The sequence below is a fragment of the Lolium rigidum genome, chromosome 3, assembly GCF_022539505.1.
Source record: "Lolium rigidum isolate FL_2022 chromosome 3, APGP_CSIRO_Lrig_0.1, whole genome shotgun sequence".
In the NCBI taxonomy this organism is placed as follows: domain Eukaryota; kingdom Viridiplantae; phylum Streptophyta; class Magnoliopsida; order Poales; family Poaceae; genus Lolium; species Lolium rigidum.
In genome coordinates, this window is record NC_061510.1 from 58,741,404 (window position 1) to 58,813,492 (window position 72,089).

The 72,089-nt window shown below is 47.0% G+C and overlaps 2 protein-coding genes and 2 long non-coding RNA genes across 4 annotated transcripts; 3 read left to right on the forward strand and 1 right to left on the reverse strand.

The window, feature by feature from the left end:
- The first annotated feature begins 4,594 nt into the window (after nucleotides 1–4,594).
- LOC124696280 lies at nucleotides 4,595–6,531 on the forward strand. Its single transcript, XR_007000663.1, has 3 exons — nucleotides 4,595–5,091; nucleotides 5,867–5,940; nucleotides 6,413–6,531. It is a non-coding gene; the product is annotated as an uncharacterized LOC124696280 (long non-coding RNA).
- Nucleotides 6,532–6,673: 142 nt separating this feature from the next.
- On the forward strand, nucleotides 6,674–7,527 carry LOC124696281. Its single transcript, XR_007000664.1, has 3 exons — nucleotides 6,674–6,701; nucleotides 6,775–6,845; nucleotides 7,245–7,527. It is a non-coding gene; the product is annotated as an uncharacterized LOC124696281 (long non-coding RNA).
- Nucleotides 7,528–35,490: 27,963 nt separating this feature from the next.
- LOC124696283 (E3 ubiquitin-protein ligase Os03g0188200-like) lies at nucleotides 35,491–36,871 on the forward strand. Its single transcript, XM_047229025.1, has one exon. It carries the CDS (start codon nucleotides 35,625–35,627, stop codon nucleotides 36,699–36,701), a length of 1,077 nt encoding a protein of 358 aa, XP_047084981.1. The 5' UTR covers nucleotides 35,491–35,624; the 3' UTR covers nucleotides 36,702–36,871.
- Nucleotides 36,872–38,436: 1,565 nt separating this feature from the next.
- On the reverse strand, nucleotides 38,437–44,207 carry LOC124701650 (protein DETOXIFICATION 27-like). The gene is made up of 8 exons (XM_047233743.1): nucleotides 43,799–44,207; nucleotides 40,209–40,750; nucleotides 39,842–39,928; nucleotides 39,672–39,728; nucleotides 39,345–39,583; nucleotides 39,117–39,235; nucleotides 38,895–38,981; nucleotides 38,437–38,795 (listed from the first exon to the last, which is right to left on the reverse strand). The coding sequence occupies exons 1-8, from the start codon at nucleotides 44,120–44,122 to the stop codon at nucleotides 38,748–38,750; spliced, it is 1,503 nt and encodes a 500-aa protein (XP_047089699.1). The 5' UTR covers nucleotides 44,123–44,207; the 3' UTR covers nucleotides 38,437–38,747.
- Nucleotides 44,208–72,089: the final 27,882 nt, after the last annotated feature.

Here is a 72,089-nt window from a genome sequence, read left to right on the forward strand (position 1 = left end):
TATCTTATTGTTTATCTTATTTTTTCATTTCTTGCACAATTATTTTGGATAGCACATATACTATTATATTTATTATAATATTTTTTGCACACACGAAATTTTTTTTTTGGAACTCTAAAAAACTACACATGTTAATGGCCCACTCCAACATGTGGGTCACGTGGAATTCATTTGGCTTGCCTTTGCTATTGGAGGCATAGCGTGCCGGTTTGGGGAATTGACACCCATGCAATGGCCGCCACTCGTTAACTTTTTATTTTATTTTCTGATATTCCTTTTATATTTAGTTTTTTCTAAACAATTTGCACCTGTGGCAAGAATATGGAAGAATGGGGCACCAGTTAAGTGTAAAATATTCATGTGGCTGGTAGTGCAATATTTTCTTTGGACGTCAGACAGGAGGACGAGATACGGCATGCAATCCCAAGAGTAAAATGCATTGGTAGTACCGGAACTTGAACACCCAAATCGATACGGTCCTCAACCTTAGAAATACGACACGGGGCGGTCACTAAATAGGGCACACTGTTTATTTAGGTCACTAGGATAGGATACAGCTATGTATTTGCTGATGTGGCGGGAGTTGACCGATCCAAACTGTATGATTCTTTTTGCAAGAAGACCCCTCAAAATTTTAATTTTGTTTTCAAAGCCTAGAGATTTGCCTATGGGGCCTACAGGTCAAAGTCACCCACCCACCCACTCTCCTCTCATCTCTCTTTTCTTTCTCCTTTTTTTTCTCTGGCAATGACCCATCCCGGATGCGGCAATGGAGGGGGGCATACGCGGCAACGCCGGCCACGTGCGAGATCGGGCAGGGGCGGCCGCCGGCGAGATCCGGCAAGAGGTGAGCGGGCTCATGCAGGGCGTCCACATACGGGCTTAGACAGGGCGCGAGCGGGTGCGGCAAGCTCCGGCTCAGGCAGGGCGCGGGCGAGCTCGAGCGTGGGCGGTCGCAAGCGGGCGCTGGGAGCTCGGCATGTTTTGTCTGCCTCCAAGAAGAAGAAGACAACGTTGATCACATTCTACGCCAATGTGTACACGCCCGGCAAGTATGGTTTAGAGTATTCCAGGCTTTTGGTGTTACTGCGAATGTGCCCCAAAAGGAAATCACACTGGAAGATTGGTGGAATTCAGAGAGAAGTCATCTGAAGGTATAATAGCTGCCCTCCCCATGGGGGCTTCACAGCGATCCTCGCACGTGAGCCGTTGGATCTTCCTTGCAACGAATCTCAGCCGTTGATTCCTGGCTCAGAATCTACTAGCTAACCCCATGCAACGGCCAATTGTTACCCACCTCTGGCCGCATGTGGGCCCCACCTTTGCCGGCCCCGCACATCAGCCACTGCGACTAGGATCTCTGTCGGTGCGCATTGGCGCCAGGCAGTGGATCTCAACCCACAGGGGTATTTTTGGTATTTCACCGCGGCCTCGTATAAAAGCGATCCCCAGGGCGAAGAAAACCCTAGCCGCCGCCCACGCCCCTACCCCCGCCCCGCACCTGCCCCGCCCCGCCTCGCGCCCCCGCCCCTGCCCGTTCTCGTCGCCGGCCACCGCCTCGCGCCACCTCCATCCCTGCTCCCTCGAGCCGCGGAACAACACGAGCGCCGGTCGTCGCCTCGACCCGCCGCCAGCCCCTCTCTTCACTGTTCATGCCGCCGGCTCCCCGTGCGATCTCCTCCCTCTCCATGCAGCGCACCCTCCCAGTCCCCTCCGCGGGAGCAGCTCCGCCGGTGAAGCGCGCCGCGAGCGTGTGGGAGAGCCGCCGCCTTTGGAGCGCGCAGGGACGGCGCCACCGGTGGAGAACGGTGTGAGCGCGGGGTGGTGTGCAGAGAAATGGAGCAGCCGGCGGTGGGGAGTAGAGGAGCAGTCAGTGTAGGGGAGGAACGGATCTGGCGAAGGAGGATACAAATGGATTCGGGGGAGGTCCAGCAGGCGGCGGAGGGCTAGCAGAGGGCAGACAACTGCACATCTAGGGTTTCTTGCAGTGGCTGCGTGAGAAGGGGGCCGAGGTTGAGGCCAACGATGGAGGTCAGCCGGCGACGACCACGACCGCCTGCGATGGAGGGGAGACCAAGCAGCCGGCGGCCTGCCTCGTCATCGTTCATGCCAGGAATCGGTAAGTCCCCAATACTGCTCAGTCGCTGTCTCTCTCCTCCTCTTTTCCTTGCCCTTCCATGGGGATCTTTTTTGTGGTGCTCAATTGTTAGCTAATGGCAGAGAGGGAGACGAGCAGGGGAGAAGAGATTTGAGGGAGGAGATCCTTGGTGGTGTTGTGCATCTGTGAGAACCGTATCCCCAAGCTCCTCCTAGGTTGCATCTACTGTCTCAGACCAAGGTGAGCCCTCCAATGTATAGTTTTTCTCTTCACATTTTGCAGTTTGGTTGTCCATGAAGTTATCCTCAATTTGTTCTAACGCTCCATTGTGCACAGTTTGGTGCTTTCATGCATGTATTTTTATTTTGCTCTAGAGTTTTTTTCCTGCAAATCAGCGTATGGAGATCTTTTAGTTAATTTTGCTTTGTTCTGTGTTGTTGCACGACTAGGATATATACAGCTTGGAAGGTAAAATAAAAATACATGGGGCTGGTGCAGCGGAAGGCAATGTTAACGGGTGAATGGTGGTGGCTGCTCGAGGCGATACACGGGCGACGTCCGGTGTTGTCCGCAATGAGTATACCACGCTGGTACTTCTCAGGTTGATAATTGCTCTACCCTCGATGAATCTTATTAATTTACAAAGTGGTCATTTATCCATAAAGTGAGATGAAATTGAAGACAAGCATAAACAAACATTTATACTCTTAACATCTAGATTGCTTCATATTGCCAATTCAGGTCGTTTGATGTGAAGCATAGACGAAACGATGAGTGCTCAGAAATGACAATGATTATAGGTCAACTTTTTTCCCTTTTTATTATAGGCTTTCCTACATCTGAATGTATTAGTTATCTGTGTTTCCTTGTATTCATCCATGACCTCACTAATAGTCGGCTATTTTTTAATAGGGGAATGTCTGAATATAAATTTGGGTTGAATGACAAGGTTCCTTTGGAGGCAGAGGAGCGAGCAACTAAAGGCAAGGCACTAGAGCTTGGTGGTATCAAATTTCACCAGTGAGCAATGGTAATGTCTTTTTCCCATCAAGTCTGTTATAACATGACTGAACAACAAATTGTCCCCATATTCGGCCTTAAGAAGTCGTTGCAGCAGGAAGAAAAAGCTCTCACCCAGGGCCTAAAGCAGCTCCATTAGTCAATCCACTTTGGTTACGAATCCATTTTGCTCATACATAATTTTGGTGTCTAAATAGCAGTTGCATGGATTGATGAGCACTGTTTATTTTCCCTGCTCTTTAGATAACTTTGGATACATTATTTACAGTCGTAAGTACCGCCGATGCCGCAGGAAAGATATGATTGTGACATCCTTTGTTTTTTTAATAGTGGACATATAGTTTGGAGGGGTTTGTTTTCGGTAGCGAGAAATTGACCAGTGGCTCAATTAAATTTACTTGCTTCCTGGATTTATAACTGCATGAATGTATCATTCTTGATAGTTTTACATTCAGTTCTCTCGGAATTTGAGATGATCAGTATAATACTTGGTGACTCCAATTCTTTTACTTCTTAGTGCAGCCATGATCTTCGAGGAGTGTTGCTATATTGTTACTTCGTTTAAACTTATGGATACCAAAGGGTTTATTTACCTGGTGGCAATTTAGCCTATGATCGTTGCATTCTTCAGAAAGCGTGCATATGTGTTGATTACTGGTGCTTTTCGTTTCTCTAATGAAATGGTAGTTGCGTAGGGCAGGCTTTTATCTTAACCTCATATGTGTGTGTTTTCTTTCTGATATCATAAAAATTTCATATACCATGCAGCTTGCAAGGTGCAAGTTAATGTGTGGTTTTGTGCTATATCTTATTTAAAGTTGATATTATTTGTAAACCCCTAAACAATTTACGATCTCAAGATTTTTACTACAGTGTATGCAATATTTTAATGAAGGTAAAACCACCCAGTTTCAGTCTTCTTCTCCTGCCTCTCTGTATTTTATTTACCTTGAAATTTTAGGAAAAACTCCCTGCAACAATTTATTACTCCAACCCCATCAAATATTTATAAATATACAGAGCCCAAAGGCAAAGAAAATAAAACAGATAACATATTACATAAGAGTGTTAATCCATTCGGACGCTAGGGGGATGTGCTGCGTTTTCACCCTATGCTTATCAAGGTGATACCATGTATAAAATCTCCTTTCCATATGTTGCAGCTACAAAAAAAATCTAAAAGAAAGCTCAAAAAACCGTGTTATATTGATAAATGTTGCTCAATTTGACTTTGATCTGTTCTGTTGATATGCATTAGAGGCAGCTTCCGTTTTTAGGTGCAGATCTAAATAAATTATCAAAGACCTTTATTTAGCATGTCTATGAGCTCAGGAATTTAGATTTGTTTCATGGTAATAAATGTAATTGTAGTAATTATTGAAGTAGTGCCAAGAACAGATATATATTGTTGGCTAATTGCAGCACTAGATGTTAATCCAAGATTGAAGTCAATATTTTGCTATTATGAGTTTTTGCAGTAAATTCTCTGGGATACATCTTATTACTGTTTTGTTATTTTATTATTGAAAGTAATATTGATCATGTGGCAATGAAGTAAGGTCTCCGTTTTAGCGTCAAGATACTGGCCTTGACGGTGAACTTTGGTTCGTTGGAGGAGATCATTAATATGGGATCATTTGATCTGTTTTTAGTTAGCTGGTATATATTCTTTGAGAAAGTGCATTCTTGAACAACTTATTAATATAGGACTCATTTTTTTTTACAAATGTGTTGTCTATTGTTAATTTAATATCACAACAAGTTTATCTAAAGTAGCCAAGTGTTTGCAGAAAGACTATTAATTAGCTGAAGTATATGCTTTAGAACTGAAGATAAATGCATGGATTAATTCATATGAAACCTGTATCTCAAGCATGTACACTGTGTGGCGTCATCTTGGTGAATTTATGAATAGGGCAGTGTAACACTTGCAGAGATGCACAACACTCTTCGTCCTCTTTGTACAGTCTCAGGTACATAAGTACATTAGTACCCCCTCCGCATGGAAATACATGCCTTTTTTAGAAATGGACAGTCTTCGACATACTTTAAAAAAATATTTTGACCATTTCTTTTCACACAATTGTTGTTGAAGTTTATAAATTACAGTATCATCGAAATATGTTTCATAACACATCTAACGATATTGTTTTAAACTATACGATCTTAGTTTCCTTTTTGGAAGTATTATGAGTCAAAATTGGATGAAAGTTCGATAGCACGAAATTGCCCCTGAGTGCTTACTGCATGTTCTTTGCAATCTGTGGACCATTTTCAGTATAGTTGGTGGTCTCTTTACTTTAGCTTACTGATTTCTTTTCCATGGTCTCCAGTATTTTCGATCTTGCTGCACCAGCAAAGTACGAGGGCCATTAATATCTTTTATTTTTATTTTTTGTTTCCGCACTGTAATTGCTGCATTTGTTCATGGTTATTACTACAGCTGTCCGAACAAAATGAGACTCTCTGTTTCTTTCTTTATAGTGAGCCTATGCTGCCTTCCTGTGGTGTTCTTTGTCTATTCTGCATACATTTTTTTTAGTCTGGGCTATATTTGCTTGGGATGATACAAGTCTTTCGAGATTATATTGGTCGTATTTCTCTGTCGGTTGTTAGTTTTATCATACAGTACTTGTTGTTACTCTTAGTGATAGCAATATTTCTTTATTTCCAATCGTTAGCTTATGTTCTCTTCTCTTAAGTGTTACAATTTTTTGGCATGGCCTCATATATATATTTGGGTTACAGGGTCATCTCCCGTGTCGTGTATTTTCAGGGGCAATTTCTGCCTGAGGACGTTGATGTCTTCTTCTATTCGTCAGGTATTTGCCTTTCTCCAACTCCATATGTTTATCTTTTGTCTATTAACTTCCATTTATCTACATGTTTACATGCTCTATTTGGAATAAGGGTACGTCCTTGGTTGACTAAAGTTGTCGTTGCCGACATGTCAAGTTTCCTCTGCTACTCCTTTCCTCATACTACTATATTTGTATTTTATTTAAGTCAAAATATGTGCTTGGCTATTGATTTTCTACATTGTTATTATGTTGTCGGTGTGTTGTGTTCTTTTAATCAAATTGAACACATTGTGCTAGCCCAACGGTTATAAACACGTTTGTTTTCTCTACTAATTACCGACTCAATACACGAGTGGTTTTACCGATTGGTTACTTTTTATGTTAATCACCTGCATCATGCAGCTTCTATAACCCTTTCCTGCGTATTTCTGATATATGCACTGTGTTACAAACATGTTTCACAAACCAAAGGCTAAGATATTGTTTTGTATAGAGTGTCCCTCCATAGTATTCATGTGACCTGGTAGTTGTCATCCGTCATTTTGTACAACGTCATGGAAGATGTTAAGAGTTTATCCGTTCAAAGGGCTTTGTTACAAGATTCGCTTCCTCAAGTTGAATCAGGAGAGGTAAATACCTACATGATGAGTTCAGTTGTTCATCACTGCCTGTACTCAACCAGCTTATTTCTTACTGTTTGCTTAACTGTCACATCGACTTGCTTTAGCTGTGATGATGATCGAAAGGAGCCACTGGCGTCATCTACCATGGGTTTAGCTCAGGTAAATTACATTGCTCATGATTATTTGTACCAGGTCTGCTTATTTTTAATGGTTAGCTTAATTGTCACGTCAGCCTGGTTCACCTGTGATTGATGATCCAAAGAAAGCCCCGCCATCAACTACCACAATTTAAACAGATAAGAGGTACCTCCTTTTCTTACTGGAAACCAGCTTGCAGTGTCTTCAATCTCCTTTGTTGAACCAGGTTGTATGAAAATTGTTTCTAGACGTAGGCAGCAATCTCTGACAGCTTATATAGATGGACGTAGAAAGAAGAAAACTTAAACCAGAACTAGGTGTGAAATCTGAAAGACACATTGAATTCCTTTTATGTTCAGAGGATATTGGGTGCATATTTCAGTAAGGAGTAGATAGTCAACCAAGTTTGGCAATTTCTCTGCCTGTAGGATAAATATTAAGGACTAAGCAGTAGAACCTGTGTTTATGATATCGGGTAGACAGTGTGCCTATGCCCTTTGTTATTCGCTCACAATAACATCTTTTGACAAGCTGTACTAATTACTCTTCCGCACAATATTGCAGACCGGGCTATTAGAATCAATCTCGAGGTCCCAATATGGAGAAGCGTCTCGAGAAGACGAGGAAGCAATCCTAGGCTGAGAAGCATGATGTGCTAGGCGGGTGGTTGCCATGTATAAATTAACCCTTTAGTAACTATTGTATTATGTTGTTATGCCTTATAATTTCAAGTAGCATGTTATTTCTTAAGTATCTATTGCATGTGTTCTGTGTACTGCTCTATATCAACTATGTTCAAGCCATGCTTGATGCTACTTGCTTATCATCAATTTCTATAAACACTTAATATGGCGTTTACAAGTTGTTTCCCGGTTCGGAAGGTCCGGGGACCACCTGATTTTTATTGTAGAGAGTATTATATACAAAATAAATTTTCACACGAGATCTACGGGGTCGTGTGCCAAGGCGCACATCTAAATCTAGTTTACGTAAGAAGGTGAGGATGGTCAGTTCTCGGTGACCGCATCCTACAAGAACTGAAGTAGTGGGTCTTAGAGCATCTCCATCAGCGGCCCCTAAATAGGTGCAGACAGGACGTTGGCACTGTCATAGGGAGGGCGCCGGTAGAGCATTCTCTATTGGGGATGCTGCTCCCACACCGGCATCCCTAAACCGGCGGTCCCGATAGATTTAGAAAGTCAAATTCAAATTATGAAAACGATATTCATACGGAGTTCGAACAAAATTTGTTCAAATTTAACGCGAATTCAAACTAAAAAAACTAAAAAAACATCTAGCGGCACTGGGAGTCGAAGACGCTGAAGTCCAGGTCGTCGCCGTCGGCGCTAGATGACCCGAAGGACCAGCTGTCGGCCTCGTCGGCCTCCTCCTCATCAGCCTTCTCCTCCTTTGGCGCCGGCAACTCGGATGGTCCGGCAAGGTTGACGTAGTTGGCACCGTGGTCCCTAGCGGACCACACCGCCGCCTGCCGCGGGTCGGTCGCGATATGCCGGTAGTCTTCATCCACGGAGTGGTCGAGGATGAAGTTCTGGCCGGGGAACTCCTCCTCGTCGTCGTCGCCACGGATGGCCGCCGGCGCCTCGACCTCCTTCTCCCACCATTGCTTCTTCGCCGGTGGAAGTGGTGGTGAGGCCGCGGCGTCCTCTTCCTTGACGGGGGAGCAGCAGCCTAACCCCGTCGTCCGACGGGCCGGAGCAGATGACGCGCGCCTCGCCTCGTCGCGGATGACGACGCCGCCTTCGGAAGGAGGCACGGTCGAGCGACTGCGCGCGATGGCAGACGACGATCCGGTGCGCGAGCTTCCGGACGCCGCGGTCCTTTCCGGCGCCCTCTGCAGGGTCGGCGCTGGCGCCATGGCCACCTCCTGCGGGAAGTACACCGGCTCCATTGCCCGTGGTCGCGGGTGCAAGCCGTACTGGCGGAGCGTGTCGTTGACGTTGCGGCCGTACCACCAGACACGGCGGCCGACGTTGTTGAAGCAGCCGCCCGAGCGGTTGTCCGTCCGCGCGAGCTTGACGGCACGCTCGTCTTCGAAACGCCGTGTGATGCGTGTAGTTGACACGTTCGTTGGGAACCCCAAGAGGAAGGTGTGATGCGCACAGCGGCAAGTTTCCCTCAGTAAGAAACCAAGGTTTAATCGAACCAGTAGGAGTCAAGAAGCACGTTGAAGGTTGATGGCGGCGGGATGTAGTGCGGCGCAACACCGGAGATTCCGGCGCCAACGTGGAACCTGCACAACACAACCAAAGTACTTTGCCCCAACGAAACGGTGAGGTTGTCAATCTCACCGGCTTGCTGTAACAAAGGATTAACCGTATTGTGTGGAAGATGATTGTTTGCGAGAGAAAACAGTAAAAACAAGTATTGCAGCAGATTTGTATTTCAGTATTTAAAAGAATGGACCGGGGTCCACAGTTCACTAGAGGTGTCTCTCCCATAAGATAAAAGCATGTTGGGTGAACAAATTACAGTCGGGCAATTGACAAATAGAGAGGGCATAACAATGCACATACATGACATGATAAGTATAGTGAGATTTAATTGGGCATTACGACAAAGTACATAGACCGCCATCCAACTGCATCTATGCCTAAAAAGTCCACCTTCAGAGTTATCATCCGAACCCCTCCGGTATTAAGTTGCAAAGCAACGGACAATTGCATTAAGTATGGTGCGTAATGTAATCAACAACTACATCCTCGGACATAGCGCCAATGTTTTATCCCTAGTGGCAACAAGCACAACACAACCTTAGAACTTTCTCATCATCTGTCCCGGGTGTCAATGCGGGCATGAACCCACTATCGAGCATAAGTACTCCCTCTTGGAGTTAAAAGTAAAAACTTGGCAGAGCCTCTACTAGAAACGGAGAGCATGCAAGATCATAAACAACACATATGTAATAACTTGATAATTAACATGACATGGTATTCTCTATCCATCGGATCCCGACAAACACAACATATAGAATTACAGATAGATGATCTTGATCATGTTAGGCAGCTCACAAGATCCAACAATGAAGCACAATGAGGAGAAGACAACCATCTAGCTACCGCTATGGACCCATGGTCCGAGGGGTGAACTACTCACTCATCACTCCGGAGGCGACCATGGCGGTGTAGAGTCCTCCGGGAGATGAATCCCCTCTCCGGCAGGGTGCCGGAGGAGATCTCCAGAATCCTCCGAGATGGGATCGGCGGCGGCGGCGTCTCAGTAAGGTTTTCCGTATCGTGGTTTTTCGCATCAGGGGTTTCGCGACGGAGGCTTTAAGTAGGCGGAAGGGCAGAGTCGGGGGCCCGACGAGGGACCCACACCACGGGGCGGCGCGGGCCCCCTTGGCCGCGCCGCCATGTGGTTTGGCCACCTCGTGGCCCCACTTCGTATGTTCTTCGGTCTTCCGGAAGCTCCGTGGAAAAATAGGCCCCCGGGTCTTCGTTTCGTCCAATTCCGAGAATATTTCGTTACTAGGATTTCGAAACCAAAAACAGCGAGAAAACAGGAACTGGCACTTCGGCATCTTGTTAATAGGTTAGTTCCGGAAAATGCACGAATATGACATAAAGTGTGCATAAAACATGTAGGTATCATCAATAATATGGCATAGAACATAAGAAATTATCGATACGTCGGAGACGTATCACCGTGCCCAGGCCGGGCTGTCGAGGGCGTTGTTCGGCAGGATCCTCTCCTCCGGCGTCATCTGGCTCCGTCGTTCCCTAGCGAGGGCCCGCGTCTGTGCTCCTAGCGGTGGTGGCGGCGGCACGGCGAAGCCGTGAGGCAACTTGTACTGTACTAGTTTTGGAGTGTTTGATATCAATATATGTGATTCACTAATGTTTGATAAAGTGGTGCATAGATTATATAGATACATGTATATGGGTGTCTTGTGTGAAAAAATAAGACAAAAGGAAGCAGAAAATGTTTCACCAGGCCGGATAATCCGGGCCGGATATTTGCAAAATATCCGGGCCCCAAAAATCGGCTAAGGACTCGAGGCGATGTGGCTCAGTACTCCCCTGGCAGTGGGCCTGAATTTCCCCAGGGCCGGAATTTTTTTTGGGGGGGGGAGGGGCGGATTATCCGGCCCTAACTTAGGCCGGATTATCCGGCCCTCGAAAGTCCCGAACGGCTGGATTTTGAGAGGGGGTATTTATACCCCCCTTCTTCTTCCTCCCAATTTGCTCAATCATTGCACAAAATTCTTCCAAGCCTCACCACCATTAGAGCCACCTCAAGAACACAAGATTTGCAAGATCTCCTCCTCCACCCAACCAAAGCTCTTGATCTTTTGAGATTCGAAGGAGAAGACCCCGATCTACATCATCACCGAAGCGATTCTCATTTCCCCCTCATATATATGCTTGAGGGCCCTCTTGCTAGTGTTCCTCTTTGGATCCCTATTTGTTTGTTGTTGATGTATTATTGTTGATTGTTGTGTTGTTACAGATTTGGGAGCCTCCAATTTGGTTGTGGATGTGTGCCCCAAGAACATTGTAAAGGCCCAGTTCCCGCCTCGAGGAAATCCCTTAGTGGAAATGGGCTAGGCCTTCGTGGCGTTGCTCACAGGAGACCTGAGTGAAGCCTTCGTGGCATTGGTTTGACTTTCGTAGCAACCACACTCCTCCAAACGATGTACCTTCTTGCAATTGAAGGGAACTACGGGAATCAACTCCGTGTCTCCGCGTGCTCCACTCTCAGTTACCTCTATCCTATTCTATCTCTTATATATTGCGTAGCTAGCGGGAAAAGCGAGAAGTGTGCGCCGGTGGGGTTTTAAGGGAGGCGGCGCGCATTGAAGGCGCGTCGGTAAGGTAGGTGAACGCCGCGTGGCCAGTCGCCGCCCTCGCCATTTGGGTTTCCGCGCGGGAGGCCATTAACGCCGATGACCAACCTCCCCACGTCGTTTCTGATGTGAAACGCCGCATCCTCTCGCTGATAAGGTAGCCCCACCCGCGAAAACTGTCGTTCCGCGAGGCGCCGGCGTGCCCGATGCACGCCTTGGCGAAGTAGCCAGCACGGGGTTGCCAGCGATTCTATTGGGCTCGAAAACTAGCCGGCGTCGTTTGGGCCGCACCGATGCGAGCTCATTTTCGCTCCCAGCCCCCAAAACGCTATCAAGGCCGCTGGTGGTGATACTCTTAGCTAGGGCCGGTGTTGATGGTGTTTTCATAGATCTTGCGAGATAGTAGCCTAGCTAGTGTAAACAAGGTTGGTGTGAGGTGTTCTCTGCTTTGCGATTACGACATGATCTTGTACATTTTCTACGCCTTCTATAAAGGTGCGCCAATGGACGTACTGTAAAAAAAATTCCTTCTTCTTTAGTTTTGTTCTTCTTTAGTTTTGTGTTATTTTCCTAATTTAGCTGAAAAATAATTCTTTAGTATTTTGTAAATACTACTAAAAAACTATTATAGGTAGTAATGTATTCTATGGCGCATCTAAAAATGTGGTTTCTGTGGCGCATGTAATACTGGATGCGCTATAGAATTGTGGCTTTTAGTGGTGCAGGTGAACGGGTGCGCCACGTAATCTCTATAAGACTCACGCGGGGTCTAGTACTGTACATGAGCAAAGAGAATTTTGTGGCCCATCTGAAAGTTAAAATTTTGTGGCGCATGTTGGTATATGGGCCATAGAATTCCTTGTGGGGGCCCACCACAGATAGTACGAGGCTACAATTCTGTGGCGCATACTTCTATGGCACATATTTCCATATGCGCCACAGAAAGTGTAGGGTTTTTTTTCTCTCCACACAATTCCACCCCCTCCCCCATTGGATTGCCTTTTTTAGCTTTGTAAAATACAAAAGAAATAGATAGAAAATTGAAAAAAATAAAATCTTTGGAGGTGCCCATGTATTATGTCATCTAGTACCACTGAGAATTAACAAACATGAATTATTTTAAATTTTCTTTACAAAATTGCGTTGCAAAATTATCAAACTGGATTTCTGGTTGCAAACGAATTCCGGAAAAAACGCACAATATATCAAAATGGCTGGAAGAAAATTCTACATCCACATTCACCTGGGTTTACCCGGATAGCCAATCTTTAGAATCACCAAATTCTAAAAGAATAAAAAATTACGGCAAAGTTAAGATTTTTCCTGCAAAAATAAAAAATCGAATTTTTTTCCGTGGCGCGCCATATGCACATGCGCGACCGAATTCTTAGCCCGAAATTTGAATTTGGGGGACGCTTCTACTCCTCCTCTCTTTCTCCCATACTTCTCCTCCTTCTCCTCCACTTCTCCTCCCTCCTCCTCCTCCAGTCCTCCTCCACCACTCGTCGACCTCCTCCTACAGCTTCCTCCTCTAGTGACCACCTCCTCCTCCTCCGGCGACCACCACCACCACCTTCTCCTCCTCCTCCGGCAACCACCACCACCACCTTCTCCTCCTCCTCCGGCGACCACCACCACCTCATCCTCCTCCTCCGGCGACCACCCACCACCACCACCACCACCTCCACCACCACCTCCTCCTCCACCACCTCCACCACCACCTCCTCATCCTCCTCCTCCGGCGACCACCCACCACCACCTCCTCCTCCACCTCCTCCTCCTCCACCTCCTCCTCCTCCACCACCACGACCACCACCATCTCCTCCTCCACCACCTCCATCACGTCCACCACCACCAACACCACCTCCTCCACCACCTCGCCCTCCACCACCCTCGCCACCACCACCACCTCCTCCTCCGGTCGGCCTCCTCCTCCTCCACACCTTTCAATCTTGTCTTGCTTTAATAGCTTCACCACGATTCAGTGGTATAGTTGTATTGCCTTACAAATCTCCAACCCAAATAATGCCAACAACACGTTTCCTATTGCATGGGTTTCACCTACATCCCCTCTGCACCAAAATATAAGGTTGTGTATAGAATAGGTCATTCAAAAAAAAGAACATGAGATTATTAGATTGAAACAACCATATTTGAACAAACAGCTACGAAGACATGGATGTAAATAGTAGCAACTCAAGCAAGAGGTCTACCATTGAAAATCTTGATTTCAAGCTTTTTTCCAATAAAAAATGTTCACTGAGATACACTAATCATACATAAGAACTGATCCTACCAAAGTTCAGAAGAACTGTAGTTGTGCAACTCAATAGATTTGGATTTTTGTGTCGAATCACTAATGACTAATGCTCTTAACAGGGAGATGTTTTATATTTGAGAGAGAGAGAGAGAGAGAGAGAGAGAGAGAGAGAGAGAGAGAGAGAGAGAGAGAGAGAGAGAGAGAGAGAGAGAGAGAGAGAGAGAGAGAGAGAGAGAGAGAGAGAGAGAGAGAGAGAGAGAGAGAGAGAGAGAGAGAGAGAGAGAGAGAGAGAGAGAGAGAGAGAGAGAGAGAGAGAGAGAGAGAGAGAGAGAGAGAGAGAGAGAGAGAGAGAGAGAGAGAGAGAGAGAGAGAGAGAGAGAGAGAGAGAGAGAGAGAGAGAGAGAGAGAGAGAGAGAGAGAGAGAGAGAGAGAGAGAGAGAGAGAGAGAGAGAGAGAGAGAGAGAGAGAGAGAGAGAGAGAGAGAGAGAGAGAGAGAGAGAGAGAGAGAGAGAGAGAGAGAGAGAGAGAGAGAGAGAGAGAGAGAGAGAGAGAGAGAGAGAGAGAGAGAGAGAGAGAGAGAGAGAGAGAGAGAGAGAGAGAGAGAGAGAGAGAGAGAGAGAGAGAGAGAGAGAGAGAGGGAGAGAGAGAGAGAGAGAGAGAGAGAGAGAGAGAGAGAGAGAGAGAGAGAGGGGAGAGAGAGAGAGAGAGAGAGAGATCAACTCACCCTTTTAACCAATGAAGCCAGTACCAGACAATAGACTAAAATTGTTGAGTGTCTCAGATGAAACAAAGAAATAAATAAGATTAAGTTTTAATTTATATAGTACTCATGGAAATAGAAGAAGATAAATATATGTGAATAGAAGAGGGCAACACATTTTGATAAATAAACTGGCTATATTAATTACTCAATGCTTGGTTGAAATGTTGTTATCCTACCATTAACAAACAACCATTATTCACAAAACAAAGAAAACAACCATGTGCAAGTTTTGGGATGTTGACATTTTGCCGAATACTTGGGACGTGCCTAACAGAAGCTAAGACGCATGCATCTTTTTAGTAGTCTATTAAATCTGAAGACAAGGTAGAAACTAATAGTATCACAGATACATGAAAAATTATCTGCCTCAAGCCTAAATCAGAGTCACGCTGTTTCATCTGAAGCATAGAATACATTCTCTCTTTTCCTACACATAAAAAATGCGATTGAACAATTAGATTTTTTTAACCTGCATATAATCTGCATATTTGTAATCACTGACCTGTTTGTAGAACATAATTTTTTTCAGCATCTCTGATATCTTTAACCTGCATTAGGAAAATATTAAGACTAGGCTATTCCAATGGAAAGCAACATGAGACTTTAGAATCAGGGGCATGGAATTTTGTAGGGGGCATAGAATGAAACTCTTTATAAATTACCTATCAAACATTCGAGTAATGAGACATCGGTTTCATATTTTACACTTCCAGGATGGTAGAAAAACTGTAACTGTACATATTAACATCGGTCTGTCGAGTGAATCTGAAATGGTAGAATAGAAGTGAATAAGTTCATTCCTGCCCACATCACTAAAAAGGTAAAAGAAGACTTATAAAAATATCAGAATACAGAATCAAACAATTATCCTGAAACTGCTTCCCATCAGAAATCCCCGTTGTTGAAACATCTGCGGGAAAAACACATAACTGAATCTGTGAGAAAAACACATAGCTTAAATGGAGAGAGAGAGAGAGAGAGAGAGAGAGAGAGACCTAATACCCCTATATCTTGACAGGTTTGTGTGACCTGGATCGACTGAAGCCTCAGCCTCGACATGCTCGCGGGAGACAAAGGCAGCCTCAACTGATCTGGATCCATCTAAGGACGGAAGGCATGCATTGGGTTCGAATGGATTTAATAGGAACGGCAAACATTTATGTTTCCATTCATTAAATTCATTAGCGAGGGAGAGGAAGAGGCCACCTTTTTTTTTCTGGAAGTTGCTGTTGGGAAGAGGATCAAACGTAATGGGCTTCATTTTTCTTGTTTGTAAATAATTCCTAGTTGGAAACGGTCAAGTGCAATTTGCTCAATGCAATGAAATGGGGTTGTACGTACAGAATGGAAACGGAAGGGTAGCTTAGGTGGACTTGATGATGTGTCATACTTGCATGTTGAGTGAAATCAGGTAATGGAGGCCTCCTATTTAGAGACAGAAGATGACATATAAACATTTCTCTTTTATACCATGCACATTTCTATATAATTCTATGAACTTTTGATTTCTTATGTAAGAGCAAATTTTGGGTAATACTTTAAGATTTGTTTTTACTACACAAACATTTACTGCGACCATCATTAACATTTCCAATTTGGATTTTCAGAAGAAAGGAAGTATACATGTTGTAGGTTGTACCAAATGGGCCGCCCATATAGAAATGCTTCCAACGGCAAACTCATCTTTGACTCTAAGATCCCTGAAGGTGAAACCTATTCACCGTTCAATGCGGCCCCAACCATTGAGGCCGCCTGAAGCGACGAAGTTCTGGGCCAGACCCATTAGTGGCGAGAAGGATATTTGAGTTCTCTGATTTTGTTTTTTTTTGGCTCCTGGTATTTTTCTCCTATTTTCTCTTTGTTTTCTTCTGTTTTTTTTGCCTAGTTTTGGTTTGTTTTGAACTTTCTTAAAATTTGAATCTTTTCAGTTTTTAACTTTTTTTTAGATTCGAGCATTATTTTTCAAGTTTGAACATTTTTATCTAAAATTTTCAAGTTTTGACTTTTTTTATTATTTGAAAAATTCAAATCTGAATATGTTTAATCTAACCTTTTTGAAAAGTTTGAATTTCCAAATTTAAATATTTCCGATTTTGAACATTTTTAAATTTGAACATTTTCGAATTTTAAACATTTTTAAATTTGAACATTTCAAATTTAATTATCTTCAAATTTAAACATTTTTTGAGAAGATTTAAAAAGTTTTTGAATCTGAACAGTAAAAACGAATAACAGAAAACCAAAACAACGGACAACATCCATGTTATGCCCTAAATGAGCCGGCCCGGCTTGTTTTCTCTTGGCGCGAATCTTCGGGGCCGCACATAGCGGCATTACAGGGGAAAATCCTAATTCCCGCCCATAAGTGGGGCGTATTAAGCCCTGCACGCATGCGCGAGCGAACTGGGCCACGGCCCATTTTGTTACGGATTTTCTTTTTTCTTTTTTCTTCGGTTCTTTTTCGGGTTCTGTCGGTTTTCTTTTTTCATTTTTTTTGTTTTTTTCTTTCTTTGATTGAGCATTTTTCAAATTCGAGCAAATTTTAAACTCGAGCATTTTTAAAATTTGAGCAAATTTTAAATTCAAACAAATTTTAAATTCGAGCAAATTTTGGAATCGTGCATTGTTCATATTTGAAAAAATTCAGATTTGAGAATTTTCAAAATTCGAGCAAGTTTTGAACTCGAGCAAAATTTTAAATTTGAACATTTTTAACTCGATAATCCGTCTGGCAATGGGGTTCGAACTTGCGTCCACTCGGCCGTGGGGCGGATTCCGGAACTAATTAGCTACTGCTTGGTTTGTGTTCGTTTCGACAAAATATTCTACTTGTTTTAACCGACCGAACAACTTAATAGGTGCCCCCATCCCTGAAGCTTGGGCCTAAGGCCAGCCATAGTGCTAGTATCATAGCTAGTATAATGCACATTGGTCTCACAAAAATGCTGATGTGGCAGCTAATTAATGAGGAGAGAGGAGATTAGAGTAACATAGGTAGATACTGTATCATAGCGCATGTCACGAGAAAAGTTAATGCCAAACAAATCTTGTGCACAAATTTGTATTGAGATTCTAAAAAGCAATTAATATAACATGACTATGATACTACTTCATAATGCTAATACTAACCACTATAGAGATAGTATCATACACAAGTATCATATGCATAATACTACTACATGATACTTACCACTATGACCAGCCTAACAGTTTAAGAATTAAGAAGCATTCACCTGGGACGTCTAATACGGACTGAGATCCGGTGCCTCGCTGAAAGCAAGGCACGGAGCGCCTTGAGGCAGCCTATCTGCCGCTCAATCGGCATCCAACGGACAGCAACGGAAAGGATGGGTCAGAAGCGAGTCAATGCCCTGCCTGGCTGTCTCCCTTCATCCTCACGCAGGAAAAGAACGGGCGCGCTGCTCTTCCCGGGCAGAGCACGCCGCATGCCGCCGCCGCCGTGGGAGCGCGCAGCTCTTCCCGGCCTGCCTCCCTTCATCCTCTGCTCGTTCATCCTCTCGAGATGGCCGTCCGCCCCATCCGACGCCGACGGCCACCCACCTCCGGCTCGCACCGTTCGCCTCCCATCCGGCGCCTGCCTCTGCCCGCCGCGATGGCCCCCTCCTCCCTCCTCCTCGTCCGTCCAACCGGACCGGGCGTCCTAGAGCACACAGGAACATGCAACTTTTACACAGAGATAGCAGTTTCTGGGGACGACGGAGGAGCAAAGCGAGCCGAGAGATGGGCTCTCGCCGGCGGCCGGCGGAAGGGCAAAGCGAGCTGGAGGTGAGCGGCCGTTAGCGCCGGATGGGGCGGAGGGCCAGCTGAGGCGGACCGAGCAGAGGGAGGTGAGCGCGAACACGGGGGCGGACGGCTCGCCTCCCACAGCGGCGGCGGGCGGCGACGGCGGTGCTCTGCCCGGGATGAGCCGTCCGCGCTCATTCTTTTTCCGCGGCCCTACTTTGCCTTGTGCGCGCGTGAGGATGAAGGGAGGCAGGCATTGACTGGTTTCTGACCCAACCTTTCCGCTGCTGTCCGTTGGATGACCATTGAGCGGCAGATAGGCTGCCTCAAGGCGCTCTGTGCCTTGCTTTCAGCGAGGCACCGGATCTCAGTCCGTCTAATACAGCAGGCTGTTGTGCCGTGGGAACCAGCCCAGATCAAATCGAACTAGAGCTCATAGTAATTCGCGTGAAAGTACACATGATTGTGATCCCTCCTCTCTCTAAAAAAAAAGATTGTGATCCCAAAGTTCATTTTACAGGTTCCATGTTATGTCAGCTCAGGAACAGGAGCGCGTGAAGTCGTGAGCCACGACTAGTGCAGGCAGGTGGCGGGCAGGCAGCTCGGAAAGTGGCCAGGCACAAGATCGGATGAGCCACACCAGGTGCCGCCCAATCGCTGCTTTAGCTATCTTTCGGCCGGACATTTTAATTCGTGTTTGCTGAGGCGCTTAACCTTTGTTCTTGGACTGTATTAACCTAGGCGGAAACGATGACCCGTTGAGGTCTCGTGTTGCATGTTATATAGGTGGAAAAGTTCCACAATGGCGTGTACAGGTAGGACACGTAGACGTGTTGGAGTACTACTCCATATAGTATACGTGTCAGGACTTATTACATCTAACACCCCCCTTAATCTAAACTACGGAGTGTGACGAACGAGATTTAGATTATGACGAAACTCTTGCAGATTCTTGACTGGAAGCGCCTTTGTGAAACCATCAGCAACTTGATTTTTGGTGGAGATAAACCGAATGTCCAACTGTTTACGGGCAACTCTTTCACGTACAAAGTGAAAGTCTATCTTAATGTGCTTTGTGCGGGCATGAAACACATGATTTGCAGAAAGATATGTAGCTCCCAGATTATCACACCATAGAGTCGGTTTCTTCTTTAACGGAACGCCAAGTTCACTCAGAAGAGCTTCAACCCATATTAATTCTGCTGTAGCATTAGCTAAAGCCTTGTATTCTGCTTCAGTACTAGATCTTGAGACAGTTTCCTGTTTGCGAGCACTCCAAGAGACAAGATTAGAACCAACAAATATGGCAAACCCACCAGTGGAACGTCTGTCTTCAAGAGAGCCAGCCCAATCAGCATCTGAGAAGGCACTCAGAAGAGTGGATGATGACCGCTGAAACGTTATACCAACATTGACTGTATCTTTAACATATCGTAGTATCCTTTTAACAGCTGACCAATGAGAGGTTATAGGAGCATGAAGATACTGGCAGACTTTGTTAACAGCAAATGACAAATCTGGACGTGTTAATGTGAGATATTGAAGAGTACCAACAAGACTGCGATATCGTGTACTATCTTCAGGACCGAGGGGATCCCCCTCATGCTGGGACAAGGAGGCGGTAGAAGACAGAGGAGTGGGTGAAGACTTGCAATCTGTCATATTGGCTTTTGTCAGAATATCCGAGGCATATTTTTCTTGTGTGAGAACAATACCATTTGCTGTTTTGTGAACTTCCATACCCAAGAAATAGTGCAACTCTCCAAGATCTTTAATTGCAAAATCAGAACCCAAATCTTTGAGAAGAGCCAAAATTGCAGCATCAGAAGAGCTCGTGACTATGATATCATCCACATATATAAGCACATAGATAGTGATCTGTGACCGTCGATATAGAAATAGAGACGTATCAGTTTTAGATGGAACAAAACCAAAATCATGAAGCTTAGAGCTCAAACGAGAGAACCAGGCACGAGGAGCTTGTTTAAGACCATAAAGAGCTTTATCAAGCTTGCATATGTGGTGGGGATGAGTAGAATCTTCAAAACCAGGGGGTTGTTTCATGTAGACCTCCTCTTCCAGAACACCATGTAAAAACGCATTCTTCACATCTAGCTGCCGCAGACTCCAACCTCGAGAGACAGAGATAGCAAGGACAACTCGTATGGTGGCAGCTTTGACAACTGGACTGAATGTCTCTTCATAATCAAGACCATAGCGTTGCCGAAATCCCTTGGCAACAAGACGAGCTTTATAACGATCAATGGTACCATCGGCATGACGCTTAATACGATAGACCCATTTGCAATCAATCAAATTTTTGCTAGAGCTGGGCGGCACAAGATGCCACGTCTGATTTTGCATAAGAGCACGATATTCTTCTTCCATAGCAGAGCGCCAATGATCATCATGAAGAGCCTCAGATAGCGTCCGAGGTTCTCCTGAAGCAGTAAGCAAAACATAGTGGACAGTGCCGTCAGTATATTTTTTCGGTTGTCGAATACCTTTCTGTAGGCGTGTTTGCACACCAGGGGCAGCAGCAGTTGACGGCGCAGAGGATCCTGTGCCTGGTGCTGACGGCGGCAAAGGGGCAGCCGACCCGGCTGTCGGGCGTGGGGCCTCGCGCGCAGACGCAGCCTGCGAGGGGGCAGACGGGGCTAGGCGCGGTCCGGGAGGGAAGCCAGATCGGGCGGGCGACGTGTCGCGGCGCGATTGGGGCGGAGTCGACCCAGCCGACGGACCAGCAGGAGGCGGCGACGTGGCGGGCACACGCGCAGCAGATGGCTGCAGCAGATCGTCTTCGGGATCCGCGCGCGCAGGGGAGTCAGCTCCCAAATCAGCATCATGTTTTGCACTCGAATTTGTTGTAGTGTGCTCCGAATCTGATGTAGAACTATCTGTAACATCAAGCTCAACAATATTCGGAGAATTGTTAGTAACAACAGGTATGTAATGCATGGTCATATGTTCATCAACTGGTGCATCCCCAATATTCGAAGATGTGGAAGAAGGATCATGTGGAAACAAAAGTAGCTCTTGACGGAGACGTTGACCAGCATTGGGGTGAAGAGAGGCAAAAGGGAAGACATTCTCATCGAAAACAACGTCTCGAGAGACATAAACCCGGCCTGTTTTGACATCAAGACATTTAACTCCCTTGTGAAGAGGACTATATCCAAGAAAGACACATTGGGTGGATCGATATGCAAGCTTTCGAGTGTTATAGGGACGAAGATTAGGCCAACAAGCACAGCCAAAAATTCGAAGAGACTCATAGTTTGGTTTAATACCAAGAAGACGTTCTACCGGTGTGTCAAAATTGAGAATTTTGGTAGGAATCAAGTTTATTAAAAACGTTGCTGTGAGAAAAGCATCATCCCAAAATTTGAGGGGCATAGAGGCATTAGCAAGGAGAGAAAGACCAACTTCAACTATATGTCTATGCTTACGCTCAGCCGAGCCGTTTTGCTGGTGAGCATGAGGACAGGAGACATGATGAACAATGCCTGATTTCTGAAATAGACTGTGGAGTTTTTCATATTCACCTCCCCAATCAGTTTGCATGGTTTTAATTTTGGTGCCAAATTGCCTTTCAACGTATTGCTGGAAGTTAAGAAATACTTGATAGACATCAGAACGTTTCTTAAGAAGAAAGATCCAAGTAAATTTACTATAATCATCGATGAAGCTTACATAGTATGAATTCTTGCCAACAGACAAAGATGCTGGACCCCAGACATCAGAGAACACTTGTTCCAAAGGAACAGTAGAAACACTGGTAGACACAGGATATGGCAACTGATGACTCTTAGCTAATTGACATGAATCACACACGTAAGGTGTTATTTCTGGAGTATACGAAATTTTATTTTTCCTAAGAATCTGCTGAACTGTAAAAGAAGAAGGATGTCCTAAGCGTCGATGCCATGTGGAGGAGGAAGGCTTGATGGTGATGAAGGCTTGTTTGGAGGCGTTGGTCATGTAGGGGATGAGCGGATAAAGGCCGCCATAGCACGGACCTTTAAACAGTATTCTCCGCGTGGCCTGATCCTTAATCAAAAAGAAAAATGGGTGAAATTCAATAAAGACATGGTTATCAAGGATAAATCGATGAACAGAAAGCAGATTCTTAGAGGCACTAGGAATATGAAGGATGTCATTAAGATGCATGCAACGATATGGGGTGCGAAAAGTTGAATGACCAATATGAGCAATTTGCATACCGTTACCATTGGCCGTTTGGACGCGATCCCGTCCAGTGTATTTCTCCTGAGTAGACAGCTTGCTTAACTCGCCAGTGATGTGGTCCGTGGCGCCGGTATTAGTGTACCAATTGGTATCAACACCATAGGACGCTATATGAGCAGCTTTGGTGTCACGATCATCATCATCAGAATCATCACGATCACCATCATAGCGCCACCAGCAATCAGAAGCAGGGTGGCCATAGATCTTGCATATTTGACACGTGGTATCCACAAAGGGAGTGGGTGCACGTCCACGAAGACGACGGTCAGTGCGGTCGCCATCATCACGGCGACGAGAAGAAGCACCACCATCACGCCTGTCATCACGGCGGCGAGGAGGATCATCATCGCAGTGGCGGGGAGCATCATCACGGTGACGTGGGGGGTCATCACGGCGACGGGTATCATCGCGGCGCCGGTCTTCACGACGCCAATCTTCACGACGCCGATCATCACGGCGTCCAGTATCATCACGGCGACCACCATCATCACGACGGCGGCCACGATCATCATCAGCACGGTCACGGTCACGGTCAGGACCTCCACGAGGGCCACGATGAGCGAGGTTGGCATGAAGGGTGTAAGAATCACCCGAGGCTTGAAGATGTGCTTGACGAATGTCGTGAGCGCTGATTTGATCAAAGAGGTCGTCCAAGGTGGCACTAGGATTGCCATTGATTGCAGAAACAACATCATTATAAGAGCCATCAAGACCACGGCAGATGTAGCCAACTAGTTCATCATCATCAACAGGCTTGCCCATCGAAGTAAGCTCAAAACAGAAGCCCTTCATCTTTGCAAAGTAGGCTGTGGCCGAGAGCTCGAGCTTTTTGGTGCTGTTGAGAGCATCACGAAGATGGTTGACCTTGGAACGAGAGGCAGTAGAGAACATGGTGTTGATTTTAAGCCAGACCTGGGCCGAGGATTCAAGGCCAACAGTGTGTGCAAGGATATCAGGGGACAGCGAGTTCAGGAGGTAGCTCATGACCGCCTGATCTCGAGCTATCCAGGCAGCATATGCGGGGCTTGCAGTTTTGATCTTCTTTTTGTCAGCATCTTCAATTTCGAAGAACTCTGGCGGGGCGACATCAGTACCCTCAAGGAGAGGCAGAACTTGGGCGCCACGCAATGTCGGCGTGACAAGTGTTTTCCAGAACAAAAAATTGCCCCGTGTCAGCTTCTGAGACGGAGGTGATCCAAGGGTCACGCCGAGGATGGTCGACGATGAGGAGGATGAAGGAGATATGCCCTAGAGGCAATAATAAAAGTGGTTATTATTTATATCTCTATGTTTATGATAAATGTTTATATGTCATGCTATAATTGTATTAACCGAAACATTAGTACATGTGTGATATGTAGACAACAAGAAGTCCCTAGTATGCCTCTTAAACTAGCTTGTTGATTAATGGATGATTAGTTTCATAATCATGAACATTGGATGTTATTAATAACAAGGTTATATCATTATATGAATGATGTAATGGACACACCCAATTAAGCGTAGCATAAGATCTCGTCATTAAGTTATTTGCTATAAGCTTTCGATACATAGTTACCTAGTCCTTATGACCATGAGATCATATAAATCACTTATACCGGAAAGGTACTTTGATTACACCAAACACCACCGCGTAAATGGGTGGCTATAAAGGTGGGATTAAGTATCCGGAAAGTATGAGTTGAGGCATATGGATCAACAAGTGGGATTTGTCCATCCCGATGACGGATAGATATACTCGGGCCCTCTCGGTGGAATGTCGTCTAATGTCTTGCAAGCATATGAATAAGTTCATAAGAGACCACATACCACGGTACGAGTAAAGAGTACTTGTCGAGAGACGAGGTTGAACAAGGTATAGAGTAATACCGAAGATCAAACCTCGGACAAGTAAAATATCGCGAGACAAAGGGAATTGGTAATGTATGTGAATGGTTCATTCGATCACTAAAGTCATCGTTGAATATGTGGGAGCCATTATGGATCTCCAGATCCCGCTATTGGTTATTGGTCGGAGTGAGTACTCAACCATGTCCGCATAGTTCTCGAACCGTAGGGTGACACACTTAAAGTTGGATGTTGAAATGGTAGTACTTGAATTATGGAATGGAGTTCGAATATTTGTTCGGAGTCCCGGATGAGATCCCGGACATCACGAGGAGTTCCGGAATGGTCCGGAGAATAAGATTCATATATAGGATGTCATTTTATATGAAATAAAATGTCGCGGAAGGTTCTATGGAAGGTTCTAGAAGGTTCTAGAAAAGTCCGGAAGAAACCACCAAGGAAGGTGGAGTCCACAAGGGACTCCACCTCCATGGCCGGCCAGCCCTAGATGGGGTGGAGTCCCAAGTGGACTCCACCATAGGGGCCGGCCACCCCCACATGGGAGGTGGGAATCCCACCTTTGGGTGGGAGTCCTAGTTGGGCTAGGATTGCCCCTCCTATGGAAGGTTTTGGTTTCGGGTCTTATTCGAAGACTTGGACACCAACACTTGGGTTCCACCTATATAATGAGGGGCATAGGGGAGGGGCCGGACACACCAAAGCCACCACCTTGGCCGCACCCCTTGGAGGCCGGCCACCCCCTCTCCCCAAACCCTAGCCGCCCCACTCCTCCTTCTTCCCCGCACGCTTAGCGAAGCTCCGCCGGGATTCTCCACCGCCACCGACACCACGCCGTCGTGCTGTCGGATTCAAGAGGAGCTACTACTTCCGCTGCCCGCTGGAACGGGGAGGTGGACGTCGTCTTCATCAACAACCGAACGTGTGACCGAGTACGGAGGTGCTGCCCGTTCGTGGCGCCGGAACCGATCGTGATCAAGATCTTCTACGCGCTTTTGCAAGCGGCAAGTGAACGTCTACCGCAGCAACAAGAGCCTCATCTTGTAGGCTTTGGAATCTCTTCAAGGGTGAGACTCGATAACCCCTCGTTGCTACCGTCTTCTAGATTGCATCTTGGCTTGGATTGCGTGTTCGCGGTAGGAAAATTTTTGTTTTCTATGCAACGTTATCCTACAAGTGGTATCGAGCCGTGTCTATGCATAGATGGTTGCACGAGTAGAACACAATGGTTTTGTGGGCGTTGATGCTCTTGTTATCTTTAGTTGAGTACTTTGCATCTTTATGGCATAGTGGGATGAAGCGGCTCGGACTAACTTTACATGACCGCGTTCATGAGACTTGTTCCTCGTTCGACATGCAACTTGTATTGCATAAGAGGCTTTGCGGGTGTCTCGTCTCTCCTACTATAGTAAAGATCCAATTTACTCTTCTATTGACAACATTAGTATCAACGTTGTGGTTCATGTTCGTAGGTAGATTAGATCTATATCGAAAACCCTAAACCACGTAAAATATGCAAACCAAATTAGAGAGCGTCTAACTTGTTTTTGCAGGGTTTGGTGATGTGATATGGCCATAATGTGATGATGAATATGTATGAGATGATCATTATTGTATTGTGGCAACCGTGCAGAGCCTTATGGTTGTCTTTAAATTTCATGTTGAGTAGTATTTCAAAGTAGTTGTAATAGTTGCTACATGGAGGACAATCATGAAGACGGCGCCATTGACCTTGGTGCTTCGCCGACGATGATGGAGATCATGCCCGAAGATGATGGAGATCATGTCCGTGCTTTGGAGATGAGGATCAAAGGCGCAAAGACAAAAGGGCCATATCATATCACATATGAACTGCATGTGATGTTAATCCTTTTATGCATCTTATTTTGCTTAGATCGCGACGGTAGCATTATAAGATGATCCCTCACTAAAATCTCAAGATAATAAAGTGTTCATCCTCAGTAGCACCGTTGCCAAGACTTGTCGTTTCGAAGCATCTCGTGATGATCGGGTGTGATAGAATCAACAAGTGCATACAACGGGTGCAAGCCGCTTTTGCACATGCGGATACTAAGGTGGCCTTGACGAGCCTAGCATGTACGGACATGGTCTCGGAACACGTGATACCGAAAGGTAGAGCATGAATCATATGATTGATATGATGAACACTTTGAGTGTTCGCCATTGAAATTACACCTTGTCTCGTGATGATCGGACTATGGTGTGGTGGATTTGGTTCATGTGATCACTAAGACAATGCGAGGGATATTGTTTTGAGTGGGAGTTCACCTAGATTTTTAATTATATTGAATTAAAATTTGAACTCAATTTGTCATAAACTTAGTCTAAACTATTGCAAATATATGTTGTAGAGATGGCGTCCCCAATCAATTTTAACCAGCTTCCTAGAGAAAGAAAAGCTTAAGAGCAACGGTAGCAACTTCACCGACTGGTTCCGTCATGTGAGGATCTTCCTCTCTCGGCGGAAATCCGCAATATGTGCTTGATGCACCGCTAGGTGACCCTCCTGCAGAAACTGAAACCGATGAAGTAAAAGTCTGTTTACGAGACTCGGAAAACTCGGTACTCTCAAGTTCGGTGTGCCATCCCGTGCGAGTCCGGAATCCGATCTTCAAAAACGTTTTGAGCACCACGATCCTCATGAGTTGATGAAAGAGTTGAAGACTATTTTCGAGACTCATGCGGCCGTGGAATGCTATGAAGCATCGAAACATTTCTTCAGCTCGTATGATGGAAGAAGGCAGCTCCATTAGTGAGCACATGCTCGCCATGACCGGGCATGCGAAGAAACTCGGTGACTTGGGAATAGTGATTCCTAACAGATCGGGGATTAATCGTGTCCTTCAATCACCGCCACCAAGTTACAAGAACTTTGTGATGAACTACAATATGCGAGAACATGAACAAGGAGTTACTCGAACTCTTTGGCATGCTAAAAGCTGCTGAGATTGAGATCAAGAAAGAGCACCAAGTGTTGATGATCAACAAGACCACTAGTTTCAAGAAACAGGGGCAAGTCTAAGGGAAAATTCAAGAAGGGTGGCAAGAAAGCTGCCACACCTCCTATGAAACCTAAGAACGGCCCTAAGCTCGATGCCGAGTGCTATTACTCGCAAGGAGAAGGGACACCTGGAAGCGTAATTGCTCCAAGTATCCGGCTGATCCGAAGAGCGGCCTTGTCAAGAAGAAGAAAGAAGGTATATCTGATATACATGTTATAGATGTTTATCTCACTCGGTTCTCGTTCTAGTACTGGGTATTTGATACTGGTTCGGTTGCTCATATCCGTAACTCGAAACAGGAACTAAAGAATAAACGAAGACTATCGAAAGATGAAGTGACAATGCGCGTTGGAAATGGATCCAAAGTCGATGTGATCGCTTGTCGGCACACTTCCTCTACATCTACCTTCGGGATTAGTTTTAAGCCTAAATAATTGTTATTTTGTACCCGCGTTGAGCATGAACATTATATCCGGATCTTGTTTAATGCAAGACGGTTATTCATTCAAGTCTGAGAATAATGGTTGTTCTATTTTTATGAATAATATCTTTTATGGTCGAGCACCACAAAAGAATGGCTTATTTCGTTAGATCTCGATAGTAGTGATACGCATATACATAACATTGATGCTAAGCGAATTAAATTGAATGATAATTCTACTTATATGTGGCACTTGTCGTCTTGGTCATATTGGAGTGAAGCGCATGAAGAAACTCCATACTCGATGGATTACTTGAATCACTTGACTTTGAGTCACTTGATAGATGCGAAGCATGTCTAATGGGAAAAATGACTAAGACTCCATTTTCTCGGTATGATGGAGCGAGCTATCGACTTATTGGAAATCATACATACCGATGTGTGCGGACCAATGAGTGTAGCATCGCGCGGTGGTTATCGTTATGTTCTAACCTTCACGAGATGATCCGAGTAGATATGGGTATATCTATTTCATGAAACATAAATCCGAAACTTTCGAGAAGTTTAAGGAATTTCAAAGTGAAGTAGAAAATCAACGTAACAAGAAGATAAAATTTCTACGATCCGATCGTGGAGGAGAATATCTGAGTTATGAGTTTGGCATGCATTTAAAGAAATGCGGAATACTTTCACAATTGACACCGCCGGGAACACCACAACGAAACGGTGTATCCGAACGTCGTAATCGAACTCTCTTAGATATGGTTCGTTCTATGATGTCTCTTACTGATTTGCCATTATCATTTTGGAGTTATGCATTAGAGACAGCCGCATTCACTTTAAATAGAGCACCATCAAAATCCGTAGAAACGACACCGTATGAATTATGGTTTAATAAGAAACCTAAGCTGTCGTTCTTGAAAGTTTGGGGTTGCGAAGCCTATGTAAAGAAGTTACAACCGGACAAGCTAGAACCCAAAGCGGAGAAATGCGTCTTCATAGGATACCCTAAGGAAACTATAGGGTATACTTTCTATCACAAATCCGAAGGCAAAATATTTGTTGCAAAGAACGGAACCTTTCTTGAGAAAGAATTTCTCACTAAAGAAGTGATCTGGAAGAAAAGTAGAACTCGATGAGATTGATGAATCTATACTCGTTGATCGAGTAGCGCGAGTACCGGAAGTTGTACTGTACCGCCTACACCGGCAACGAGAGGAAGCTAATGATAATGATCATGAAACTTCGAACGAGGAAACTACCGAACCTCGCGGATCGACAAGGGAACGTGCCACTCCTGATTGGTATGATCCTTGTCTAAATGTCATGATTGTGGATAACAATGATGAGGACCCTGCGACGTATGAAGAAGCGATGATGAGCCCGGATTCCAACAAATGGCAAGAAGCCATGAAATCCGAAATGGGATCCATGTATGATAACAAAGTATGGACTTTGGTAGACTTACTCGATAGCCGAAAGGCTGTTGAGAATAAATGGATCTTCAAGAGAAAAAACAGATGCCGATGGTAATATTACTGTCTATAAAGCTCGACTTGTCGCAAAGGGTTTCCGACAAATTCAAGGAGTTGACTACGATGAGACTTTCTCACCTGTAGCGAAGCTAAAATCTGTGAGGATTTTGTTAGCAATAGCTGCATTTTTCGATTATGAGATTTGGCGGATGGATGTCAAAACGGCGTTCCTTAATGGAGACATTGAGGAAGAGTTGTATATGGTACAACCCAAAGGTTTTGTCGATCCTAAAAATGCCGACAAAGTATGCAAACTTCAACGTTCAATCTATGGACTCGAAGCAAGCATCAAGAAGTTGGAACCGACGCTTTGATAAGGTGATCAAAGACTTTGGGTTTATACGAGTGTCATGGAGAGGCCTCGTATTTACAAGAAAGTGAGTGGGAGCTCCGTAGCATTCCCGATATTATATGTAGATGACATATTATTAATTGGGAATGATATAGAACTATTAAGCGAGTGTAAAAGGTTATTTGAATAATAGTTTTTCAATGAAAGACCTTGGTGAAGCATCGTATATATTAGGCATCAAGATTTATAGAGATAGATCAAGACGCCTAATAGGGCTATCGCGAGTACATATCCGGACAAGATTCTAAAGAAATTTAGAATGGACGAAAGTAAGAAAGGGTTCTTACCTATGTTACTAGGCAAGGTCTTGAGTAAGACTCAAGGACCGGCTACGACAGAAGAAAGAGAAAGGATGAGTAATATCCCCTATGCCTCGGCAGATAGGATCTATCATGTATGCCATGCTATGTACTAGACCGGATATAGCACATGCCGTTAGTTTGACTAGCGAGATATCAAAGTGATCCAGGAATGGAACACTTGGACAGCGGTCAAGAATATCCTAAAGTACTTGAAAAGAACTAAGGATATGTTTCTTTGTTATGGAGGTGACCAAGAGCTCGTTGTAAATGGTTACACCGATGCAAGTTGGAACACCGATCCCGATGACTCTAAGTCACGATCCGGGTACGTGTTTATATTGAATGGTGCTGCAGTAAGCTGGGCAAGCTCGAAGCGAGTGCACGGTGGCGAAGTCTTCAACGTAATCCGAGTACATAGCGGCTTCGGAGGCTTCATCGAAGCGGTATGGATGAAGAGGTTCATTGTAGAGCTCGGTGTGGTTCCTAGTGCATTGGACCCATTAATCATTTACTCGTGATAACATGGGTGCCATCGCCAATGCACAAGAGCCAAGGTCACACAAGAGGCTGAAGCATATCAAGCTGCGTTACCACTCGATTCGCGAGTACATCGAAGATGGAGAAGTAAAGATTTGCAAAGTACACACCGATCCGAATGTAGCAGATCCGTTGACTAAAGCTCTCCCTAGGGCAAAGCATGACCAACACCAGAATGCCATGGGTGTTAGGTATATTACAATGTAATCTAGATTATTGACTCTAGTGCAAGTGGGAGACTCGAAGGAGATATGCCCTAGAGGCAATAATAAAAGTGGTTATTATTTATATCTCTATGTTTATGATAAATGTTTATATGTCATGCTATAATTGTATTAACCGAAACATTAGTACATGTGTGATATGTAGACAACAAGAAGTCCCTAGTATGCCTCTTAAACTAGCTTGTTGATTAATGGATGATTAGTTTCATAATCATGAACATTGGATGTTATTAATAACAAGGTTATATCATTATATGAATGATGTAATGGACACACCCAATTAAGCGTAGCATAAGATCTCGTCATTAAGTTATTTGCTATAAGCTTTCGATACATAGTTACCTAGTCCTTATGACCATGAGATCATATAAATCACTTATACCGGAAAGGTACTTTGATTACACCAAACACCACTGCGTAAATGGGTGGCTATAAAGGTGGGATTAAGTATCCGGAAAGTATGAGTTGAGGCATATGGATCAACGAGTGGGATTTGTCCATCCCGATGACGGATAGATATACTCTGGGCCCTCTCGGTGGAATGTCGTCTAATGTCTTGCAAGCATATGAATAAGTTCATAAGAGACCACATACCACGGTACGAGTAAAGAGTACTTGTCGGAGACGAGGTTGAACAAGGTATAGAGTAATACCGAAGATCAAACCTCGGACAAGTAAAATATCGCGAGACAAAGGGAATTGGTAATGTATGTGAATGGTTCATTCGATCACTAAAGTCATCGTTGAATATGTGGGAGCCATTATGGATCTCCGAGATCCCGCTATTGGTTATTGGTCGGAGTGAGTACTCAACCATGTCCGCATAGTTCTCGAACCGTAGGGTGACACACTTAAAGTTGGATGTTGAAATGGTAGTACTTGAATTATGGAATGGAGTTCGAATATTTGTTCGGAGTCCCGGATGAGATCCCGGACATCACGAGGAGTTCCGGAATGGTCCGGAGAATAAGATTCATATATAGGATGTCATTTTATATGAAATAAAATGTCGCGGAAGGTTCTATGGAAGGTTCTAGAAGGTTCTAGAAAAGTCCGGAAGAAACCACCAAGGAAGGTGGAGTCCACAAGGGACTCCACCTCCATGGCCGGCCAGCCCTAGATGGGGTGGAGTCCCAAGTGGACTCCACCATAGGGGCCGGCCACCCCCCACATGGGAGGTGGGAATCCCACCTTTGGGTGGGAGTCCTAGTTGGGCTAGGATTGCCCCCTCCTATGGAAGGTTTTGGTTTCGGGTCTTATTCGAAGACTTGGACACCAACACTTGGGTTCCACCTATATAATGAGGGGCATAGGGGAGGGGCCGGACACACCAAAGCCACCACCTTGGCCGCACCCCTTGGAGGCCGGCCACCCCCTCTCCCCAAACCCTAGCCGCCCCACTCCTCCTTCTTCCCCGCACGCTTAGCGAAGCTCCGCCGGGATTCTCCACCGCCACCGACACCACGCCGTCGTGCTGTCGGATTCAAGAGGAGCTACTACTTCCGCTGCCCGCTGGAACGGGGAGGTGGACGTCGTCTTCATCAACAACCGAACGTGTGACCGAGTACGGAGGTGCTGCCCGTTCGTGGCGCCGGAACCGATCGTGATCAAGATCTTCTACGCGCTTTTGCAAGCGGCAAGTGAACGTCTACCGCAGCAACAAGAGCCTCATCTTGTAGGCTTTGGAATCTCTTCAAGGGTGAGACTCGATAACCCCTCGTTGCTACCGTCTTCTAGATTGCATCTTGGCTTGGATTGCGTGTTCGCGGTAGGAAAATTTTTGTTTTCTATGCAACGTTATCCTACAGAGGACGCCATGGAAGCGGCAAGATGTGTAGCGGCGGCGACGGATCAAAGATCGGTGGCGGCGGCTAGGGTTTTGTGTGTAGCGGCGGCGACGGATCAAAGATCGGTGGCGGCGGCTAGGGTTTTGTGTCGGCGGCGGCAGGGGCACTTTTGGCTAGCTGCGGCGGCGGTGTTTTGTAGGTTGGAGGTTTTGGGTATTGGATGTGAGGCGGTGGCAGCAGGTCAGAGGACCGGCGGCGACGGCAGGTGTATAAGCGGCGGCGGCGGACGAGTAGTCGGCGGCGGCGGCGAAAAAATTGTGTGTCGGCGGCTAGGAGGTGGAAGAGGCAGGCTCTGATACCATATTAACCTAGGCGGAAACGATGACCCGTTGGGGTCTCGTGTTGCATGTTATATAGGTGGAAAAGCCCCACAATGGCGTGTACAGGTAGGACACGTAGACGTGTTGGAGTACTACTCCATACAGTATACGTGTCAGGACTTATTACATCTAACAGACTGAACCGGAACAAAGACTTGTTCCCGAAAGCCTTCCTACGATCGATGGGCAGCTGATGCGAATATGTGATCATGTGAAACCCCAACCGTAATGTGAAGATGCTTGCCCTGCGCCCTGCAGGAAATGTATAAACTAAGAAAACAATAGTATACAGGTCTGTCCCGGCTTATCCGTTAATAGAATTTGACCCATTGAATCTGTAAGCACGAATGTTTATGTGTACAAAGACTCTGACCAAATGCAGGCATGAAAAATGGCGGTGATAAAACTAAAATAAATCAGCATTCGTCGTCGGTGTCCACACGATTCCAACACGCCAGACAGATCAAAAGAATATAAGGGCATCTTGGCCTTTTTTTACCTGAACGGATCGAGGCTGTCTGAACATGTTCGTGCACAGGACCATGGACCAACGGCGCGACTCAAACAGATCGAGCATGGCGGATCTGTCCACGATGAGCATAAATTTAAGTTGGGAATGCGGTAGCGCGAACCTCACGTGGGTCCCCATCTTGACCTCCTCGGGCCTTCCCGCCAGGGGCACATAAGCAAGTCCCTCTCCCGCCACTCTTATAGGATTTTAGCCGGCTCAGCTGCGGCAACCCTAGCCTGCGATGGAGGAAGCATTTGCGGCTCCCATAACCACCTTGCGCCTTAGCCATCCCCAGGCGCAAGGCCAGGACCAAGGCCCCGGCCAAGCCGAAGAAGGATTTGACACCGAAGCGTGCAAATGAGACTAAGTATAAGAAGCACGTCGGCCAGCACAAACGCGGCGAAGGCAAGAGTTGTCGAACCAGCAACCGCTAACGCAACAAGGAAAAGGCCAGGCTCATCCCGGCCCTTCAGACCAAGAGCAACGCCGACGTCATCACCTCTTAGGATGCCTCCCAAGCCATTGTCGTGATCAAGCAGGAGCTGCACACCATCGCCATGGGTCAAGTCCAAGGTGGCGGCGACGCCTCTTCGACAACCTCGATATCATCCACATGCGCACAACCGCCTCTTAAACCCTGTACGCCTTCGACAACGGCGGAGGCTCTGTGCACTATTCAACATGTTCCTACTCTCTCCCGGCTCGACGGCTCATCACCGTTGACGCTGGAGACCTCGCCAGGCCAGGTGGCTCGGTAGTGCCTACCATCAACCTCAAGCACACTCTTGTGGCCGATGACTCAGGGGCAGGAACTGGCAACATGATACGGGAGATTATGTCGGCGTACATGTATGAGGCCCGCAACTTGCTTGACAAAATGACATGCCCTACATCTGGCAACCTAGTATGCTTGAAACAGCCATTTCGTCCGTCCATTTGCATGTGAAACCAGCGTGTGAAGTCCAATTGGACCACTATATCAGGCGCGGACCTTGGGCCGATTCTTTTGGGGGAAGGGGGGGGGGGTGCTGGGGACGAAATAGGCTTGCTTTGATCATTACCTGGACCACATACTGGAATATCCTTTCGTATTTTTTGCTGGGCTGGGGGGGGGGGGGGGGGCGACGAACCATTTCGCCCCCAAGAATGTCCGCCAGTGCACTATATGGATGATGATCTAGGGACCGAGCAAGAAACTCAACAAGAGGGGTTCACTATTGATGGGAAGCCATTGTTTGAGCAGGATGGTGACCCTATGGACGATGCCACATATATGGAAGATGATGGCGATGATATGGATGATGCCAATGTAGCAAAAAAAAAGAGCCAAAGAACTGAGGATTCATGGTCAAGCAGGACAAGTACCTTTTAGCCAAGATTCAGTATGCGACGCTAGGAAAAAACGAGGGACGAATTGGTTTAGGGTTCTTTCGTGAGCGTTGGAAGTTCTCTCCCTACAATATTTATAGTGATCGAGGCCAAGTCTCAGTTCAAAATGGATGGACATTCATCCAAGTGGAGTGTAACAATTTTTGCGGTGCAAACAAGCATGTGCTACGGCGGCCCGTGAGCGGCATCTATGTCGAAGACATGGTAAAACCTCGGCCATTTTAAATATGGCAATATACATTGCATACATGAGTGTATCTAATGGATTGCATATGCGTGAACTATATGATTCCATAATTAATGATAATTTATTAGCTATTAAATTTAGTTATTAGTGTTAACTTTTTTCATCTGTTGGACAATTAGGTAAAAATGGAGACAACACTTGCTAGCATGGACCAAATGAATCTAGCCGCTGGGTTTGCCCTCGCCACCAACATCCCACCCGGAAAATGTATCCGTGGACGATCTAAAAAGACCATAGCAAATACATTTCATGTTCAAAATAATTCGGGCCGGAGATCAGTAAAAGTCTAAAAATAAAAGAAATCAATAATGGCCGCGCTGACGAACATGTCAGCTGCCAATCAGAATCCCAGTCCTGGCCACCGCCCCCTGTTCCTCCACCCCTCCAACATTCGCTAGTCGCCACGCACGCACTGCCCACAAGCCACAACGCACATCCCTATCTTGTTCTTACGTTACACACTTTTCTCTTCCGCCTTCCTGTTCCTTCAAAACCTTCCTCCTTTTCTCCCTCACCGACGAACGCGGCAAGTCTGCCCGGCCGACTGCCGTTCACACCCCTGCCCGGAGATGGATCGCGGCCAGATCGCGCTGCTCCTCCTTCCGCTTCTGCTCTTATCGGCCGCGCAGCCATCTCTGGCTCAACAGAGCAACGGCACGAGCAGCCACCGCTCCAGAACCGCCGGCGGGTTCACGCCGACCACCGCCATCATACTCGTCGTCCTCATCGCCGCCTTGTGCCTCCTCACCGTCTTCTCCCTCTACATCAACCGCTGCGCCCGCGCACACCCTCTCCCGCGCCGGCCGTCCCGCCGCGCCGCGCCTGATCAGTCCGTCGGCGACAACGCCACCGCCGGCGGCATCCGCGCCGACCAGTGTCGCCCAAACGGCCTCGACAGGGAGGTCGTGGAGGCCTTCCCCACGGCCGTCTACGGCGACGTGAAGGCCCGCATGGCGACGACCAAGTCGGGCCCGCTGGAGTGCGCCGTCTGCCTCGCCGAGTTCGCGGACGCCGACGAGCTCCGCATCCTCCCGGCGTGCTGCCACGTCTTCCACCCGGACTGCATCGACCCGTGGCTCGCCGGCGCCGTCACCTGCCCGCTCTGCCGCGCCGATCTCACCGAGCCCGCCGCCGCCGGGAGCGCCGACCTGACGCTGACGGGGCGGCAGGAGATGGCCGTGCAGGAGGAGGAGCCACAGGAGGCCGACGAGGAGTCCTCGGTGGTTTCTTTCACCGCTGAATCTCTCAGCAGCTTCAGCACAGTATGGAGACACGAGTTCGCCGGCGCCGAGTACAACCACTACCGGAGGACGCAGTCGGCCATGGACGCGCCCGACCGGCACACTCTCAGGCTGCCGGAGCACGTCATGAAGGAGCTCGCCGCCGTCCGGAGGCACCGGCGGGCGGCCAGCCTGGCCGCGGAGTACCCGGACACCGTGGATCAGAGGACGCCGGGGTGGCTCACATCCTTCTTGCGGTCCATGTCGTGGCAGCGGCAGCGTCGGGCAGACTCCGATGCCGGGGAGGAACAAGGCGGCAGCAACAAACGGATTTATCCGGTGACCGGCGGAGCGCCGAGCGGATCGGGATCCGGTGGGGACGAGAAGAAAGACAGCTCCGACGTTGACGCGTTAAACCGGGTTTGACCTCTTCGTTCTTGCGTGTAATCTTCGTCTGAGTTCCTTATGCAATGTGCGTCGGTATAATATGGCACAAACATTTTACCTGCAAAATAGGAAAATTTAGACCTAAGCACATTGTTGTACCCGGCAAACCCTTCTTGCGATCGCCATAGATTTGTGCACATGGAGCAGATTGTTTTGGGATATGAACTACAGGGTCTCAAATTAATTCTTCCAGTTTGTTATGCGCTCATAAATTTATCTCCTTTGTAAGTAGGGACAAGAGCTAGCCATGGGAAAATGCCCCCATGTCGCCTCCAAGGAACCATTCCCCTAGCAAAACCCTAGCCACAACTGTCGCAGCTAGAGGATGCATGGAAGAGTGAAAATGAGGCGTCGGGAAGTGAGATGGCACAATCACCGTAGGAGGGGCAGATAAAGGGCGAGGAACACGGTACGTGAGGGGGCGCTAGCATCACCAACGATGCGTGAGAAAGCTGCACTGATGGCGTGTGGGAATTTGCAGGGCCCGCATGTGTAACCGATGTGCCGGGTGGACGACAACACTAAATTTAGCATGACTAGCCCATGTGGGCCATCGAAAGTTTAAAACCCACCGCTGACGGGTAGGCTGACGTCCACGTGAACTTACCCTGAAGCCAGTGGCGGATCCATCCCAAAATTCTAGTGGAGGCCTTAGTGAGTGGGGGGCTTATTCCTTGGCTAAGTGGGGGTCCAAATAATAAAATAGTAAGCTTCAACACCCTAAAACAAAAAATTGATTGGGGCCTAGGCTCCCACTGGGCCCAACATGGGTTCGCCCCTGCGTGAAGCCATAGGGGCATGTCCCGGCACCCCCATCCAAAATATGCTTCCCCGAACCAACCCCCCCCCACCCCCACCCCAACAGTTAGCCAATTTACCTCGTTTCATAATGGCAAGGAATTCATTACTTCTCAAGGCACGCTTTTATTATTATTTGCCAATGGTGAACGTCCTTCCTTGGATAATATTCCAACCCAAGCGATACTTTCAGTGGAACAAATGACTAGTGTCTAACAACAAGGATGAGAGCATCAAAACCCGATACCTTCATGGTTTTGACACCATGGCCATACCGATTTGTTGGAGGATTTTCCATCAAGAATACAACACAGTAGATCGAGTGTTTGAGATGATCATCGAGGAAATCCAAACCTGGAGGGCTGCAGTGTGCATCATAGCTCATTAACTGAGTCCGGGATGCGCTAGTTTCTTCGAAGATGCGCTACAAGGGTGCATCATAGATCATTAAGTGGGTCATAGGCTCTTTGTGTCGAGACTGTTTTCTCATTTTTTTTGGCTGCCTGCAGCCTGCTTTCTGCGGGCTAATCTCAAACCCACGTAGATTTTTTTTTTTGTACTACTTGTACAACTTCCTCTTTTCTTCTTAGTAAAATTCAGCCACCGGCCCTTCGAAAAAGAAAGATAATATTCCATTCGAAATGCCAGAAGTCATCTCATTTAACGTGCTCCCGTTCTTTGTTCTTTTCCGAAGGTCAACTCATGTTGACGTTATCCATCGGAATGATGTATCCCGTTCTTTGTTCTTTTCCAAAGGTACTCATGTTGACGTTATCCATCGGAATGATGTATAGGATGGCAGCGGTAGCTTGCAGCCACCGAATTCTGTTGCTAGATATTTTGGTTCCCTCCATTCAAATTGAAGTCCAAACATTTTAACTTTCTTGGAAACACGAGCAAACGCAACATCCAGAAAGAAGAGAAAGAATCGCCTTCAGTCCAATGAGTCGTACAATTGCTTAGATACGAGCAATAAGTAAACGGCTAAAGACATACGAAGATCAAAATCGGCGTACAAATTACTTGCACACATATAAACAAACAAAGCCACCGCCATCACCACCGCGTGCGAGCCTAACCGCTTGAAGCCACTCTCCCATGCATCCGTGTCTGAAGTGCGAGCATCATATCCCTCTTGCCCTTCGATCCGAATGGGAAAACCCAGAGACCATCCCTCCAGCCTCACGTAAGCTTACCAGATGCCCCGGCCGATATTTGCTCTTTCTATCAGCGCACCTCCGACCACTTGTCCATGCGCGTGCTTGCGACCAAGGCCTGCCAATGGCGTTAGAAAAAAAAACATATCAATGCTAGTTCGTACCAGCACCCAATCGAGATGTAAATATTTGCAAAATATTCTACGGGCTCGCTCACCTCCTTCTCCCAGTCGCACCGTATGGTTATGATGGCCAGAATCAAGGTCTGGACGGCTGTTCCGCCGATCATGCCCGCCCAGATCCCCTGCAAAAAAAATAGTTAGCGCGTCAACAAAAAGAGACTTGATGCCAAGCTTGACGACAGTTCAAAGACGCCAAGGTTGAAGAGAAATGTACGCCAGGTCAAAAGAGGAGAGAGAGAGATGTAGGTAGATCGTACCAGGACGCCAAGGTTGAAGAACCAGCCGAGTAGGATGCCCAAGGGGAGGCCGATGATGTAGTAGCTGCCGATGTTGACGTAGGCCACCATGGACTGCCACCCAGACCCAACAGCCACACCTGCATTTCACAAAGTACATCAGTTTTAGTAATTTAGAAAGCCCATACGTCAGAAAACACTGTGCTACCGGGCCTAGATGGCAAAAGCAATCTAGCTGGGCTTTCGTACCTGAGAGCACGGGCTGGATGCTGTTGAGGAGGATGGTGAAGGCGAGCAGGATGGCGAGGTTGTTGACGGCGTCCAGCACGACGGCGCTGGAGGTGAAGATGAGCGCAAACTTGTCGTGGAGTCCCATGACCAGCACCCAGAAGAATAGCCCGATCACCAGCGAGGTCAGCGTCGCCACGATCGTCGCGAACCTCGCGCCCTTCCCGTTCCCGGCGCCCAGCTCGTTCGCCACCCGAACTCTGCAAATTCACACGCCAAAGTTAGCATCCTGAACTCTGCGCGGAACTGCCCAGTAGATCGATCAAGACCGTGATGGTGCGTGTGTACCCTGTGCCCGCGAAGAACGCCAAGGGGATCATCATCTCCCATCCGTTAATCGTCATGCTGGCCACACGCAAGACACAAAAACAAAACATTTGCATTGTCAGAATGACCATCGATCAAATTAACAGCACTCCTCTGGAAATTTCGTGGATGAAAAACAGATCACCACTTACCAGATGGAGAGCGCATCAACCGCGATAGCCGCGTTCTTCAGGTTCCCGGTCAGAAGGACGAGTATTCTGTAGTACCAGTTCTCGAGGCTGTACACAAAACAAAACTTTGTGTCAGTGGATAGAGATGAAATATTGAAACCTTAATGTATCGACCGTCGTCATCGGAAATTATGCTTATCTATGAACATTGGATCTGACGCCCGATTGCCGGGAATCAATCAGCAAAAACACATGCACGCAGCATATGTCAGTCAGGTTTACATATGGCCTATGCAGCCGGATGTCCTAGGCGACTAGGCGCACTCTATAATTAACTAAGACGTGCTGCAATGGTAAAATGGAGCACAGGCAGAGTATCGCGAATTACCATAGCATGACCCCTGACGCGGTGGAGAGCTTGACGAAGTCCCAGATGTCGGCCAGCGCCTCGAAGGAGAAGCCATGCCACGTCTCAGGGCAGCCACCGCAGGCAACGTAGGCGAAGAGCATGGCGCCGGTGGCCCACCAGGAGAAGTTGAGCGTGAGGGCGATGCCGACGAGCCCGTAGCCGAGCTTGGTGATGAAGAGCCAGCTGACGAAGAGGTGCACGCAGAGCGCGATCCCGGACACGGCGGCGTTGACGAAGTTCTTCATCTGGCACTGCAGGAACCGCTGCAGCGGGAACATGAAGGCGAAGGAGAAGTGCAGCGGGATGAACCAGACCGAGACCTTCCCCGCCATGGCCGACAGCTCCGGGGACTGCCCCGTCAGCAGCAGCACGTCCTCCGCGTAGAGGTACATGGGGAGGAGGAGCACCGCGCACCCGAACAGCACGATCCACGATCGCTGCATGTACACGCCCATCATGTGGTACTTCTTCGCGCCGAACGCCTGGCCGCACAGCGTCTCCAGCGCGCTCGCCATGCCGAGCTGCAACACGCGCGCCAAAAACAGATCGAAGTTAGTGCACAGTTAGATGCAAGCAGTGGCAATATCTTGTTTGGCGATGATGATATAGTGATCGTATTACTGTCAAAAAATGTAGTGATCATAATTAGTTGTGTTCGTATTTTCAGACGTGGAGATGAGCAGGCTATGTACTTCCTCATGTAAATCATCGTGTATTCAGGCTGTTCACCTCGTAGTTCAGGAAAAGTGATTTCATTTTTATCTGTCGATATGTGCACATGCAGCAGGGATGTATAATGCTGGCAATAAACAGGAGTGCCACTACATCCACGGCTTGTTGATTACTGTCCGCACACCAGATGAAGCAAACTCGACAAGAGGCGGCAGAATTGATTCCATCCGGAGTACGACAAGACGGAAAGAAAAGGATAACAATACAGAGCACCGTTCAGATTACCATAGCTGATCCTTCTGGAATTCTGGTCTGGTGCCTTCCCACATCGATCGGAGTACCACGATGGAAGAAGAAAGTTGTGTAAGCAGACATGCTTTCTGCGTATACAACTATCTCCTTCAGTTGAGAGAGGAATTTCCTCAAGTGTGTGGACTGTGGTGCACAGTCATGATATGCATGCCAATCAATTTCTTACACTGTAAACAGGATGCACTAGAAGTCTATGGTTTCCAACCGCGACCCCGGGAGGGAAACCATAAATCGCATCCAACCATACATACATTTCTCGACGAAGACAATCAATCACCCTGATCCCTATATTGGAGAAGTGCTGATTGGGAGACCTGATACTTCTGGTGCCTTCTCACATATACTAGTACCACGTTGGATCATGGAAGGGGAAGGTTGTGTAAGCAGAATTGATTTGTGCATGTACTAGTTGATAGGGACCTTCAGTGCCATGGTGCAGGCCAGTCCATTTTTTTGACATTACAATTGGAGTACACCCTATAAGTGAAACAATATATAGTTGGCAAGCGGAATTCCGCATAGCCAAAAGGGGAATCATAGATTGCAGCCAATGAAACCGGAAAAGTGCCTCTTCATCAGGCTAAAAGTGTATGAACTTCTCCGCAAAAGTAAGACCTATTTTGTTTTTGTCAAGAGTAATAACAAGTGGGCAGCTGGAATTCCGGTAGCCAGGAGAGGGAATATGGTAACCAACCATAATTTAACCTTAGACTTGTCATAGTGGGTACTATAGTACCATAATATGTGATGTGATAGTACCTTCTTAGTTAGACCTGAGAAGAGAACCATTCCGCATCTAATATTTCTCTACTAGAGTCCAGACTGGGTTCTAACTTCTAAATCTCAACTAAATTGTAAAGAAATTTTTGCAACTGTAGTGGGTTCTCAAATATATTTTTTCCTCGATTTCTTGGACTAGATGTAAATCAAGTTCAAATGAAATTTCAATTTGGAAACAATTGTTTTGACAAAATGTAGACGAGATAAATTCTAAACCTTTAGAATTATTGGTGGGGTCCGGAATAATTTTTTGAATTGCAAATTAAACCTTGGCCCAATCACCACATATTAGACAAGTATCTTCACTACAATTTTCTTAAAGTTATTGTGAACATTATCCTATAACAAATAGTAAAATATATAATTGCAAGTTTTTAGTGAAAAATTAGTGTGTGTTACGTATACACAAAAAACGTAGGCCACATTGTTTTTTTGTGATGAGGATTAATTTTTGAAAAAAATTACGAGCATTATATATCTTTTTGGCTGCTTATATATATAGAAATATACCCATTAACTCTAGACCCACAAATCTGGCAATGCTTACGATCAGTATGGCACGAACTGAGCTACTCGAAAGTTTGGCAATCTTAAACATGGTAATTAGTCCGAAACTTCAACCCAGCCAGACGAGGCAAATCATCATCCTTGGGGCCGCAGTTCCAAAAGTAAAATCATCCTTGGGGCCCAAAATCTAGCACTTTTAATCAAGAAAAGATCAGGTCTCGAAGATCGAATGCAGAAGAGGGACCCGCGCCAGGGTAACAGAAGTTACATTTTTAGAAAGGAATTAATTATGGTTTGCACTTTTGATTCAAAATTATGACCGTACGTCTGCGTTATTCCGTTATTATGTATAAAAAAGTCGACGCAGCTTGCATATTTTCTTCACGTCACATTCCTTTTAATAACCTTTTTTGAGGTGACGAAACCAAAATCATGGAGAAACCTCCAAATCTATATATAGGAAAAATATATATAAAAAAACGGCAACCTATAGGAAAAGATGCCGATGCAGCTGAGCAGCTTGTATTGGAGTCGACGCGGTCGCTCTTGATCACTCGCCCCCCCGGTTTGGAGCTATCCAGAACTTGCGAGTATGGCCAGCCACATCATTCCAAAAGCAGCCAAATTATTTTCGTGTGATGGGTATCCGGTATCCGTTTCCGTCCCCACGTACGGAAGTTAGCGGCTGGTAAAAATCAACCGAGCTTTCTAGACAAAAAATCTGACAATGCATGTAATCAATATGACACTGATGTGAGCCAGTACTCCAAAGTTTGACAATCTTGAACTTTTTGTCTTTCAAAACAAGGCAAACGCAATCTTGAACATTTGGCCATGCATGTGAATTACTCTGAAACATGAGATGCAAAGGAGGGAGCCGGCGAGCTAGGCTTGCGCCCACTGAACCCAAATTAGACTGCCGGCGTGCAGACAAAATTCAATACTGGCGGGTCTCCGCTCTCCACAATGCAGGGAGGGGGGGCGTTCTGCCGTACGCTGTGCTCAACGGGGTCGAGTGGGGAGCTCAAGAGAGCAACGTGAACTAGGCAAGTGATCGAACGGCAGCCAGCTCAGGCCAAGCTAATTCTTGTGGGTCGCAAATTATAGGCAGCTGTTTTGGGGGGCATGTTTCGCTGGAAACATTTGAGGTTCCGTACGTGGATTTCCTGCGCTGGAGCAACGGGAATACTAACCATATCGGGAAGACCGTCCGGCCGTAACGGAACGACGAGACGAACGAACCAACGAAGGACGGATGGAAATTAAGTGGGGGATGAAAACGTGGGGATCGGACGTACCATGAGTCCGAAGTTGAAGCCGACGACGACGGTGTTCGCGATGGAGATGGCGGCGAGCTCGAGGTCGCCGATGTGGCCCGCGAAGGCCTGCGTGATGACGTTCATGCTGAAGGTGACGACGCGGCTGAAGATGGCCGGCGCCACGATCACCCACAGCTTCTTCGACTCCGCCCACACCCTCCGCCCGAGCTTGCTGTTATCAGACTCGTCCTCCTCCTCTCCGGCGGCGGCGGCGGCGGACAGCACCTGCCAGTCCGCCTTCTTCGCGCCGCCGTTGAGGAGGCCCGCGCGGCGCTCCTCGTCGTCGGCCCTCCGGTCGGCCATGGCGGAGCAAGGACCGATGGAAGCCTCTCTCTCTCTTGTTGTTGTTGTTGGGCCCCTGGGTGTTGGAGGTTTCTGATGAGTCGTGTTGCCGATTTGGTTTTGGAGAAGGGAGGAGGAGGGCGACCGCCTTTAATAGCAGCGGAGGAGGTAGTTTGGCACGTGGCTATTGCGTGGTTGTTTTGGCCAGTCCAAACGGAGACGGAAAAAATATACTACTACTCGAGCTTTAGACTAGTCATAGTGGGGAGTAACATGTAGAAGTAATACTGCATGGTGTATATTACTCGCTATGTTACTACCTTCATAGTGGTTAGTTACATATATGTGGTGTCATGCATACCATATTTATTAGATTGTAGACTCATCTTGTCTTGAGAAGTGTGATGTTATGGTAACATAGCTAGTTACCATCTCACTCTCTTTCTTCATTTAATGACATGCCATGTCAGCAAAATGCTTTCGGGTGTGTGATGTTACTACCTATGTTACTCCCACTATGAGCAGCCTTACTTTTGACGGCATGATGATGATGAGTGCGTGAACGGCCCGCGGTCGGAACCCGGCCATGATTGTGCTCGGCCCACTTCTCGATCGGCACACGGTTACGGCGGCGGGACCCGGTTGCAGGCACAATACTCACTCGCTAATTAAGCTCGGTCGTCATCATCAATCAATCCCGTGTTCCGGGAGACGCCGAAATCGGGCGGCGCCACACGTACTCCACAGTCCACACGTCTCTATGCTTCGTCTCCGGGAATTCCTTCCTGATGCAATTCCACACTCGATCACACGCACCAACATCAATTTATATAATCTTTCACGTGCTAGCACACGCGGATTAGTATTCCAATTAGCGTCGGCGTGCCAGGATAACGCTGCGGAAACGGAGTGGGCAGTGGCTAATCCAGGTTGAAGATGTAGGTTAGGCTCAATTAACTAGTACAAAAATATTTTTTGAAGATAGAAGACATCTTTAGTGTTGTGTTGCACCAGCTAAAAGGTTGTTAGGGCATCGGCGGCCCAATATTTCGAACATTGAGGTAATGGGATCAGTCCGGGTGCCCGCTGCGGTGACCCAGCATACCATTGCATGTTGTAGTATACAAGTCGTTAATATGATCTTCATGAAGGGACTTCTTCACAAATATCACAACCCTCAGAGTGTTACAACAGAAACATTGCAGGTCATAACACTCGAGATAATATTACAATTATGGTCTTAACAAGTTGGTATTCTCACAGGTCCGATGAAAACACCATAAGATAACTTAAGTACTATTACAATACAACATAAAGATAAAAGAGAGCTCAGCAACTTATTTAAGTATGCCACTACGCTGCTCGGCTCTAAGATAACTACGGTAAACTACTACTTCGCTGCCTCTGTGTTGTCAGCTCCGTAGACTATCCCATAGTCTACTCCTTCCACTCCTCCGGACAGATCAGGTTCCTCGTAGATCAACTCATAGCCCCCTTCCGGTGCTCCGTCGTTGGCCTCCACTTCCATGTCACAGTCTAGCAAGGGTGTCGAAAGAAAGTGAGTACAGAGGTACTCAACAAGTTCAAAAGGGAAAAGGTGTATGATGCACTAGCTACGACCATCGATCAGAAAATCTTAGGTCAATGCATGTTTCGACAACATTTCTTCAAAAGATTGATTTTATTACGAAAACTATGCCCGCCGGTCTTCACGGAGTTGACCGAACTTCACGGAGTTCCTTTTCTTCCGCGTTCGTAGTTCCCTTCCCGGAACTGGGAGTGACAACCACAATTTGATACACTCTGCAGAGGTGCGTTACTTTTCCCATAAGAAACCTTATCCTTTTTGACAGCCGCAGGAACTTGTCACCGTTCACACTTCCTTGGTGTGAGGCCAGGAAATAAGATTCAAGCCCACACCGCCTTCTCCGCGACCCCGCAGACCCACCCTTTTGTAAGTCTGTCCTCTCCTTTATCTATGGGTAGACCAACCCAGGCATTTGTTCTCACCTATACCATTATGGTAGACCGTTCTGATAGACATCATAGATAGACCGATCTGGACAACCCTTACAATCCTTCATAGACCATTAATAAGTCTACCCTCTCTTGTATCTAATGGTAGACCATGACGGACCACATGTCCCCACCTTTACCAAAGATAGACCGATACATGCAACCCTTATCACTAGTCCATTGTCATGCGAGAGGGAAAAGATACAGCTGGCTTCCCCAGAGCCATTATAGATTTTATGGTCAACGCGAAATGTACGGCGCTAGAATCACTATACGGCATTGGTGATTAGTCCTAAATAAATAGACCCTTGCAATGGAACCTCCACCATGTCAACACATACCATGGTTCCATTGCCAGCCACATAGTCATATTCATAATTGAAAAAGTAACATTTTATTTTCAATGCAAGAATGATAAGTATATAGATTTGCGGTAAATTGATAGAAAATACTCAAGATGACATGAGCAAGGGTGAACTTGCCTGTGGACTGTGAGATAGTGCAGTTCAATGTGTTGGATGGAACCTGGACCTCGGGTTCTGTAAAGAAGCATCATTGTCCGGTAAGGACAATGTTATAAAATCCAAATAATGCATGCATGGATGTATTATTTAATGTTGAATCCCTTACCCCAATATTTTATTAAGATCTAGGGTTAAATTAAGATTTTATGCCTTTGGCGGTATTTTGCAATTACTTTTAAGTTATAAAATCACTTTCTTTTTAGAAAGGAAAGAATTTAAAAGTAATAAAATTTTCCTTTTGGAAAATATTTATTTCAAAAATAATTTGAAATAATAGAGTTTTCTCTATATTTTACGAATAAAAGAAATAAGAATAATCGAATATTTTCCTTTGGAAAATATCTTTCTTAAAAGAAATGACTTGGAATAATTCCTTTTTAAATATTTGAAAACAAATATTTGAACTCATTTGAAATTTTTCCTTGATTTTTAAATACAAGGAAAATTACAAATTAAAACTTCCAAGTTTGAATTTAGATTCAAAAATTTCAAAATTCGAATTTGTTTTCTAAATTTTATTTCTTATTTTTTATTCTTGTTAAGAATAATTTTTCATTCACTAATCCAATTTTTCTTGGATTTTTAGAGATATATATATTATTTAAATTTTGGTTAAATTCAAGGGTTATTTTCAAATAGAAAATGACCAAAATACCCCCCTGACCCAATTGGGCCAGCCCACTTATTTGGCCCATTTGGACAGCCCGTTAAAGCCTGCCCAAAAACGGTTCGGTGGAACCGAATCGGTCCGGCCCACCTCACTCACTCACTCACTCACTAACTCCTCTCTCTCACGAAACCCTAGCGCTATGGCGACCGCGAGGCGATAGCGTCGCCACCATGGCCGCCGCCACGCTCCAGCCAAGTCCGGCCACCCCTGACCTCGCCGCCGACACCGCCTGAACGGCCGCGCGAAGATCTATCGATCCATTCGCACGGTTTCGTCGAATCCTTCCTCCTCTTCCAGATCGCCACCTTGCCAGATCTGGAAGCAAATCACCTCCGGCTATTGGTGGTCTCCGGCGAGCTGTTGACCTCGTCGTCGACGCTAGTGTGTTCCTTGGACTGTCCTGTTGCGGGTGTGCTGGCGTGTAGTTGACGTGGGAGTTAGAAATCTTTGTGGTGTAGCTTTTCTTCAGTTCCCCGGCAACGGCGCCAGAAATTTGCTTGATGCGTGTAATTGACACGTCCGTTGGGAACCCCAAGAGGAAGGTGTGATGCGCACAGCGGCAAGTTTCCCTCCGCTAGAAACCAAGGTTTAATCGAACCAGTAGGAGTCAAGAAGCACGTTGAAGGTTGATGGCGGCGGGATGTAGTGCGGCGCAACACCGGAGATTCCGGCGCCAACGTGGAACCTGCACAACACAACCAAAGTACTTTGCCCCAACGAAACAGTGAGGTTGTCAATCTCACCGGCTTGCTGTAACAAAGGGTTAAAAGTATTGTGTGGAAGATGATTGTTTGCAAGAAAACAGTAAAGAACAGGTATTGCAGCAGATTTGTATTTTAGTATAAAAGAATGGACCGGGGTCCACAGTTCACTAGAGGTGTCTCTCCCATAAGATAAAAGCATGTTGGGTGAACAAATTACGATCGGGCAATTGACAAATAGAGAGGGCATAACAATGCACATACATGTCATGATAAGTACAGGTGAGATTTAATTGGGCATTATGACAAAGTACATAGACCGCCATCCAACCGCATCTATGCCTAAAAAGTCCACCTTCAGAGTTATCATCCGAACCCCTCCAGTATTAAGTTGCTAACAACGGACAATTGCATTAAGTATTGCGCGTAATGTAATCAATAACTACATCCTAGGACATAGCATCAATGTTTTATCCCTAGTGGCAACAAGCACATCCATAACCTTAGGGGTTTCTCGTCACTCCCTGCATTCACGGAGACATGAACCCACTATCGAGCATAAATACTCCCTCTTGGAGTTACTAGCATCTACTTGGCCGCAGCCTCTACTAATAACGGAGAGCATGCAAGATCATAAACAACACATAGGTAATAACTTGATAATTAACATAACATGGTATTCTCTATCCATCGGATCCCGACAAACACAACATATAGCATTACAGATAGATGATCTTGATCATGTTAGGCAGCTCACAAGATCCAACAATGAAGCACAATGAGGAGAAGATAACCATCTAGCTACTGCTATGGACCCATAGTCCAGGGGTGAACTACTCACTCATCACTCCGGAGACGACCATGGCGGTGAAGAGTCCTCCGGGAGATGAATCCCCTCTCCGGCAGGGTGCCGGAGGAGATCTCCAGAATTCCCCGAGATGGGATTGGCGGCGGCGGCGTCTCAGTAAGGTTTTCCGTATCGTGGTTCTTCGTACTGAGGTTTTCGCGACGGAGGCTTTAAGTAGGCGGAAGGGCAACGTGGGGGGCCACACGAGGGCCCCACACCATAGGTCGGCGCGGCCGGGCCTCGGGCCGCGCCGCCCTATGGTGGCGGCGCCTCGTGGCCCCACTTCGACTCCTCTTCGGTCTTCCGGAAGCTTCGTGGCAAAATAGGACCCCGGGCGTTGATTTCGTCCAATTCCGAGAATATTTCGTTACTAGGATTTCGAAACCAAAAACAGCGTAAAACAACGAACCGGCTCTTCGGCATCTTGTTAATAGGTTAGTTCCGGAAAATGCACGAATATGACATAAAGTGTGCATAAAACATGTAGATATCATCAATAATGTGGCATGGAACATAAGAAATTATCGATACGTCGGAGACGTATCGGCATCCCCAAGCTTAGTTCTCGCTCGTCCCGAGCGGGTAAAACGATAACAAAGATAATTTCTGAAGTGACATGCCATCATAACCTTGATCATACTATTTGTAAACATATGTAATGAATGCAGCGATCAAAACAATGGTAATGACATGAGTAAACAAGTGAATCATAAAGCAAAGACTTTTCATGAATAGTACTTCAAGACAAGCATCAATAAGTCTTGCATAAGAGTTAACTCATAAAGCAATAAATCAAAGTAAAGGTATTGAAGAAACACAAAGGAAGATTAAGTTTCAGCGGTTGCTTTCAACTTGTAACATGTATATCTCATGGATAATTGTCAACATAGAGTAATATAACAAGTGCAATATGCAAGTATGTAGGAATCAATGCACAGTTCACACAAGTGTTTGCTTCTTGAGATGGAGAGAGATAGGTGAACTGACTCAACATAAAGGTAAAAAGAATGGTCCTTCAAAGAGGAAAGCATCGATTGCTATATTTGTGCTAGAGCTTTTATTTTGAAAACATGAAACAATTTTGTCAACGGTAGTAATAAAGCATATGAGTTATGAAAATTATATCTTACAAGTTGCAAGCCTCATGCATAGTATACTAATAGTGCCCGCACCTTGTCCTAATTAGCTTGGACTACCGGATCATCGCAATACACATTTTTCAACCAAGTGTCACAATGGGGTACCTCCATGCCGCTTGTACAAAGGTCTAAGGAGAAAGCTCGCATTTTGGATTTCTCGCTTTTGATTATTCTCAACTTAGACATCCATACCGGGACAACATGGACAACAGATAATGGACTCCTCTTTAATGCATAAGCATGTGGCAACAATTATTATTCTCATATGAGATTGAGGATATATGTCCAAAACTCGAAACTTCCACCATGAATCATGGCTTTAGTTAGCGGCCCAATGTTCTTCTCTAACAATATGCATGCTCCAACCATAAAGGTGGTAGATCTCTCTTACTTCGTGACAAGACGGACATGCATAGCAACTCACATGATATTCAACAAAGAATAGTTGATGGCGTCCCCGAAGCATGGTTATCGCACAACAAGCAACTTAATAAGAGATAAAGTGCATAAGTACATATTCAATACCACAATAGTTTTTAAGCTATTTGTCCCATGAGCTATATATTGCAAAGGTGAATGATGGAATTTTAAAGGTAGCACTCAAGCAATTTACTTTGGAATGGCGGATAAATACCATGTAGTAGGTAGGTATGGTGGACACAAATGGTATAGTGGTTGGCTCAAGTATTTTGGATGCATGAGAAGTATTCCCTCTCGATACAAGGTTTAGGCTAGCAAGGTTATTTGAAACAAACACAAGGATGAACGGTGCAGCAAAACTCACATAAAAGACATATTGTAAACATTATAAGACTCTACACCGTCTTCCTTGTTGTTCAAAACTCAATACTAGATATTATCTAGACTCTAGAGAAACCAAATATGCAAACCAAATTTGCAAGCTCTAAGCGTTTCTTCATTAATGGGTGCAAAGTATATGATGCAAGAGCTTAAACACGAGCACAACAATTTCCAAGTATCAAATTATCCAAGACATTTTAGAGTTACTACATGTAGCATTTTCCAATTCCAACCATATAACAATTTAACGAAGAAGAAACTTCGCCATGAATACTATGAGTAGAGCCTAAGGACATACTTGTCCATATGCTACAGCGGAGCGTGTCTCTCTCCCACAAAGTGAATGCTAGGATCCATTTTATTCAAACAAAACAAAAACAAAAACAAACCGACGCTCCAAGCAAAGCACATAAGATGTGACGGAATAAAAATATAGTTTCGGGGAGGAACCCGATAATGTTGTCGATGAAGAAGGGGATGCCTTGGGCATCCCCAAGCTTAGACGCTTGAGTATTCTTAGAATATGCAGGGGTGAACCACCGGGCATCCCCAAGCTTAGAGCTTTCACTCTCCTTGATCATATTGTATCATCCTCCTCTCTTGATCCTTGAAAACTTCCTCCACACCAAACTCGAAACAACTCATTAGAGGGTTAGTGCACAATAAAAATTAACATGTTCAGAGGTGACACAATCATTCTTAACACTTCTGGACATTGCATAAAGCTACTGGACATTAATGGATCAAAGAAATTCATCCAACATAGCAAAAGAGGCAATGCGAAATAAAAGGCAGAATCTGTCAAAACAGAACAGTCCGTAAAGATAGATTTTATTAGGGCACCAGACTTGCTCAAATGAAAATGCCCAAATTGAATGAAAGTTGCGTACATATCTGAGGATCACTCACGTAAATTGGCTTAATTTTATGAGTTACCTACAGAGAATTAGACCCAGACTCGTGACAGCAAAGAAATCTGTTTACAGCGCAGTAATCCAAATCTAGTACTTACTTTACTATCAAAGACTTTACTTGGCACAACAAAACACAAAACTAAGATAAGGAGAGGTTGCTACAGTAGTAAACAACTTCCAAGACACAAATATAAAACAAAGTACTGTAGCAAAATAACACATGGGTTATCTCCCAAGAAGTTCTTTCTTTATAGCCATTAAGATGGGCTCAGCAGTTTTAATGATGCACTCGCAAGAAATAGTATTTGGAGCAAAAGAGAGCATCAAGAGGCAAATTCAAAACACATTTAAGTCTAAAATGCTTCCTATGCATAGGAATCTTGTAAATAAACAAGTTCATGAAGAGCAAAGTAACAAGCATAGGAAGATAAAACAAGTGTAGCTTCAAAAATATCAGCACATAGAGAGGTGTTTTAGTAACATGAAAATTTCTACAACCATATTTTCCTCTCTTATAATAATTTTCAGTAGCATCATGAGCAAACTCAACAATGTAACTATCGCATAAAGCATTCTTATCATGAGTCTCATGCATAAAATTATTACTCTCCACGTAAGCATAATCAATTTTATTAGTTGTAGTGGGAGCAAATTCAACAAAGTGGCTATCATCATATATAGGAGGCATATTGTAATCATAAAAGAAAATTTTCTCCTCAATGCTTGGGGGACTAAAAGATCCTGCTCATCGAGCCGACTTCCCCAAGCTTAGAATTTTCCATAGCATTAGCAACAATGGTGTTCAAAGCATCCATAGTAATAACATTCCCATTAGCATGCATATAAAGTTCCATGGGTTTTTTAATTCTCTCTTCAAACACATCATGTCCTAATTCAAGATAAAGTTCATAAAGATCTCTCATATTTTTGTTGTTTTCCATTATGCTTAACTAGTGAAATAAAAACATGCATGATATTAAGTAAAGTAAAACAAGTAACTAATTTTTTTGTGTTTTTGATATAGCAAACAAGATAGCAAATAAAGTAAAACTAGCAACTAATTTTTTTGTGTTTTGATATAATGCAGCAAACAAAGTAGTAAATAAAATAAAGCAAGACAAAAACAAAGTAAAGAGATTGGGAAGTGGAGACTCCCTTGCAGCGTGTCTTGATCTCCCCGGCAACGGCGCCAGAAATTTGTTGCTGGCGTGTACTTGACGTGGGAGTTAGAAATCTTTGTGGTGTAGCTTTTCTTCGGTCCCGGCAACGGCGCCGTAAATTTGCTTGATGCGTGTAATTGACACGTCCGTTGGGAACCCCAAGAGGAAGGTGTGATGCGCACAGCGGCAAGTTTCCCTCGGTTAGAAACCAAGGTTTAATCGAACCGGTAGGGAGTCAAGAAGCACGTTGAAGGTTGATGGCGGCGGGATGTAGTGCGGTGCAACACCGGAGATTCCGGCGCCAACGTGGAACCTGCACAACACAACCAAAGTACTTTGCCCCAACGAAACAGGTGAGGTTGTCAATCTCACCGGCTTGCTGTAACAAAGGGTTAACCGTATTGTGTGGAAGATGATTGTTTGCAAGAAAACGATAGAAACAAGTATTGCAGCAGATTTGTATTTCGAGTATAAAAGAATGGACCGGGGTCCACAGTTCACTAGAGGTGTCTCTCCCATAAGATAAAAGCATGTTGGGTGAAAAAATTACGGTCGGGCAATTGACAAATAGAGAGGGCATAACAATGCACATACATGTCATGATAAGTACAGTGAGATTTAATTGGGCATTACGACAAAGTACATAGACCGCCATCCAACTGCATCTATGCCTAAAAAGTCCACCTTCGAGTTATCATCCGAACCCCTCCAGTATTAAGTTGCTAACAACAGACAATTGCATTAAGTATTGCGCGTAATGTAATCAATAACTACATCCTCGGACATATCATCAATGTTTTATCCCTAGTGGCAACAAGACATCCATAACCTTAGGGGTTTCGTCACTCCCCAGTTCACGGAGACATGAACCCACTATCGAGCATAAATACTCCCTCTTGGAGTTACTAGCATCAACTTGGCCGAGCCTCTACTAATAACGGAGAGCATGCAAGATCATAAACAACACATAGGTAATAACTTGATAATTAACATAACATGGTATTCTCTATCCATCGGATCCCGACAAACACAACATATAGCATTACGGATAGATGATCTTGATCATGTTAGGCAGCTCACAAGATCCAACAATGAAGCACAATGAGGAGAAGACAACCATCTAGCTACTGCTATGGACCCATAGTCCAGGGGTGAACTACTCACTCATCACTCCGGAGGCGACCATGGTGGTGAAGAGTCCTCCGGGAGATGAATCCCCTCTCCGGCAGGGTGCCGGAGGAGATCTCCAGAATCCCCCGAGATGGGATTGGCGGCGGCGGCATCTCAGTAAGGTTTTCCGTATCGTGGTTCTTCGTACTAAGGTTTTCGCGACGGAGGCTTTAAGTAGGCGGAAGGGCAACGTGTGGGGCCACACGAGGGCCCCACACCATAGGTCGGCGCGGCCAGGGCCTGGGCCGCGCCGCCCTATGGTGGCGGCGCCTCGTGGCCCCACTTCGACTCCTCTTCGATCTTCCGGAAGCTTCGTGGCAAAATAGGACCCTGGGCGTTGATTTCGTCCAATTCCGAGAATATTTCGTTACTAGGATTTCTGAAACCAAAAACAGCAGAAACAACGAATCGGCTCTTCGGCATCTTGTTAATATGTTAGTTCCAGAAAATGCACGAATATGACATAAAGTGTGCATAAAACATGTAGATATCATCAATAATGTGGCATGGAACATAAGAAATTATCGATACGTCGGAGACGTATCAGGGTGCTGCGTTGGCAGTGCCTGTGCCGTCGTCCCCAGGGTGCTGTGCTGTTCGTGGAGCACGTCGGCGTAACGCCGGCGTCCTCCCTGGATTTGCAGCTGCTACAGCCGTGCGGGCACTTCCTCGCCATGCCGTAGCTTCTGCTTCCAGGCGCGGGTAAGATCTTCTCCTCCTCCTCCTCACACCAAGTATGTGCGCCTCTATGCTAATGTACTTCTTCCTCCTCTGGCTCCTAGGCTTCCTGATGATCCAAGGATCACAAAGGGCCTTGCTGCTGTCGCCTATGCATTCTACGCTCCCTCTCTGCAAGCCCTGGCCAATTAACCCATCTCTGGTTACTGGCCAAGTGTATGTTGCTTGTTGTTCATGGTCATTGTTGCCCTTTTCACTGGCTTCTGCCATGCTATGCCTTGCTATGCCATGCTCAACATGCTACCTAGGCTTACTGGTGTCCCTTGCTTGCTTGTCTAGGTATATTGCTATGCATTTACTTGCTGGTGATGCTTATTGTCATGCTATGCTATTACTGTGGCACTTGTGATGCCTGTGAGGTGCTTCTGTGCCTTCTATATGATCCAATGATTCATTGGATGAGTAGATCCTGGTGGCTAGACTCTCTGTGTTGCTTGGCTTGATCTAATTGATCCATTTGATAAATTAAATATTAGTGGCTGGTTACTGATGGATTCCTTTGCTAAAGGAATGGTTTGCTTGTTGATGCTGCTACTCATGCATGCTTATGCTTCTGTGTGTGTGTGCTGCTGCCATCCATAGCTCCCTGGACTTGATCCAGTAGCTAGGATGCAATGGTACATGCTTGTGTTGCCTCACAGTGATTCTACTATATAATTGTTGCATGGATTTGTTATGTATTCATGCCTGGATGGATTAATTATTGATGAACTGCTTATGCAGTGTTAATTAAATGACTTGCTAAGCATGATTTGATATTTCCATGATCCATTTGGAAATAAATGAAGTCTGAATCCATTACTGGATAGTGATGATTTAATGTTTTTCTTTAATTAGATGGATTTGTGTTTGTTGTGATCTCAGTAGCATTGCTACTGACTGGTTGCTCACATAATTGGCTGGATCTTGTTGGCTACTCATTTTTGCTTGCATAGTTGGAAATCATAATTAATATGAATGCCATTATGCTTGCCTGTGAAGAAAATCTAGGGTTTCCTGATGGTTACTTGCTTAGGATCTCACTGGGTGGTTCTTGGTAGCTGCTATTCCTAGTAATCCATCTACTGGTGCTATCTGTGCATGTGTGCTTGCTTGTGTGCACATCTGTGCATGTATTCTAGTTTATATGCACAGGATTTGTATCTCGATGGCTCTAGCTCTAGTGGTTTTCCTCTTCTGCCAGTGATCCTTGGTGAAATCCAAGTGATGATCACCCCTTGAGCATCTGCTCAATCCCATGACCTGTGTCATGCATAATAATGGATTGGATCCACTGGATCCACTCCAGGAACTAGGTATACCTTGTTCCAACTCCTAGAAAGAAATATTGTTTTGATGCAGTGCTTCTGGTTGGTTTATGTTCACAGCCCTTCACCTCCAGCTCTTGTTTGATCTCCTCCTTAGGTCACCATGCTTCTCTGGTTGATTACTTGGTGGTTTTGGATGGATGGTTGGGTTCTGTGATGGTTGGTGCTGTTCTTGAGCAAGAACATGATGAACTCTATTCTATTTTCTTTCTCTGGTTACCTAGTGAATACTTATCTGGTCGACTGTACATCGTTTCTAGGATTTATGCTCTACTTATACCTCTGGTCCTTCTTCTCTGGCCATGCCACACAAGCCTGGCGACTAGGCCTTGCCTTGCCTTGATGTTGCTTGCACAACAACCCATGAGCTGTGTGCTCATATGGTGAAACTTGAGCCCCTGGGTGTGCTCAGATTTGGTATGCTTCATCTTATCCTTGTGCTGTCCATGGTTTTGGACAAGCACAAGTGTATGTGACACTTGGTTCCTTCCAAAACTGAATATTGGCTTTCTATTTAACCCCTGTATAGTATTTCTGTTTTATTCTTGCAGGTTTTGAAGGTGAATAAGACTACAGAAGCATTTCTTCCAAGTCATTAGTCTAGGATTTTAATTTAGGATCAAATAATGTAATCTTCTTTTTATTTTGGTTTATTTTTCATTAAATTCTTGTATCAAGAATATTGTAAAGATAATGTATGTGTGTGTATATCAATAAAGCTCAAGGTTTCTCTATGAGCTTATTTGTATTTGTAATCATTCTATTTTTAAATGTTTGTTGTATTTATTTATTTCTAATTTGAAATTCAAAGTCATTTGAATTTATGAGTTGTATTAAATTATGAATTCATATTTCATATTCACTTTTGCTTATTGTTTAATCTTTGAGTTATCAATTCAATATATCTTGTTATATGAAATCAAATCCCAAAATCAACAAGATACAAAAGAGTTCATGTCAAAATTCATAACTCAACTTGCCTAACCCTAGTTGCAATTGAGAGAGAACCTTGATCCCTCTTAGGTTTAGTTGCAATAAGGCGCGAAAATTTCCCTCGTTTTGCGATGAAATGCACATCCCATTCCTAAATCTACCCTTCGTTGTTCCTATGTTCTGGGTTATTACACCCGGGCCGCGAGGTGGGGAACGTGTACCCCACCAGCTCCTACTTTGACACCCTCCTCCTTTTCACTTGTGGCGCTGGTAACTAGGGCGGTGCCACCTGTTTTGCCTCATCCTTGTGCGCCTTGTAGTCGACGTCGGAGTCGTCGAGGCCCTCCGGGTGGACCTCAATGGTTTGACGCCGAGTGTGCCCACAGGGGCGAGTCCACCCGGCTCGTGTTCGTTGCAGCTTCTTTGAAACCAACAGTCCCCCTTCACCGTGGACGTGGTTTTTGTGGTCTAGGGTTTGGAAGCGGAAGCTACTAGTGGGCAGTGGACTGGAGCTCAGCCACATATGGGGCCTCGGGAGAGCGAAGGATCGCCATTAAGAAGGACTACATGCCCCTCGACTGCGTGGACCCACGTCTCCTCGCCTCCTTCGGTCGTTGATGTTCGAGCTCGGGAATATCTAGGAAGGACACGTACGGATGTGCATGGTGTCCGCAGCACGTGCAAAGTCAGACCAAGTTTTGACTAGAAATAGGGGTCAAACAGACTAGTTTGACCGCGTTGTCCGTTTTCCGGTTACCATTGGACCTAGCGTTTAGGTCGCACAGATAGAAACAGATGCATTAAGAGATCGATTTATTTAAGGGGATCGATTTACCTAACAATTATTTTGCTTCCCTTATTTACAAAACTTTTACCTTTCATCATAAACCATTGGTGAGCAGTTAAAAAAAACCATTGGTGAGACATATAAATTTGATGGTTTCTTCCTGAAATTGGAAGATGGGCTTGAGCCTATCGAAACCTATTTGGTACCGATAAACTTTCTGAAGCCTCTGCAAATCAGCATGAGCGGACAAATTTTGGAATACGTCACTATAAAAAAGTTCACAAAATACAAGCGTCGCCCATGTCCGGCTGCCTGTCTACCAATACCAAGTCCGCCATGGCTGTGTGCTGCCGAAGTAACGTTACTCATGTGCGGATGTAGAGATCGTTTCCTCCTCTTCCACAAACGGAAAACTAGCGGCGATTTGCATAAAAATAACCTAAAAGTGAAAGGAAAGCACAGATTGACCTTTCGGCGAAACTATTTCACCCATCTAACCCTTTTGTGTGGCGTCCCACGCATCGGCGCCACACATGCCAGTGTGGCGCCCCTCCTGCCGGCGCCACACACCCAGCCAACGTGGCGCCCTCGACGCTGAGCTGGTCCGCCGATCCGACGTGGCAGCATGTGTGGCGCCCCTCCCAACGGCGCCACACATGCCCTTACAATTGCCCAAAACATACTGTAGACAATTCGTCTGGGACTTAGCCGTTTTTGCGAGGCTCTATGTATGGCGCCGATGCCACGGGCGCCACACTAGCATGTGCGGCGCCGATGCCACGGGCGCCACACAAAGAGCATCGCCAAAACGGCTAAGGACTTATCGTCCGGAGCCCCTGGATGTTTTCGACCCAATATTGGATGTAAGTTGGCATGTGTGGCGCCGATGCCGTGGGCGCCACACGGTGCGGTGTGGCGCCACCGTGAAGGGCGCCACACACTGACTTGTGTTAAAAACCTGAAAAATCCTACCAAACTCCAACAGTTATCATTGGACACAGCAAGTACCAATCTTAGAACATACACAACAAGTAGCAATCTCAGAAGATGTAGTCTACATCGTAGCAAGTAAATTCAAACAACAAGTAGCATTACAAACATTGTTCGAAATGACATAGGGTTCACAATTCGATACTTATGAAGATATAGTTCACAACAACACGGAGCACATCCTAGTGTCGTCCTCACTGGCTGCTTTCGGACGGCCATCCTCTTCGTCCGCTGCCGTGGCTCTTGTTGCTGCTGCTCCTGGTGCTCCTCCTGCTCCTCCTGCTCCTCCTGCTCCTCCTGCTCCTCCTCCTCTGAAGAGAACGGCTCGTCGTTCCTCATCCTCGACAAAGATGATCTCCGCACCAGCCCCTCATCCTCCTCAATGACAACCTTCTTTCCTCGGTTGACATAATCTTCCGGAGTGTACCGTTTTGGAGCATTGCCCCTTGGCTTCAACTGGTAAGCTGACCGTGGGGCTTGCTTGGAGGTATGCTTTGACTCAGAATCAAGTCATCGTCAGGAGGGATCTTCACAAACATGAACACATGAGATTACAAAAGTTGAAATTAGTAAGAACATGTTTGACAGCAACAAAATAGTCCATACCTGCGGTTCTTCAGAAGAGGAGGATGTAGGGATTTCGCCTTCGCGGCAACCTAGCAAGTTCGCTAACCGCCGCATCTTTCGTGCGGTGTTCGCGTCATGGAACTCACGGTTACAAAGCCACCGGAACATAATTGCGTACATTCAAAGTTGGTGATCATACCTTAATGAAATGCCGCAACGGTCCGACAGGCTTTTCATCTCCGTGGCTCCGGTCCCACATAATCTCGCACTCGTCGCCTGTTTTTTGGATCTCCGACCGCTGTGACAAACATAGCATACACAATTTAAGCGAGCACATGGCAATCTAGATGATGTACTATTTAGTGAGAGAATCCATTACCACGAAGTTCAGCTCGGAAGCAATAGAAGTCGATCTCCCTCTGCGAGCATAGGTGTCGTGCTGGCTTTGCGCAACCTCATCGAACTCGATGGGGTCGTCCAAGATGTAGTCAGCATACGCGCGCTTCACTAACTCGATACGCGTGTTTTCATGGAACCATTGGAGGTAGTTGCTGAAAGCGGCCAAGTCGTGAGGCACAATCTCCAGAGGGCCAGCAGTCCGTGTCACTTCCAAACAGTGTTGGAACGCTGCGATGTGGCCGCTATGGTGGACTGGCCAATTTGTGATCTTCCTCTGCCGCTGCCTATCAAGCCTGCAAGAATCAAGAAGTTAGATTCTACCTCTTCTATCAGGAATCTTCCGTCGCCTGATTCCAGAAGTTTACCTATGAAGCGCCTTGTCCGTGTCTTGCCACTGAGGTGGGCACTCCTGATACAGCCCAAACTGTCTCATCACTCTGTGTGGCTGGTGGTATTCAACAAGCCACATGCATGTGAGTGGGCAGCGCATCCGCCAGAACAGGGCCTCCTCCGTGCACTTGCGGTTGAGGTCAGCCATCCCCGCGCCAATACGGTAGTAGGTACCATATGGCTCCCATTCCACCTGCACCATACAAATATTTCAGAATTTAGAACATGCCGAGTAGAATCAATGAAAACTAGGATTGCAAAAGAGTGATCGGTTACTCGCTCAGCGGTAAGAGTGTCCAACTCCGCAGTGTACTGCCTGTACATGACCATTGGATCGCTTGTCATCTCCGAGACAATGTCCCAAAGGTATGCCCAAGTGGGCGCCCGATCAGGGTTGTTCGGTAATGAGGCCATGGCCTCTCGTTGAGTACCCTAGGCCGCCCAACTGATATGCGGTCCCAGCGCCATACGGAAAGTAGGAGCAAGCATCCACCAATACCGCCGCTCCCAGTCCTGCTCCCAGTCCTGCGACAAGCTTCGTCCAACTGCGTACATAAGACATTTGGTTACTACTTTGTCTAGCACACTACTATAGGAAAATAGTACATAGAACAAGTCATCACCTGCCGGTAGAGGTAGGCAAGTGCCGCTGTTCCCCAACTCCACCGGTTGTCCAACACGGTAAGCGCCTTCAGCCAACATCAATGGGCCAGCTTCCCCCACTCGTCGTGAAAGAGAGTCTTCGAAATCATGTACCATAAGTACACGCGGGCGTACGTCCTCCGAGTGTCCTCGTTGGCCCCTTCCGGGCATTGTGCAAAGTTAGTCTTGATCCAAGAGAAAGACGCGCCGGCGGGAACTCTCTCCTTTGGATTTGCTGGCGCCGGAGGAGCCCTGCCAATAAGGTCCTCCATCTGTCCGCGCCACCCATCAGCTGTGTTCATACACAGTGGCTCGCCCTGAATAGGTAGTCCAAGGATCATGGAAACATCCTGGAGAGTAGGGGCCATCTCGCCGGCCCTCAAGTGGAAGGTGTGCGTCTCCGGCCTCCACCGGTCGACAAGAGCGGTGAGTGCCGCGGCGTTCATGTTCGGCCCCCCACGGCTTACAAGGGATATGAACGGCATAAGACCGGTACGCTGGATGAACTCCGTGTACCTCTCGTCATACAGTATATCCACTGTGCCATGGTAACGAATCTTCAAAGGGTGAAGATCCGTTCCCCTCTCCGTCATATGAACAGCCCGGTGCTCCCTGTCGTACTCTTCATCTAGAAGCCACACCATCCTACATGTTTACACAACCATGTTATGAGTCATTCCACTAACAAAAATGAGCAACACATACATGAGAATATATCTAACTTTCGAATCACCTATACATCACACATACATGAGAGTTCATATCTAAATACATCACACATATGAATTTCGCCACATACATACATACATACATAATAGACATATGTAAGACAATAGAATGCATTTGCTAAGCTCCAATTTTGCCTTTCACCACATACATACATAAGGTTCCATACACACATACATTCATATCTAGGGATAGAACACCATAGCCATTTCAAACATTTTTGGATACAATGCATACAATCTAACAAAATTTAACATCTATGGTTCAAACACATGCATACAATCTATGGTTCCAACAAATCTATGGTTGAAATCTATGGTTCAAACACATGCATACAAATCTATGGTTCAAACACAACCAAAATTTCCAATCTAGGATGAATCGAAGGGAACGAATTAAACAGGAGCAAATCTTGGATGAATCGAAGGGGAACGAAGGGGAATACCTTGAGGATTGTATGGGGATGGATTTGGCCGGCCAGATCTGTCCAATCCGTGGAGGATTTGGTGGGGGCGGCGGAGAGGCGGCCGGCGGCGGTTGGAGGAGAGAAAGAGAGGAGAGAAAGAAGAGAAAGAGAGGGTCGGGCTGGGGGCGGGCGCGGGCGCCACACTTAAGTGGATGTGTGGCGCCCGTGGCATCGGCGCCACACATGCTAGTGTGGCGCCCGTGGCATCGGCGCCACACATAGAGCCTCGCAAAAACGGCTAAGTCCCGGACGAATTGTCTCACAGTATGTTTTTGGGCAATTGTAAGGGCATGTGTGGCGCCGTTGGGAGGGGCGCCACACATGCTGCCACGTCGGATCGGCGGACCAGCTCAGCGTCGAGGGAGCCACGTCGACTGGGTGTGTGGCGCCGGCAGGAGGGACGCCACACTGGCATGTGTGGCGCCGATGCGTGGGGCACCACACAAAAGGGTTAGATGGGTGAAATAGTTTCGTCGGAGGGTTAGTCTGTGTTTTCCTTTCTCCTTGTCCCGCACAGGCTTCAGACGTCTCCGTTTGCATTTACAAAGCAGACGCAGGCGAGCGATCTGCATCGACGTGCCCCGCTTCGGTTTGCTTGCTGTCTTGCCTTTTTTTTCTTTTCTAGGTGCGAGATGTGGCTACTAGCTAGCACGCAGGGATAGGGTTGTCGCGTCATTATCTGCAGCAGCGTGCATTCATTTGCTTATTAGTGGTAGTAGATCGCATCGTCCGGTCGAGTCAGCGACGCTAACGTCCAATTAATAGTGTACTCTTACTTGATGTTTACGGAAAATATAGAACTCTCCTCGGTACGCAGATCCATCGAGGGCCAACTCGGTGAGAGCAAGTCATATAATGCATTAACAGACGAGCGCGATCCATCGATCAAGACTGACACAGACATGCCGCTCACAAACGTACTAATGTCAACCCGTGCCATTAAGCATGCATATGTCTGCAACAGAGCGAGTGATGCATACTACATGCACTACAGGAATCGACTTAGACGCCGACGGCCGGCTGCCCTCGGCGTAGCCACGCCTGGCCCTCGGCGTAGGCTACGCCGACGGCAGCCCTCGGCGTACCTCGTCGGCGTCCAGGTCCCTCGGCGTAGCCCGGCCTGCCCTCGGCGTAGAAGTAGCCGTCGGCGTCCTCGCTCTATGCCGACGGGGAAGAAGACCCTCGGCGTCGTTGCGCGTCGGCGTCTGGCCACGGAGCGCCGTCGCCGTTAACGGAGGTGATCCAGACGCCGACGGCTTTCCCCTCGGCGTATCCACGCCATCTGGGGGCCGTGGGGCGACGTGGCCAGACGCGAGGCTGCCACGTTCGGCGTCTACGCCGACGGCCGGGCCCTCGGCGTCTGCATGGCCATGCAGTGGACACGCGGCACACGCGGGCGCGGCTGCCAGGTGAGGCCATACGTCGAGGGCAAGGCCCTCGGCATATGCATGGCCCATGCAGGCCACGTGGAGCGACGAGGTGCGGCCAGGTGAGGCCATACGCCGAGGGCAACCCCCTCGGCATAGGCTCGACCATATGGTCATGCCAGGGCCCTATGCCGACGGCATTGCCCTCGGCGTATGCCCTACCATTTGGTTTTTTCGATTTAAATTGGGTTCCAATTCATCTAAATTCAGTTCAGCAGGTCCAATACATCCAAATACATCGAAATTCATCCAAATTCACCATAATTCACATAAATAGCATGAAATCCACATAGTAGCATACAAATACATCCAAAATCACCATAATTCACATAAATAGCATGAAATCCACATAGTAGCATACATGGTGCATGTAGTAGCATACAAGAGGAGAGTGCCATGTCATCCAATACATAGTAGTAGGTAGCAAATGATGGCAAGCAAGAAGCCCGGTGCCGACTAGCGGAGGAAGGACCCGGGCGGGGTGTGTCCGCCCACATCGTTGGCGAAACGAGGAGCCCGGGGTTTCGCTCCGGTAGAAGCTGCGGAAGAACCACCTGGAGAAGGACCGGTAGCACGCCCAGGAGAAGTCGACGGAGAGGCACCGGGAGTAGTCCCGGGAGTAGTCGACGGAGAGGCACCAGCAGAACGCCCAGGAGACCGACCACCTTCATGAACCGGTGTGACCTCGCGCCCACCCGGCGATGCCTGGTTCCCGGACCATCCCGTTCCCTACGTGTTCCCTACATGTTAGCAACTTGCGAGGCAAAGGAAAGTGGTAACTACCGGTTTGGCAAAGAACTTACCTCCGGTGTGGATCCGTAGTAAGTCGCAGCGAAAGCTGCCCTCGATGGCATGATAGGCATGTCCCCCGCCACGGTAACTCGAGCCGGTGGCGGTGTACCGATAGACATAGAGATCATCATTTCCTGCAAGATAGGTTACAAGTTAGGCTTTGCGAAATTAAAGCATCAAACCGAGACTTGTCATCTACTTGCGCGAGAAGGAAAATTCAGACTTACTGATATATACGTCATATAGGCCGTATTCTCGCCTATTCCACCGGGCAGCGGCCCGCCGATACGCTTCATTGCAAGGCTTCGAAGGCCGCCTCGAAGTCGGCTACAATTTCGAAACAATGAATCTCGTAAACACTTAGCCATGTAGGAAGGAAAACCGGAAAGAGGGTGAAAATGAGGAAACTTACATCGTAGGCGGGTGGACGAGCAGGCCGTGGACGAGGCTGGGGGCTGTCGGCGGTGAGGGTATGCTTGAGGCGCGTGTAGCTCGTGGAGTGGGTAGGCTTGACCGCCTTATTCATCCAAGGGAAACGGCCATGCGGACGCCCGTGCCCCGACAGACCAACGACTCCTCGTCAACCGGAATGCTCAAGGGGTCATCCACCTCGGGTGACGAGACTTGACCATGTCGCAAGAGTCCTCCTTGGCGGCCTTGGCATTGCCGTAGTACCGTGGCCGAGGCAATGCGGGATTGGGCTTCGCTTCGTCCGCATCATGTCATATATCTGGGCATCATGAAGCACCACCCCGTGTGGTGCCTCGGCCACCTGCATCGCGAAAAGAAAAGTTAAGCGTACCACAAATGAGACATGGCGGGAAATGAATGAAGGTCGTTCCATGTATATACATACCTTTTTCCCCTTGAAGCGGGTGTAGTCGCGGTTTCCCGCGCAGTGTGTGCCACCGGTGCCTCGGTTCTCCATGTTACGCCTCGACACGGCCGCAAACTCCTCGTCCCGCCCGAGAGCCACCTCGCCCTAATCAGCTCCTCCCATGCCTCCCTATGCTGCTCGGCCCACTCCGGACAAACCTGAAAACGCAATACCGAGCTCAAGATAATTCAATGAAAACTTAGCAGACAATGTAGAATCTCATTGACATTTTACTCACCGACATGTACTCCTCAATGGTCATTGCCCATTCGTCCGTAGGCTCGTTACCAACATAGTACTCCTTCTTGACCCTCTTACCCTTGTTAGCCCGAAGGCACTAGCGCCGGTGAACTTTTGGTTGTACCACCGCTGCGGTGTCAACCTCTCGCAAGCGCCACGCAAAGTGAGACGCGCCCGCGTGTCATGCTCCGGGTCCACACGATAGAAGCACTTCAATCATGCATAAATCAGTTGTGAAAGTCATGAGTTAGCACATTAGGGTCATCAACTATGAACGGTGCTCGAGAAATATATGCCTTACCCGGAACTTGGTGGTCACAGCCTCAGACAGCTGCCGCGAAGCCTACGGCAGGGGCATCCTCATAGTCCGCCCAAGTAGTGGCTAGCTTCGTCGGGCCACCGGGGACCGTGCTAAGGGGAGTGTATCTCGCCGGGCCAGAACTTCTAATCGTAGCCCCAAGCAAGCCGTTAGGCATGCGGGGGCTTGGCATCCCATGTCCAGCTTGCTGCAAATAAATCACACATTAGTACACATGCCAAATTGTTTATTATGCCCAAGATGAAAATACATGTTCGAAATTTCTGAAGTAGTACACTTACTCATCGCTCGAAGGAATGATAAGGGCCTTGTCATCATGGGTCTTCGGCTCCTTCCTCGCATCGGGGACTCTAGCTTCTCCACGAAGCTTCAAGGGCTTCGGCGCACCCCCATCCTCCATCACCTCCAACTCAGCCCTAGAGTCCGACTCGTGTGTAGACTCCGTCTCCATCTCCACCTCCCCACTAGACGGACCCTCTAGGTACAACTCAGGAGCCACGTCGCCGTAAGCGGAGGGTGGCTCGTCAAAGTCCATGTGTACCCCGCCGCCACCTCGTCCTCCACCTCGTCCTCCTCGTCCTCGACCTCCACCTCGTCCTCCTCGACCTCGTCCTCCATCGGTACCATCGGCGTAACGCGGATTTTGCACCGGGGCTCGATCACTCCGTCTAGTGGGTCTAGGAATATTCCTCTTCACCTGCGCCAGCCGTCTTAAGCAAGCTCTCGGAGTCCGCCTTGCCGCTGCTCATATTGTCCAGATCACCCGCATTGAGAAGAATAAAACAGCTTAAGCACAAAGACATATTATATGAAGATACTAAGAATAAAAGGCACAATGCAATTAAGAAGCATGTTGACATAATAAAATGAAGATACTAAGAATAAAAGGCACAATGCAATTAAGAAGCATGTTGACATAATAAAATGAAGATACTAAGAATAAAAGGCACAATGCAATTAAGAAGCATGTTGACATAATAAATACTAAGAATAAAAGACCCTCACCAGCCATCATCGCTCTCATGCTCACTCTCATACTCCATCTCTTTCTCTTTCTCTTTCTCTCGGCCCACTATCACTATCACTATCTTGTGAGTACAAAGTTGAAGGGTCGACGGGTGGAGGCTCATCATAATTGTCATTCGCCTCAAGTAACTTCTCGAGCATAGATATGTCCTTTAGATCCACCACCGACTCACCACGAGTTTCTCGCATCGTTCCCGAGGTCCTCTTGAACAAACGGTTCTAAAATATATTCCCCGAAGTCCTGTTCCTCTTGATAGAAAATCCCCTCGTATGTCACGGGGTCAATGTTGTTGTAATCATCCTCGTAGGGAATCGGTAGGTTACCATGTGGCGATACCTCGGAAGACGACTTCCCAACCCTTGAGTTCCGCTTTCCGGCATGGGTAGGGCAAATAATAAACTTGCTTGGCTTGGTGAGCCACAATAAAGACATCGGCTCCGCTATAGGTGGTTGAAGGCTTAACTTCAACTAACCCAATGGACTTATCACTTCTCTCGTCCACCTATTGGGTCGAACCAATGACACTTGAACACGACGATATTGAGTTGCACGTTCGTACGATTGAATGTCAACTCGTATACACTTTGTAACCTTCCGTAGTAATCAAACTTGTTGGCTCCTTTGGTGAAGACCCCAGTATTTATCGTTTTGGGATTCGCCCCGCCCTTCCGGTGCGTCTCCGTGTGGAAGCGAAACCCATTCACATCATACTTCTCATACTTGGTCACCTCACGGCTACAACCTTGGGAAACACATTTCAACTCATCTATCATATCAACGTTTCTCTCACGGCCCTACAAGAACATTTCAAATTTGTTGTGTGCATTAGTTACGTGTAATAAGAGGGACAAGTCACGTGTTGCAATGTAAGAGGAAAGGTTAGAAATTACTTTTTCCATGAACCATGTCACAAAGTTTTTATTAATTCCGGGAGCACCGTCTTTCAAGTAGAGTGTCCATCTCCGAGGTTTCGGGCAATTCATCATACGGCCACATTTCATCCGTGAATTCGCCGAAAGGAGAAAATAAGCATTAGACCGAGACGAGGTTACTAGCTGCAAAGTAATTTGTTCACCATTTTACCTTACGAATGGGATCACTTCCTCCATGTTCATAAGCACATATAGCATTATACAATCCTTCTCTTCGTTCTCCAATTTATATTTTGTTCCTTTACCAGCCTTGCCACCGGGGAATTGGAATAGTTTTAGCTTGGGGTCATTCTCGGGCACGTCGACATTGTAACGAGTGACCGGGTTATGCTGAGTGGGACCATCCTCGGGATAGTACGTTGTCGCGGCATCTGCCATCTCCCGAAGGCATATTGCCTCAGCTATGCATGCTTCAATCTTGGCCTTGTTTCCAGCTTATCTTTCGAATATACTTAAACTCTCTCTCAATACGTAACCGCCAACGAAACCGCACCGGACCACCCAAGAGTGCCTCGTTGGCGAGGTGCACAATGAGATGTGCCATCGGGGTAAAGAAGCCCGGCGGAAATATCATCTCCAAATTGCATAGCAACTCCGGCACCGTATGTTGTAGCTTTGCAATAACCTCGGGACATATCCGCTAGCACGGAGCGTGCGGAAGAAATGGCTCAACCGCGCAAGCACTCGCCGACTTTCTCGGGGATATACCCTCGAAGCATCACCGGCATGAGCCGCTGAATCCATATATGATAGTCGTGACTCTTGAGCCCGGTGACTTTTCCCGTCGAAAGATTAACTCCCTTACTCATATTCGAGCAATAACCATCCGGGAACATCACGACGTATTTGAGCCACGCGAATGCCTCCTTCTTTTGGATGGAATCAAGGCAGAAGTTGGCATGCGGCTTGAACCAATTCTTTTGACGGCCAATAGGACGCTTCATGTGTAATTTTTCCCTATCACAGAGGATCTCAATATCGACTCTAGCCTTGACATTATCCTTTGACTTCCCGGGAATGTTCAGGCATGTGTGAAAGACGGACTCCGCGACATTCTTTACAAGCAGTGCATCACATCGATGTTATGCGGAAGTTCGAGGTCCTTGTAATACTCGAGCTTCGTTAAAGCCGCCTCGTGAGTCCGAGCTTGTGCGTTACACCATATCCCTCAAATTGATGGCCAGCTGGCGTCGCTGCCGGCACGAGAGCACGTAGCTCGGCTTCAACAAGTGTACCATCAAACTTCGGCACATCTTTTTTTTCATGCACAACTTTGCCCTTCTTGAAGTTCTTTTTGTCTTCTCTAAACGGATGCCTCCTTTTGAGGAACTCGTCGATTCGTGTCAAACGCAACATACTTGTGACCCTTCCGTAGCCAAAGGAACTCAAGCCGATGCCTCGCACACCGGGCATGGCCACTTACCAGCCGTACACCATCCACATGTTAGGGCGTACCCGGGCATGTCATGCATGGTATACCGCAACCAAACTCTCATGCAGAAGTTTGTCTTCGATGCTCGGCCGTACGTCAATGTCCCGTGGTGCCAAGAGTGGTTCAAATCTTCCACAATCGGCTGCATGTAGACACTCAAATTCTTCCCCGGGTAATGAGGGCCTGGAATGATCATCGACGTAAACATGGTCTTCCTCGTCATTAGGACTCCGGGAGGGAGATTGAGCGGAATAACAAACACGGGCCAGCAATCGTAATTGGCAAGTGGACATACCATATGGATTGAAGCCATCTGTTGCTATCGCAATTCCGACATTCCGAGCCTCGGCTGCCTTAAGGCGGTGTTTTGTATCGAAGTTCTTCCATGCCGTACCATCGGATGGATGTCCCATCTTCAACTTGTTGTTTTCGTCCACGAATCTCTTCCCATACTTGTGCCACGTCATCTCGTTTGGCTGTCTCCTCGTGCATGTAAAGCCGCTGGATTCTTTTTATGAATGGGAGATATCGAAGAATCGACTTTGCGGTGCTTGACTCGCCTCACCCGACCATCCTTTCCCGTTACCTCTTCATACCTAGACCGCTTACAGATGGGACAAGTACTTGTCCTCCGCATACCGTCTCCAAAATAGAACGCAGCCTTTCTGACAACAGCCTATCCTTTGATAATCCATGTTGAGGTCCTTCATAATTCTCCTCGTCGCGTGCAGGCTTTGAGGCAGACAATGATCTTTGGGCAACATGTTACCAGCTGTTTTCAGACTTGCTTCAAAGCCCTCACGGGTGGTGTTGTACCGGGTCTTGTCGGCTAGACATTGGGAGATGGCATCGAGCTGAGAAATCGCGGCGCCCTCGTACGGAGGCCTCTTAGCCGCGGCAATCATATCATAGAAGGCCTTCGCGGTTGGCTCCGGTTCCTCCGGCTCCGGCGGCGCTCCGGCTCCGGCGGCGCTCCGGTTCGGCGGCGAATCCGGGACATCGGCATGGACGAGATCATCTAGAAAGTCTCTAACTCCATCGTACGCATTGCCATTGAGCCGCTGCCGCATCACCTCACCTCTCGTCACGTTCGCGCTCATCAAAGTCGATTTCCGTGACGTACCCATGCATATACCCATATTGCGGAAGGTGTCTATACATTTCATCCTTCCCACGACGTTGACGCTTCACGCAGCGAACACAGGGGCAAAGTGCCCGAACCAGCCCCTTTGTACCACGCGCTAACTCATTCACTAGAAAATGGGTCTTCCTTGTCCACTCATCTCGTTTTCTCGGCCGCACTAACACGCTCATTGTACATCCATCCATTATCAGCCATCCTCTCGCTTTATTGGGAGCCAAACCACGTACATAGCATTTATATCAAATAGGAAATTAAATGCATCATATTTTTATTTATTTTACCGGGCGAACCGCATGCATCAACCTACATCTCTACTAGGTGGGCTCCTAGCAGCCGCCGGATCCGTAGTTGGCTACGTTCTCCATGCTCTACCTCGGTCCAAGTCAGAACTTCGGCAGCACCTCCCCGCTGCTCTCCCGATACACGTCTCGGCAAAAAGCCGAGAGGATGTGCATCCGGAGAACAACGGGGAGGCGCCGCCAAAATCCTGACTCGGACCGGAGTAGAACATGGAAAACGTAGACAACTACGCATCCGCCGACTGTCCCGTAAATGCCGCAAGCGTTACGGTTCAAAATATGCGGACCACTAATGCATATTTATCCGCGTAACGCTCGCGGACGGGAAGTGACACCTAGGTTACGCAACCGGACTTGGAAAATGAATCTAGTGACATAAGAAAATGCGGAGAAGGGGAGGCGATGTTTTAGCTCACCCTCGGCGGACGGAGAGAATCGCGTGGCGATGTCGAACGTGGAGGTGGCGATGTCGGTGGCCGGAGCGAATCGCGTCAAGATCCCGGGTCGTCACGTCGGGGTGCTCACGCCGGTGCCTATTTAAAACAATAAACAAAATAGTCAATAAATCTGCAACTAACAATTTACCCTAAGTAACATTTTTATTTATAAGTACCAATTTATCCTAACTAACTAACTAACTAACTACCAATTGGTTACCTAACTAACAACACTAACTAACTAACAACTAACAAATTAACAAAAAAAAATGCATACCTTTGAGCTCTCCATGGAGCCGGCCAGTGAGGGGAGTCGCTGCGGAAGGAGGGGGCCGGGGCGGTGTGCTGCGGGAGGAGGGGCCGCCGCGGCGTGCTGCGGGAGGGGAGGAGGGGCGGCGCGGCGCGGTGTGCTGCGGGGCGGGGGCCGTGGCGGGGCGGCCGGGGAAGGGGAGGGGCAGGGAGGAGGGCGGCCGGGGAAGGGGAGGGTCGGGGAGGAGGGCGGCCGGGGAAGGGCGGGGCGGGGGGGGGGGGCGGCCGGGGAAGGGGAGGTGCGGGGCGGCCGGCGACGGGGAGGTGCGGGCGCGGGCGGCCGACGGCCAGCTGCGGGCGGCCGGCGACGGGGAGGTGCGGGGCGGCCGGCGACGGGGAGGTGCGGGCGCGGGGCAGGAGGAGGGTGGCGGCGCGGGGCAGGAGGAGGGTGGCGGCGCGGGGCAGGAGGAGGGTGGCGGCGCGGGGCAGGAGGGTGGCGCGGGGCAGGAGGAGGGTTGGGAGCTGGTCGAGCCAGACCAGCTCCCTTGTAACACGGGTCGGAGCGGCCCCCCTATGCCGAGGGCCGGCTATACGCCGAGGGTGGCCCTCGGCATAGACCCTTTTTTCAATTTTTTTTTATTTTTTTTATTTTTTCTCTTATTTATTTTTCTGACTACATTATACTAATATATATATATAATAATTAGTTCATATAAAAAATTGACCGCGTCGACGTTAAATCGATCGCGCGGTCCACCCCTTTGCTGTGCGGTCTACCTCTTTGACCGTGCGGTCTACCCCTTTGTCTGGCCTCCAACGGCGCTGGCCCCTATGAACTTTAATGTACCTTTGCGTTTATTTATGTCATAGGAACAAGTAAATGGGAGTGGGTCGGGCTCGGACGCGTGTTATAGGAATAAGTTACC

Excerpts from the sequence above, each read along its gene's own strand:
- LOC124696283 (XM_047229025.1), top strand. The coding sequence starts at position 35,625 with ATGGATCGCGGCCAGATCGCGCTGCTCCTCCTTCCGCTTCTGCTCTTA.
- LOC124701650 (XM_047233743.1), bottom strand. The coding sequence starts at position 44,122 with ATGGCCGACCGGAGGGCCGACGACGAGGAGCGCCGCGCGGGCCTCCTC. Across the intron at positions 39,584-39,671 it reads GCGTTCTTCGCGGGCACAGG|AGTTCGGGTGGCGAACGAGC; the intron begins GTACACACGCAC and ends GTGAATTTGCAG. Across the intron at positions 38,796-38,894 it reads GGTGCGACTGGGAGAAGGAG|GCCTTGGTCGCAAGCACGCG; the intron begins GTGAGCGAGCCC and ends CGCCATTGGCAG.